The 72,089-nt window shown below is 38.7% G+C and overlaps 1 pseudogene; it reads right to left on the bottom strand.

The window, feature by feature from the left end:
• Positions 1-57,757: 57,757 nt before the first annotated feature.
• LOC103062329 (uncharacterized) lies at positions 57,758-63,238 on the bottom strand (annotated as a pseudogene).
• Between the last annotated feature and the right edge of the window lie 8,851 nt (positions 63,239-72,089).

The following is a 72,089-nucleotide window of genomic DNA, read 5'->3' as shown; positions in this document are numbered from 1 at the left end:
AGCTGATTAGTTTCTGGGATCTACTTTTCCTCCTTTTTTAAAAGATGTGAATGACATTCTGCAATCTTCTGGTACTCCAGAAGTTCTCAAAGAATGCTGTCAGTGCTTCTAAGATCACATCTACCAGTTCCTTTACCACTCTGGGATGTAATCCATCTGGACTTAAAATCATTCAAATCAGCTAGGTGTTCCCTCACCAATTCCTTATCTATTCTGATCTGCATTTCTGTTCTGCCCACCATCCTTCCCAAGTCCACCTTCGTGTGGCTTCTGGCAGATTGGATCACTTTTTCCATTTATGAAAAGGCTGGTCCAAATTAGAATTAAACAGTTCAGCCTTCTCTGTGTCACTCATCACCACCTTGCCAACTTCTCCAGCCAACAGACTAACCATCACTTTGACTTACCTCTTTTTCCATACATATCCAAAGAATCCTTTTTTGTTATTTTTGGCATTCATTGCAAGCCTAGCTCATTCTGAGCCTTAACGTTCCTAACCCCATCCTTACAGTTTTGAGCTATTGCCTCATATTCTGCTTTTGTTATATACCCCTCTTTCCATTTTTCAAGCTAGTTTTTGTTTCTCAGTTTATCAGAGTTGACTTTATGTAACCACACTGGCCTCATCAGCTCTCCTCCATTTTTCTTTCACTTTGGTATTGTTTGTGTTTGGGCCTTAATTACCTTGTTTTTCAGGAGTCCCCAACCCTTTGGAACTAGATTTCCCTTCAGGATTTCCATCCTTTGAATTTTTCCCTTAGCTTGTTGAAGTCAGCTCTCTTGAAATCTAAGACTCTGGTCTGACTGCCTTCACTTCTCCTTGCCTACAACATGGTGAATTCCAGGATGACACGGTCAGGTTCCAGGATCGACCCCCACGAAGGATTCACTTTATAGTGTTCCCTTAAGGCGCATGATAGTCTGGGGATTAGTCTCACAACGACACAGAACTCCTGCATTCTGCTTCTCTTTTTCTGTGTCCCTCCTAGATTGCCTGTACAGGAATTATTTTTGTCTCAGTTGATTGACAGCTGTCATCAGCAAAATCTGCATACTGAGATAGTGAGGGTATGATATCTTCTGGCAGAGTGTTTATCCTAACAGCTTCAGTGGCATGTTTACTCCTAGACACCTTTATCTTACCTTAAATACATGTAGGAACAATCAGTTGTACACAAACGTGCTCGGAGGCATCATTTCTTCCAAGAAACTGTGACATCTCAGCTCACTAATGCAACCAAGGTGGCTTATGAGTTGTTCTTTTACTGAGCCTCATGTCTGACCCAACTAGAAAGGCCTGATGAATTGTCTTTTTTTAATATGTATCCTGATACTACAACTTCCAGATTCTTTTTCAGGGAGGCTAAATGCTTCATTCTATTTAATAACACTTTCTACTAGTTTAACCTGCACAGATTTTAGACTACTGTAATTTCCTGGCTGCTTCCTGGTTCACTTTTTCATTACTGGCAGTATATTGTTTACTTTCCAATAATTTACTAACAATACCCATTTTAGTGGTAATATCACTATTTTTATCAAGGGTGCCTTATTTTTGAATCATAACTAACACCTCACAGAAGTATGAAATGCAAGCTGATTAGTTTTTAGTTCTCCATTTCTTTCTAGCTTTATATAATTCAAGGTTTTAGACCCTTCCACAAAAGTAGTTCAGTGAAGACTAAAACAAAGAATTTAGATGTGGTAAGCCACAGAGATGTCTTAGAGAAACTATGCGTTGACAGTTACAAAAACATGTTTTAAGTCTGCAAATTGAAGAAAATGTTAGAAAGAAACTCAAAACCAACTTCTGGGGGTATAAGAGGAAGGGAAGGAAAAACACAATCAGGTTTTCAAGATTCTGTTACAGGTAGTCTTTGCTTAATGACCACAATAGGGACCAGAAAATTGGTCGTTATGTGGGATGATCATTAAGTGAGTCACCATGTGACCAGACCCAATTTTACAACCATTTTTACAATGGTTTTTAAGTGAATCACTGCAGCCGTTAAGTGAATCATCTGGTTGTTAAGTGAATCCAGCTTCCCCACTGGACTTTTTTGCCACAATTTGTTTAACAACCACATGATTTGCTTAACGACCATGGTGATTTGCTTAATGATGTTTGTAAAAAACGTTGTGAATCGCAATCACGTGACCATGGGGGATGGTGCAATGGTTTGCAACAATCATAAGTGCGAGTACAGGTCTAAAGCACTTTTTTTCAAGGCCGTTGTAACTTCAAACCATTGTTAAACAAAGAGTCATTAAGCGAGGACTACCTGTACTATAGCTTATAAAGCAGAATTCCAGCATTCTGGTGGAATCTGTTTCCTGACTTGGTCTACCTTGAACTTTTAGCCTTGCAAGGTAGTCCAGACAAGAAGCATGCCCAAATGAACTAATTCTACTTTATTGTAAAGTTACATTAACAGAATATTTCAAGTTTGAAAGTATATTTCTTCTCCATCATCTTTACAGTCCAAGAGACTAGGGAGGCTATGTCCCCTTCTGAGACACTTGCCATGCCCACATTCCTGCTGTGGGCTAAGCTGCCTCTTATCTGTCCATTCCCCTGGCTGCAGCTCTTTCCCCTGTCTCCCAGGGTCATTGCCACATATCATTACATGTCAACTTCTTTAGAAAATGTTATGGTTCTACCTGGTGATGGTGATTCATTTTAAAAATCTGTACACCATTGTTTCAACCACAAAAAGTTTGGAGTGGCTTACAAAAAATCAAATAATAACATGCAAGTATTAAAGAGAGCCAGTTTGGTGCAGTAGTTAAGGCACTAGGCTAGAAACTGGGAGACCATGAGTTCCAGTCCTGCCTTAGACACAAAGCCAGCTGGGTGACCTTGGACCAATCACTCTCTCTCAGCCCTAGGAAGAAGGTAAGGGCAAACAACTTCCAAAAATCTTGCCAAGAAAACTGCAGGGACTAGTTCAGGTAGTCCCTAGGAGTCAACACTGACTCAAAGGCACCAATTCACCCACCCATGCCCATACACACACCTTATAAAAGCACACAGATTAGCACAGAGGATTTAAGTGACCTTTGATAATTGGGTGAATAAAACTATTTGCATCAAAATACATCAAATTCATGCCAGGTGAACATCTCTGAACCAAGCATTGGGGTGCCATAACCAGGAAGGCCCACCAGTCATCACTAACCTCACCAAGGACTCTAAAAAAGAGTTCCAGCCTCTTTTCTGCTCCTGCAACTGTTCACTGAGCTTCAGCACCAAGCAGAGTCAATTTATTTTAATTTATGTTTTAATCATACTGCAAAGTCATCAAGACAAAGAAATATGCAAGATGATCAAAGGAAAAGCTAGGCTATTAAAAGGAAATGGAAATAGCTGCTAATCAGACACATTCTTCTAACCTTCAATTAGCATACTATCATAATGCAGGTAGTAGCATTTTTCTAGCTAAAGAAAATATTGAGAAATTTTGGTGGATGATAGATAAAAAGAGTATGTAGCCGTACTCATCCCATTGCTGCCTTGAATGGTACGTATCTTAAACTAAATACATCTGGAGAACAAGTTAGAATTCTTTTGATAGCTGGAAAATATTACCATAACTCATGCAAAATGCAAGACATAAGCACTCAGGTAATGTATGCCAGGAAATAATGTGCTTCCACATAGATGCATTTCCAAGGCACTTCAAACACATCCACCTATCCAAATAACTTTAGGCAGCTTTCAGAAAAATGTATCAGAGACCTCTTTAAAGGTTCCATTTTTTAATGTATGCATTTGTTGATGGCTGAACTGCACTGAAACACTCTGTTGCTCTCAGATAAAGATTTTAAAAAACCATTAAAATAATGGTAATTTAAGCTTATTGATATTAATAGAATGAATAGATAAGGCTTCCAAATATATTTTAGTTTTAACAAAGCCTGATTTTCAGAAATCTTTCTGATATTAACATGCATTTCCACCACCACCACCACCACCATAAAAAGATGTATGGGGGTGGGAAATATGGCTTGATATAATCTGGTTTCTGACAAACTGATTTATTTTAATTATTTTTTACAGTAAACATCAATATTTGCTCTGTAAGTATCAAGACAAGCAATATAGCAAACCTATAGAATCTGGCCTGCAGAAATTAAATATATTTCTGCTAAAGTCAATAATAATGCTGAGGTTTTGTGCTTGCTTGCTTTCCAACTTGTAGGGGGAAAGGGCCATACTGATAAATTAAAAATCCTTGCGTGCCGCAAAGGAATAGCTGGCGTGCTATTCAGCTGTTTGGCAGCTAGCGGAGGGATGGCAGGGCTAGATCTGGCAGCAGTGGTGAGGCATGGAAGTGCTCATCAATATGTTTTGAAAGCTCTTTTTTTAGCCCATTGTCATGTCTTGCCCACCACAATATTAGAGGAAAAGTATAAACAAATCAATATCATTGGGAGGAACCTGAGAGTTTAGTCCATGCGTTTCCTCAATGTCCTTTCTGTACCAACTTGCATCCTACTCATAACTCAGGTTGGTAACTGAAGTTCCACTTATTCTGAGGATTTTATTTGCTTTCTATTATCAGACTGGAACATTAACATGTCCAGAAGAATCACAAAATTTCTTATAGTTGCCATTGTATTATGCAAGAAAATATTGTCTTAGTTTTAGCATTTTATAACTATGTAAATATATCTTATTTTACAACTTATTTATAAATATATAAATAAAACATATGTATGTTGTTTTAGGTCTTTTTGTCATATGTGAGCGGTCATTGATGGCACAAAGTTATATAGTCATGCAATTTAGGAGAACTGTGCTGTAATTATCCTGACTTAAAAAAACAAAAACAACTTAGAATTATGATGATCTTTCCCAAATTATCTAACTCCCTCTAGCTCACTTCCCCTAAAGCTGCTAGTAGTAACTGGTGGCAGGGGGAGGGAGAAGCCGTACAAATGCACATTTATGCCACTGTTTTCCTCCAGTGGTTCTGTTAGCAGACAAATTAAAAGGTTTTCGCCCAGTAATGCTGGTGTAAAAGGTGATTAGACTCTATAATCTGAATGGCCAGTTGCAATTACATGATTCTAAATTAACTTAAAAATGGCCCTATTTGGGGAGAGGTTTCCCAACTTGGACACCATTGTTGTCCCTCTAAGCACTCTTTCGCTGTCTCTTTCTCAAGCGCACATGCACACCCTCACTTACAAACCCCTATCAGCCTCTTCTCTGATAAGACAGGTCTTTAGGAAGACAATCAGCAGCTGATTTTAAAATTCAGTCAGACTGATACGGAGGTATTGGAGGCTAAGCAGGAGCATCTGAATTTGACTCAAGAATAATGCGCCAGTGAAACTGCTGAAATGCTACCAAAATGCACTTCATAGATACAATTCTGAGAGATGTCTTCTGGAATTAGTAGCATGTCCATACAGTATTACCTTCAGAAACATCACTTAGCCATGGCTAGAATAGTCCTTCCAAGGGTGGTAGCAAAGTAGTAGCAAAGAAGAGATATTTGGTAAAAAGGGCCCTGCTGCTTTCTAAAGATAAAGTGGGTTTCAAGAACTCCCATGCTATGAACATTCTCTTCAGGGGAGATACGATCCCATTAGAAACTGATAGAAGAATGTCCCCTTGGATTAGGTTGTGAAAATTAAGACATTCCTAACATAGGTGGTTGTACAAGTAGAGGCAAGAATTGTATTGTTAAACCACTACACTATTATTCTGCTAGCATTTGCATAGCACTTGAAAGTTTAAAGGGATCAGAAAGTTTAAAATATTAGGCTTAAAATGTCTAGGAGAATTAAAATGCTCTAACTTGGTATCTCAATGATAGAAAAAGGACTATAGTAACTGCCTTACTTTCATTTACTTCTTTTCTATCTAGGTTTATTTGATTTATTTCATTCAATTTAGGTGCTGCCTAATTCCAAACCAATGGTGGGCAGCTCAAAATATAATAAACAAAAACACACAATACAAAACAGAACAAGATGGGATCTGGTCACTCGATACATAGAGAAAGACATAGACAAAAACACATCCAACACAGTGCTCCATCCACCCCAACCCAAGGCCTGAGAAAGCAAGGCCTTATGGAATGCCAACAGAGTGGGAGCCACATGGATTTCGGGGGGGATCTCATTCCAGAGGGCAGGCACTATGACAGAGAAGGTGTGCTTCCTGGGTCCTGATACATGGCACTGTTCAGTAGAAGGAACCCAGAGCTCACCAACTATTCCAGCACATACCAGCCAGGCAGAAACCATGGGATATAGGTTAACAACCTGGCCCTATGCCATATAGGGCTTTATAGGTGATAGTCAGCACCTTGATCCACACCTGGAAGCATACTGGCAACCAGTGCAGCTTGTGAAGCAACTGTATCATGTGAGCGTATTGAGGCATGTCCATCACTGCCCGCATAGATGCATTCCAGACCAGTTGAAGCTTCCAGATGGTCTTCAAGAGCAATCTCATCTGAAGTACTTTGCAGAAGTTGAGCCATGAGGTGACTAGTGTAAGGTTTACCCCGTTCGTCTAGAGAAACTCTCATGACACGTGTGTTCAACAAAGAAGTTTACTCAAGCTTAACGCAGCAGTTACAAACAAAGCCAGGACTGGCTTGGCACATTTCATGGTGCAGTTTATAGTTTTCCCCTTCCCACGCTTTGCCCCATTGCTAAGTTACATATTGCAGGTTGCAGATTACCAACTGCCCAGTAATCCCCCCCTGCTACTACAATGGCAGGTTCAGCCAGTTCCCATTGTCCCTTAATCGCTCTGCCCCGCCAGCATGGTCATGTTTCCCCTGGGTCCTTTCAGTTGCGCGCAAAGCCAGGGTTTTCCCAATTGTGCGCTGATCGTCTTCCCGCAGGCCGCGGCTTAGTCCTTTGTCTTGGCGCTCACAGTTAATCAGAGTGGATACAAAACTTCCACTCTGCGGTTTTCCTGTTAAGTGGGCGCAGGTGGCTCGTAATCAGCCACGGCTTTCACCTCTTTTTTCCCCAGCTTGCGAGCGGGCAGTAGAACTGACTCAGCGCGGCTGGGCAAGTTCCTAGCTGTGCCGCGCCGGCTGAACCTGACAACTAGGGCATGAGTGACTGACTGAAAGGTCTCCCAATCCAGAAGAGGGCACTATTGGCACACTAAATAGAGCTGTGCACAGCCCTTGACCACAATTGTCCCCTGCTCTGCAAGTAAGTGCTGTGAGCCCAAGAGGACCTCCAGATTGTGTATCACTCTTGAATGCAAAAGTGGTGCCCCATCCAAGAGTACAGATGGAAAATCCCTGAGTTCAGGGGAGCCTAATATCCACAGCCACTCAGTCTTGGTTTTCTGTGCTGGCACTGCTGGCTGCCAGCCAACAAGATAGAAAACTGGATGCCTGCCACAGTCCAGTGATATGTAAACACAGGCAGAACATTTAGAAGGAAAGAGTCCTTTTTACCAATATTTAAGATGGCAACTATAAGTGTAGTCACAGGTTTGGCTCAGGTTGAGACCAGGAATCCAATAAAAAAGTGACAAATCAAAGGGAAAAGATAAGATATGGCAAGGTGAAACTGAGAGTTCAAAGCACAGCACAACAAAATAAACACAACAGAGCTGAGGCTTGAAAAGTTGTTCTTAGCATCTGCTCCCAGGGAGTGGGTCCAGTAAATCAGCCATGCTGAGCCTGCACCCAATTCACAGCTTTGACAGTTTACTCCTTAGCATCTGCTCTTCTGTAGGTTGTTTTTTGGCAAGTCTCTCAGATCTACAGAGTTCTGCTCTCTGTTGTTGAATCTTTATCAGTTGCCTCTGCTTAGGATTGGGTGTCTGGACTTCAGAGGCTGAGAGGCTATCAGTGGCTACAGGCAAGGCATCCTTGGGGCTTGCTGGTGGAGTCATTGGCTCTACCACTATTGGAATCACTCACACCAAGTCTATTGTCCCCAGATGCCCCTGGTGCCACTTCCTTCCCATCCAAGAACATGTCCACAGGGCCATAACACCTGGTAGAATTGAGATGCCTCCTCCCCATCCAGGCCTGCACAGCCTCCAGGTATTGGGATAGGACCTCAACAGCTTCTTTTGGCTGGCCCGGGATCAAAACATATAATTGGGTATCATCAACATATTGTAAATCATATTCTCTGCTTTAAGTGTCCTATTAAATAACATGTTTGAGTTTTATTTTGAAAAACTGAATTGTCCCTTGGCAATGAACTTACGAGTATGCTAGAAGTTGTTCAGTGCCACTATTAGTGTGCTAACTATTATAATACACAGTGCAGCTTAGAATACAGGTAGTCCTTGGCTTATGAAGGCAGTTGGGACCAGAATTGCCATCGCTAAGTGATGTGGTCATAAAGTGCGGTATCATGTGACTGTGTTGCTTAGTAATGGCAATCCTGGTTGCTGTCGTTAAGCAAGGACTGTGTGGGTCTTTAAGTGAGGACCTCAGGTGGCTGCAACTGCTGACTTCCTGCCAGCTTCCCCATTGACTTTGCTTGTGGGAAGCCAGCAGGGAATGTTGAAAATCATGATCACGTGACTGTGGCTCACTGCACCCAAATCACAATCACGTGACCGTGGGGACATTGCAACAACTGGAACTTCAAGGACAGGTTGTAAGTCCCCCTTATTGAGCACTGTTGCAACTTTAAAGGGTTGCCAAATGAATGGACATAATCCAAGGATTATCTGTAAAATTTTTATAGCAGTGGCGCCAAATTTTGGAACTCGCTAGGTCAGCAATCAATCACTGTATCCATGCTTAAAAATGGACATGCTAATTATATTCTGGTACAAAGTTAATTGGTACACTAATCATTCTTGTGTTAGGTCTGTCACTAACCTACAGCAGAGGAGGAAAAGAAATGGACCTTCTACCAACCCAGCTGAAAGTCTGTTTCCACCCCTCCTAATATCCAGTTTAGTCATTAAGAGCTGGTGTTGAAGAAATGGACTTTGAAGGAAAGTTAGTATTGCTCTGTAAGGGTTTTAATAATGAAATGAAATACTGAGACATCTTTAGAGATTCCTTTTTAAAGCTATTTGATTTTAATGCTATTTAGCTTCACATTAATTTTATTTTTACATTTATCTTCATTTTAGTGAAATGCAATTTCACTTTGATTTGTTTCTTGCATTAATTACAGTTGAGATCAATACTATTTTCTACTGGCTATAATTTTCCCATTTTCCAGCCAAATGACATGAAATTTTCACACTACATACACATACATATCATTTTAATATCTGTACATCATTTTTGTCTGTATATAATTAAATATACCATATTTCAGAAAGATTGGACAAGTCCTATTTTGTAAGTTATTCTAAGCAGAGACATCCTGTATACTTCCCATTATTTTCAGTGGAAATCCTAATTCTACTGTGCGTATTCTCTGTTCCAAATGACATGAAATCTGCACAGATTCTATTAGCAATCATGGCAACAGAGCTGTCCAATTTCAGTTATGAACTCCCTATTTAGGGGCAATTAAGAAAAAAGTGCACACACTGCTAGAGCTGTAAATAGCCCTGTGAAATAAAAATGTTGCATGATAGAGGAAAAGTGTGCAAATCAATGGATCAATGAACAAGCAAACCAGGAAAGGCAATACACAAGTAACCAGACTGCAAACAAACCCTGGTTGCCTAGATTTAACATATACTTAAATTGTGGGATGTATTGTCATCAGTGATAGCCACCAATTTTTTATTGATTGGTTATGTGCCATCAAATATTCCTAGTTTTTTATGAAACATTCTCAAATCTATACTTTTTAAAAACTACTACTGTATACTAAAAAAATTAAAAATCTAATTACTTCTCGCATAGTGTTTTTTCCCCACACATAGCTTTTTCAAATATACCATTTCTTTGTGCAAAGGTTTGAATTCAGAATGATGCTGCCTGTCTGCATTAATGAAGAGGCTGTTTTGCCAGATCAGGCTATTTTGCTCCCAGTGATTATTCTTACATCCATAGTGTTTGCAAGTCCTTAATTTTAAATATAAAAAGTAAAATGATTTTAATTTTAATCCCTAAGGGCTCAAATACAATTTGTCTCATCACTAATTACACAAAGCACACATTTAATCCTCCTACTTAAAAAAAAGCTTTATATTACCAAGTTTTGCATGTTCTTTTTGACCAGACATACTTGCCATTAATTTCAGATATATCCTAAACAAAAGATGGAATATAACATATTTGTGAAGGAAATAACTCTTGACACATTTACAGGTAATTCTCGACTTAGGACCATTCGTTCAGTGACCATTCGAAGTTACGACAGTGCTGAACAAAGGGACTTATGACCAGTCCCTGCACTTACGGCTGTTGTAGCATCCCTGCAATCATGTGATTGTGATATGGGCACTTGGCAACCCATTTGCACTTACAACCAATTGCCAAGCACCCCGTGAACATGTGATCACCATTTGCAACCTTTCCTGCTTGCTTCCCCAGAAAGTCAGTGGGGAAGCCTGCAGGGAAGGTCACAAGTTGCTGGGTTAAATCTCTCCCACCCATGCACCCTCCCCAGAGGGAACCACATCAGCTACTCGTTCCCCTCACACACCCTTCTTGACCCACACCGCACTCCCATGCAGCCCTGTGCACCCTTCCTGACCCACATGGCACCTCTCGTGCACTCCTGTGCACCCTCCCCACACCCCCACACCCCCCTCACTCTCTCCCCCACCTGGCAGCAGCCACTTATCTGCCTGTCATCCTAGGACTTACAATTTCCTGGTGGATTCCCCGCTGACTTTGGTTGTATGACCATGGGATTCAGTTAACGAATCAGGTCTGCAGGGATTGCCATCGCTAAGCAATGTAGTTGCAGTTTATGACTGCATTGCTTAGCGACAGAAATTCCAGTCCCAATTGTCATCATAAGTCAAGGACTATCTGTACTGTTATACATAATTATTTCTATAAAACATTATATCCACAAGCACAGAACAGCTATGTCTAAAATATACATAGCAACAGACATGTCTCTTTTCTCCCCAATCAATATAATATTATCATTTTAATAATGGATAATTTAATTACCCCAATTCAATATAATATAATCCATAGAACATCTGGTATCCTTTTAATTTGGGAGCATGGCAGTTGAGAGGATGCCTGATCCCAAATGTAGAATAGTCATAAACAAATCACAATACTCACAGTGCTAGAGATTTTTCCTGTTATCAGATTTGACCTTAAGTTCCTACACAGAAGTTGCAGGGATTTGTTAAAATGTTTTGTTGTTGCTGCTGAATGTCTATGTGGTAATAAACATACTGAGGAGTTGGGAAGCAAAATGAAGCCTGAGAAATACACCAGTTGATGCTCTTAAATTTTCCTGCATTAAATCTTTAAGGATAGCATCAGTCTTCTGCATTGTTCCAAGGCAGAATAGGGCATGGTGGTTGAGGCAACACACAGTTTTCTGCTGATTAAAGGACTGGAATAATGAACTTTAACATGGTCATGAGAAAGAGCCCAAAGACAGCAGAAGAAATCTCAAGACTGCTGAATATTCTAGACTTAATTTTCAGACTGACACCACATTTATAGCTTTGGGATTATAGAATTCTTTTTTTTCCTTTTCTCCCCTGGAGGGGAGCTGAGAACACATAAATGAAAAAATGAAAAAAGGCTAGAATTTTAAGTAGATGTGACTGGGGAGATAAAGATGATTCTAGATTCTTACAAATCATTTTACGCACCAGAGCTGGATTTAGACATAAGCCTAGGCAAGCTACAGTTTAGGGCCTAGCTGTCTGAAGGGGCCTCTCAAAATTTTGATTTTTTTCTCCCATTTATTGCAATTTTATTATAAGTCTCCATAAATTAAGCCCTCTGTATAGCTCACATGACCCTCATTAATTAATTAAAATTTGTTTTCTTTCTGCATGTATTCACACCTACTGTTCAAACAGAGACATTCTCCACTTCATCATGAGTTTATTATGCATCATGGTGGCATAACTTTCTTGCCATGTTCAGTTGTTACATAGCTTTATTCTCACGTAAGCATGGATGAATCAGTGAATCACATGAGGAAGACATCAGGAACCATATAAAAATAATTGAGAACTATGCTCAGGAGGAAGCATCACTCATTAGTTGGGGTCCAGATATGTATGCAGCTTCCAGGACCTTACAAAGGTCCTAGGAAAATTGCTGATTGTCCAGGACTGTTCGGCTTAAAAGGTCAGCAAGTTAGATGTTTAGTTCTAAATTCCTGTTAAGATGATAGCAGTAAGTTAAAAGCTGTCAGGTATGGATTATGGTTGGAGTGGTTTTCTATTCTTGTTAATTCTGTACTGATTTATGCATAGAGCTATTGTTTGTATTACATTGTAAAACTGATCAACATGTGTATGTTAGCACTATGTGGGAAAAATGCATATTGACTTCCAAAATAAACCTTCTCTTAAATATCCATTCTTGGATTCTGTATATGAACCCCAGAAAAGTGTAATAATGTAAAGTAGATTTAGTTAGTTTTTTCTTTTATTAACTTCTACCAACTACCTTTCATTTGTTTGCTCACTACTTCCTACTGCATAATTTAAACTATTTTCATTCTTGCTTAAAAATATGCATTTCTGCCATATGGACTGATGGGACTAGACTATGTCTTTTAATAGATTAACATAAATAGTCCCATGAAAGGAAGGCAATTAAAACTAATGTACACAGTGAATTTTCTCCTCTATGGAGACTTGCAAGAGAACAGATGGTACCTGCTTTGTTCTTTTCCTCTATCATTTAGAAATGCAAGACAAACAGCAAATTATTTGAGGATTTCAATTTTTTTTTTTCAAATTAGAGGAATTTTAGCAAACCTACTTTGGTATCGTGAGGGAACAAAACAGGATATTTCCTATCATTTTCTAAAATGAAACACTGACAAAACAAGATCCTCTGCCAGAGGATATTAAATCCATCCATCGTTGTGACGATTCCCTAAAAAATTGATGCACTTATTAGTGATGGACGTAACTGAAGAAGTATCACCCTATGTTATATGCTGAATATATACTGAGGAACACCGGATTAAGAGAAGATAACACTAATGCTGATGACACTACTCTAATAGCTGAAAATGCAAATGATCTACAAGCCCTAGTAATTAAAGTCAAGAAGCACAATGAAAAAAAGTGGGGCTAAGATTGTATATAAAGAAAACCAAACTAATGACAACAGGTACAGCACCAGCCTTAGAAGTGACAATGAAGATATTGAAGTGATGGACAGCTTCTGCCTTAAGATCAAGTATCAACAGTAGAGGAACCAGCAGTCAAAAAGTATGCTACAGACTAGCACTTGGTAGGGTAGCAACGAAGGCCTTGGAAAATATATTCAGATGCTGTGATATGTCTATACCTACAAAAACCAGAATCATAAACAGTTTTCCCTGTTATACTCTCTGGTCACTAAGAGACAACACCAACCTGATAGCACATAATCAAATCACCCTATAAAGAAAGTGAAGTACATTTTTTCAACTTGTTCTGTTTGAAGTTCCCAGCCCAGTCCAGGGTTACATGCTTCATGTTTTACATTAAAAGCTGCAGCCCTAGTGGTGAATTAGCATAGACCTAACCACTAGTATTCCCTTCCATGCCAGCCAGTTGATTTACAGTCTTTCAGCTTCTTTTTAAAGGATGAAATAACACTTAATGCCTGCAACATCTTATGGAATTTTGATTCTGATCAGTCTGGCACCTTTCAGCTCTCTTTTCTCTTCATGTTGTCATCTAGCAATACTCTGGCAATCCATTTCTTCTAGATTTGATTTCTACTGTCCTACTGGGGGAAGTAATGAAGTTTGGGCATTGCAAATGCATTTAGAGTGGCTGAAGTGTGGTGAGAAAAATGCTTCACACATCTGCTATTCTAAGGAATTTGATAGAGCATTACTATGTCCATTGTCCTGGGACATGGATGGGGGAGTAGAATTGAATATACCTTTCCATGTATGAAGCCATTGCCTTGGCCACAGCCATAATAACTAAATATTACAATATGATAGAATTTTAAAATTACAGGGCTATCTTTCAGGAAACAATATCAATAAAAGTGCCAGAACTGCCTTGTAATAAATGCTTATTAAAAGAAAATCAGCATAACCCCAGAGTAATTCATTATCCATTTTATAGAACAAATTAAAGACTAAATTTGATCAATGAAAAACAGTATTTATTTACAGTTTTTATATAATACTTACACAAAAATCAGTTCTTAAACTAAGCTGTTATCTCCTAATTGTATTCTTTAATTGAATTTTAAAGGGAAATTATTTTCTTTTGACTTATAGACATACAATAAGCATTGATCTTTTTTTAATAATATTTTTATTAAAAATTACAGATACAAAGATAAAAAGCTGATACAAACTAAGAAAAATATAAAAGAGTAAAAAAATAAAAAGTGCAGAGAAAAAAATTAAAAAGAAAGAAAAAATATAGTAAAGAAAAAAAGAAAAGAGATATATAAAGAAATGACTTCCCCCTTCATCACAGGTACAAACAATTTCAGTAACTTCTCTGATACTACAACAAATTATCTCTTCTGCCCATATCTCATCTCTTATCTATAAATAAATTCTTAAAGCCTCATCATTCAGTCCTAATCAGCAAAAGCCCATTAAGAGTTACCAGAAATAACAACATATATATAAATTTATTATATATAATAAAGATTATATATAAAGATATACATAATCTTTAATCAAATAAACCAATGTTATATTCCTTTACTTTACTTTTAACACAGTAATACAATACAATAAGCATTGATCTTAACACATACTGTACCTTATGAAATAAAACAAGTGTTTTCATCCTCAAATTTAATACAACAGACATCTTTACTAGTGCTATCCGAATCAAAGTACAATTAAATATTTTCTTCTTTCAAATTTAGAGGCATATGTATTAAAAGTGCTGATATTTATTAAAAAATATAAGAAAACATATTCTACATTAAGCTGTGGGAGTATATGATTATGGTCTGCATAGCATTTGAAATATTCAGTGGAAACATTGTCCATGTTTTGTTTAGAATTTATTTACAGATTGTCCTTGTTTTACCTGCGCTTTAATTTTCTGCATTTATGTGTGATGGATCCACCATTAGTAATGCTACAAGGTTCCCAGTTGGAAAGATTCAGGCAATGGAATCATTATAGCACATTATCAGAAAGGCCTTTCTAGAAAAACCATAGTACTGCAACTTTTGCAGAATTGTCCTGTCCATATTGATTCATAATTGTCTGCAAGGGGAAAAGAACCCAGACCTTCTGAAAAGAACAACAGCTTCAACACAGCAATAATACAAATCCATGCTCCCATTTCAACTTTCAACATTTCAACAGTCCTCCCTCTCTCCTTAATGTTAGCTTAGGAGCATATAAGGCCGTTTGAAACAGAACCCTTAAGAATTTGGATTGGGCCCTTTCTAATGGAGCAAAAGAACCATAAGGTCCCAACTCAACACCAGTCAATAAACAGTTAAGCTGAATCAAGCTTTAGTGGTGCTGGGATATGCTGTGCCTCCCTGTTGAAGTGGAAGGACTTTAAAGCTGCTAGACTTTTATTTTTTTTATAAAAAAGAACATTACTAAATTTGAGTAAAGAATAAAATGTAGAAAAATCAAGAAAAAAAGAGAAAAAAATAGCAAAAGAAAGGAAACACTGAAGAAAAAAAAATAAGCTGGGCACAGAGAGAACTGCTCCTGTCTATGCTCCTGCTCTCTGAAGATGCCGGTCACAGATGCTGGCGAAACGTTAGGAAACAAAACTTCCAGAACACAGCCACACAGCCCGGAAGACCCACACCAGCCAAAAAAAAATAACTTTCAACTTTCTTCGGTACAGGTATAGATACAAAATACATTCACTTCTTGCTCTAATATTTTAAAAAACTACAAAATAAATCTATATCAGCAAAAAAAATATAAAAGAGATTAATACAAAGTATTTCTATAGTTATAGAATAAATCAGTCATCAAACCCCAAAATTAAAATTTCATTTTTTTTTAGTCTCAAGTAAAAAGTCCAAGAGTGGTTTTCAAATAGAAACGAAATTAGACAATGTCTTTTCTTTAACCAAAGTAGTCAATTTCGCCATCTCCGTCAATTCCATTAGTTTCACTAGACTTTTAATTTGTGTTACTCTTTGTAATTCACTATCTGCTTTTGCTATGGCTGCCTTGAACTAGATGATTTCATGTTTAATTTATTATTTTTTTACAGTTTTATCTCACTCTTTACTTAGTTTGATTTCTGAACAGAACTCTGATATTGATTAACATTTGCCTGAAATGAACATTTGGTAGAGATCTGCAGCTTCAGGCAGCACATGAGGAGATAAAGCAAAAGAGTAATAGTAGTAGTCATAGAAGTACTAGTACTAGTTACTGAATTTTTTTAGCTGTAACAATGCTTTTATTTGTAAAGGTTAATATGAGAAAGAGGAGACAGATAGCAGGCTTCCCCAGTAACAGGATAAAAGTTATGAATGAACTCTAATTGGTTTGGTCTAATCTGGGGAATAGCGTATCAGAGGTGAGTTATAAACAGGTATAACGTCAGAGCTAGAAATTCAGGGAAAACTCTTCAGATGTTTCTTAAGTACATAAAACAACTCATGAGTGAAGATGGGGCACGCAGAATAGTCATGTATTGTAACTTTCACATTGTCCTGGGATATCCTTCCTTTATGTTGTGCAGTTTAATAGGCTCATAAACTGCCATGTGAGTAGGAACTTTCTTAATGTAACAATAATATAAATATTCCTAATAGTACCACCTTATGTCACATGGATAGATACGTTTCTGTGAAATTAGATGTAAAATGCTTGAAGCCAAAATATGAAGTCCCATACTGCACATCTTCTCATCTGAGTTTACAACATTGTATAAACTCAGGACAGATGAAGGTGGCAGTCAGTGCAATTTTCCCATCACCATTGAATCATATGGCTTGGGGATCATCATAAGGCTGAATTGTCATAGGGTGCCCATGAAGGGATATAAGAATCATCAGTGGTGGATATGACATAATACTCAAATTCCCAGCACACCTCTGGCTCTTTGAGAATTCAGGAAGTAGGCAAAATATGTAGTCACTATTCTCCCCATTTGGTAAGAAAGGCCTGTTTCTGATTTTCTGTGTTTTTAGATAATGAATGATGTCTGCTAGCAACTATTGACATATGTAGTTACATCTTAGCCCTCTGCATCATTACCCAGGAAAAATGGATAATTATTATGTGCATCTCCTTCTCAGGTATGAAATTATTGATCACCTGTACAATAGCTACATTTTGTATTGCTGCAATGAAAATGAGGCAATACAGTAATGATTACTGTCTCATGAAAGCAATTCAGAAACCCAAGCCATTGATATACCTATGATTGTGAAGTAGTATACCTACCCAAAAGAAAAAATGAGGTTAAAAAAAAAGGAATAACATTTCTAAGTCATTTTTTTTATGGTGTATCTAAGTTTCTAAACATATAAACAACACTTTGAAAAGGTATCCTGCAGCAGGTAAAGTCCCAACACACTTTTTAATGTGAAAAAGTCAGTTTTCACTGGAGGAATTACTAATAATTATGTTTGTATTCATGCTTAAGATTTATCAAAGATGAATGTGGTGCCTAACTCAGATTGAATTTAGTGTTAAATCTTAACTTTCAATAAATATGACATTTTATCATTTATCAAAGATCCTCACAATCTTGAAACATTTTTCCATTGGTCTTTTATATAATAAGAATAATACTACGCTCAATTTTGAGGCTGATTTTTAGAATGCATCAGTGAGAATCTAAAATTAGTTGACAACTGTGAAGACAAAGGAAGGAAACCATGTCCTTGAAGGAAAATAGCATACATGGATTTTTTTGCAATGTTTAAGAGAATTGTGTTAATCCAGCACCTTGGAGTAATTAAATACCATCATACCTCTCTAAAGGGTTATATTGATTTTGCCATCAATAAAATTTCAGCACTTAACTTCAGTAATATTGGGATTTCATTCAGAATACAAAGGTTCATCTCACCAAGTCACTAAAAAACAGGACATATATTGGATTATTTTACTTTAATCTTTGCTATAGATCAGCTCTGTGAACATGCATACTAAAAATCTGCATTTGGGGGAAAAAATGAAAATTATGTCATACTGAGACTCTAAGAGGAAGGATGATGAAGTGCTGGCAGAAAGCACAGAAATGAGTTCACAGCATCCTATTATTGGACCTGAACTCATCTTACCCATTTGCTTGTGATCCTGAACAAGCATTCCAACTTGTGATTCCTAAGGAGCATCAAGGCCATTAGTTGCTGAGTGCTAAAGTGTGCGATTGGGTTCTTTGAGAGTTGCCATGAGCTTCAGTTGAGTCCAAGAGAGGCAGCACTGCTACAACGTTTGTCACGGCTTGCCTTGGGTTCTGCACCCGGAACCCCCAACCTTACTTTGCTTATTTGTGTCTTTCCTTCAAGAACATTGACATCCCCCACCCCCTTGCCCTAGCACAGTGTTGTACTTTTCGCTTAGGACTCTTGTATCGGTTTGTGTCACTCTTGTAGTCTGTAGGGCTTTTATCCTCATCTACTCAACTATGTTCTCTCTCACTCTCTCCTCTCAGTCTGCAGGATAAAACATGTTGCCAAGGAATTCTGTGCTCAAAAGACATTTTAGTTCTTTCCTCCCTAACCTTGCAAAGGAATTCATTTTTTGCTCTAAAGGTACTGTCTAATTGTACATGTCTTGCCCAAATTTGTAAATAACTGCTATGAGACATTCCTTTCAGAGCGCTGCAGTCTTCCTTCTATTCATACTGATGTGGTGGTGCAGGGTAGAAGTAGAATTTGTATTTAACCTGCAATTTTAAACCCGGTAAAAGACCTGTTTTTCCCCATAAATACAACCCTGTCAGGTAGATTGGGCTAAGGGAGAACGATTGGCTTAGTTATCCAATGGGCTTCTGCGGCTGAGGGTGGACTGGAACCCAGGTCTTCCTGTTCCTTGTCCAGTATCTGAACCACTACACCCACACTGGCTTGCAGTGGTGGTGAACTTCAGGCAGTCTCTTTTTTGTCCAATTAAGGATCTTTATAGTCCAATTAAAGATCCACCTTAGATTAAGTACACCACAAGTAGCAAAATTCTGGTTAACAGGATGCTGAATGTTGAGTTCCTTTAAGGGGAATCAAATCTAGTTAGATAAATATTTTGGAATCAATATTATTATATATTATATTAATTATATTATATTAATATCAGCCCTAAACTAAGAAATGAATGCCATATAGATTTAAAACTACTTTTATTAGAACAGCTATAGTAACTGACTCTTGCGAGTCTGAATGTGCTTCTCTTCTCTCTCACTTTATCTTCATCTGTATACTACTAAACTCTCAATGTTTGTTCGTGACCTTCAAATGGACAAAATGGTGCATTACAGGGCAACAATTTTTGAACCGAAGTATCTATAACACTCCCTTCCAGCTTCCCACAAGCAAAGTCAATGGGGAAGCCAGCAGGAAGTTGAAAGTCACTCATGCTCCCACTGCTTTTTTGCCCACCTGTGGCCATTCCTTTGTTTTCCCTCCACTCAGCATAGTGGCAGGCGGTTCTGAAGGTCAGCCGAGGAGGAGAAGGAGCGATTTCTGATGCTCCTTGCCAGTTTCCCACAAGCAAAGTCAATGGGAAAGCCAGCAGGAAGCAGGAAGTCACTCCCACTCCCACTGCTGCACCCAATTGGCTGCAGCAAGGCCCAATGAGTGAGCAGCGATTGGCTGCTTTGGAACTGAGGCTAAAAGTTGGAATCTCTTAAAGGTGCTGGGTGCCAAGGGAGGGATGAAGGAGTGACTTGGATGCCTGCTGGTGAGGTAGGGTTGGCTGGGGGACACCGGAAGTCAAAAGGTGAGCCCTCTTCCTCCCTGGAAGTAGAGGGCCCTTGGGGACATGCCAGCATGTGGGGGTGCAGTTTTCCTTGCAGCCATGGCTTTCTTTGTTCCCCCTTCCCCCAGAAAAGTGGCAGGCAGTTCCACAGGTCAGCGGAGAAGGAGGAGTGATTTCCAACACTTCCTGCCAATTTTCCACAAGCATGGTCAATGGGAAAACCAGCAGAAAGTTGGAAGCCGCTTCCACTCCCATTGCCTTTTTGCCTGCCCTTGGTCATTCTGTTTCTCTATTTAGGTAAGGAAATATCTCTGAAAGGATGACCCAACGGGTTACAGGTTGCCTAGGGTAATTTAGGGAGGAGCCTGTCTAAGGAGTTTTCTCAAATTAGTTTCTTGAAATAGACTTTTCTTGATATGCTTGTCTGATCATTGCCCTGATAATGGAGCTTCCCATTGTCCTTCAACGCCATTCTTTATGTCATTTACAATATTATATCACATCACATCACATCACATCACATCACATCACATCACATCACATCACATCACATCACATCACATCATATCATATCATATCATATCATATCATATCATATCATATCATATCATATCAATCATATCGTTGTTTTGGAACCGAGGCTGAAATTTGGAATCTCTTAAAGGTGCTGGGTGGCAAGGGAAGGATGAGGGAGTGACAGATTGGCATACCTTATCTCTGTTGTTATGAGTGTAATATTTGTCCTTATGTTCCTTTCTAATCTATGTACTGTATGTGACCTCTCACTGTGTAATAGCAAAGCACTAACTTCCCTTCCAAAATGGAATTAGTTTAGGTTTTTAATACTACTTTCTAACAATACTTATATCCAATACATGAAGTTATTATGTTAGTTAGTTTGGATCTGTACTGTTATAGATTTTAATTGTATATCTATTTATTGTTTTAATATGTTGTGAGCTGCCCAGAGTCCCCCATTGGGGGGAGATGGGTGGGGACAAGATAGATAGATAGATAGATAGATAGATAGATAGATAGATAGATAGATAGATAGATATCATATCACCTTATACTATATTATTGAATTCATGAAAGCCTAATTGTGGTAGAGTAAGGAAGATGACCTTGATGGAGACATGCAGACTCTCTTGCCGAGGCAACAGGAACTAAAGCGTTTTAAAGTTCAGAACAAGATAATGTTGGGAAGTGGCTCAGACAGACACCTCCCTTATTCACTGAACTATAAGGAGGAGGAGATACAGCAAAATCAGACTTGCAAGATTCTGTTATTGTAGCCAATATCAATTAAAGTAGTTGTAAATATCCTGTGGAATTGTTTTCATGGTCTGGTCATCATAGTAGGGCTGACATAGTGGTACTGTCTTGTAATTTTGAACAAGAATTTGATAAAGAGTCTGATTAAGCAATAAGTTTTAACTTTAATTTTTTTGTGTTTCTCCTTTTTACCTCAGTAGGTACATATACTTGCATTTTGTTTATGGTCATTTTATAGAAACTCTTGGTATTTTGGGGATGGATTTATAATTTTGGTTGCAAAATTGCATATTGTACTGCAAATGTATTCATTCATTTATTGTCTCTTTTCTTAAAAATTGGAATTGGATTGACCCACTCTTTAGGCATCTGCAAACACTGACTTAGGAGGCCAAGACAGGAGATGACAAATCTAAATTTGATTTCAGGAGATCCACTGTGATTCCAGTGTCTCAATCACTTTCTCGCTTTTCAACTGGGCAATAAATTTGGAGGACTCTGGAGTAGAAACTGAAGGCTAGTCAGGATAGGGTCTGAAAATATGGACAAGGTACCATATGCTTTTCCTAACTGTTTTTTTATACCTCTGATTTCTTTCTTTTATTTTTTATATATTGTATATATTTTTATTTTATTTTTTTGAGATACTCATAACATCCTGTAAAGGTTTATTAGAGTGCCAAAAGTGCTTGCATACACTTTTTACAATTTTAAGCCTGACAGGTTGCTCCACAATGAAATCTTGTTTCCTCAAGGACAAAGTGGGGTGATAGAAGTTGACAAAACTGTCTATTAAATTTGATTTGATTTAGCAGGAGAACTTACCTGCTAAATAAAGGGGAGATATGGGCACCTGTACAACTGATCATACTGTAAGATCTTTTAATATAACTATGCACACAGAGACACATATAATATATAATACATCTCATAACATAAGTCCATCCTGTGAAGTCCTTGGGATTCTCTGAGCTTGGTTCTTTTCTTGCAAACGTTTCATTACCCGACTAGGTAACATCTTCAGTGCTAAAATGGGATGGGGTTTGCTCTCTATTTATATACTGTTGCATGCCTTGCCAGTGCTGGTGGGGGTGGGGGTTTTCTTTTGCTCTTCTGGTAGTTCCTTGATTAGCATATGTTTACTGCTTGATTGTGTACCTGGTGGTAACCTTTGCTTATCTGGGTGATGATTGCTGGTGAGGTGATCTTCTGGTCTTTTGTCTCTTTTGAATAGTATGCAGATGTTGTTTATCTCTATATGTCTGTTGATTGCTGCCTTGTCTGAATACCAAGCTTACAAGAATTCTCTTGCATTTTTGGATTTAGCTTGGTCTAAAAAGCTGACAGTTTCCCAGTTAAAACTATGGTTAAGTCTGTCCATGTGTTGTGAGATTAAGGAATTTTCATCAAGTCTTCTGACTGCTAGTTGGTGCTCGTGGATGCGCTCTGCTAGTCTTCTGCCGGTCTGTCCTACATAGTGTTTGTTACAGTCCTTACACTGTGTGTTGTAGATGATTCCTGTTTTTTCTTCTTGGGCTACTGGGTCTTTTGGTTTACCTAAGACATTTTGGAGTGATTTTGTTGGTTTGTATGCTGTAGAGATGCCATGTGGTTGTAACAGTCTGTTGGTGGTTTCTGAGACGTTTCTGATGTATGGTAGTGTGATCCTTTTCATAGTTTGTGTTGGTTGTGTTGTAGGAAGTTGGGCGGTCAGGCACTTTTTGATAAAATTGCGTGGATATCCATTTTGTTGGAAGATGTTGTATAGGTGGTCTGTTTCCTTTTTCTGCTGTTCTGGGTTGCTGCAATGTGTTTGTGCTCACTTGAATAATGTTCTTACACAGCTCCCCTTGTGGGAGGTTGGGTTGTTACTTTGGTTATGGAGTACTTGATTGATATGGATTGTCTTCCGATAAACTTGGGTTTCTAATTTACTGTTGTTTCCTCTGCTGATGAGGATATCCAGGAAAGGTAGCATGTTGTTGTTTTCTTCCTCTCTGGTGAATTTCACCTCTATTGATAAATCCATCCTTATGGATTTCAAGATAAGCTTTGTTCTTAAGATATCTGATTCTGCAAACCTGGAACCTAGGATTGTGCTTCAGATTTAGCTGAATCTTTCCCTCAGAACTAAACCATACCGTTTCAGACAAATTTAGGAGATCAGAGCAAAGTAGGTTGTTTTTTCTATTACAAAATTAGGGTCCACACAATACTTATATTGTGTCACTCTTTCCAAACTTTTCTTTATTGTCACTATAGTTCTTTTATCACATGACTCACTGTTTGATAGTAAAGGTGCAAACTATATTTCCTTTCAGATAAAATGCATTAACCTCAGATTTAAGTAAATATCATAGTTCATACCTTAGTGTACTGGAGGGTTCCCCAGGAGGAATTCGTGAGCTGCCTGGTAGCTCACTGGGAGGAAACCCTAAATCATGGAGTTGGTCATAAGGAAAAGGCTGCTTACCTTGCCTGAAATAACATGGCAAAATATCACTGCTTTATACAGCTTATTCCTGCTTTAGCTATGCTGTTGTCAGTTAAGGCAACCTTATGGCAATAGAAAGTAGGGTTGTGCAAGTCATAATGAACACTCTCCACTGAGTCCAATGGCCAAAGTAGCAGTTAAGTTTACTGATTGGCTAGCTGTGGATCCTATGATTTAAGAGGACTGCTGCCTGCCTATTAATCATTGTGTGAAATAATTTCAAGTGCTTCAGCACATGTATCCAGATTGTGCACAGCCACTGGAATTCTACCTCTATCCAAACATCAGGCATTATGAAGTAATATCTTTATCTGAAAATCTAGACTTAAAAAGAGCAGTTAAGATAAACTGTAACTGCTCTTTGCAAAACAATCAGGTTGTACTAGATATCACCCATAATATATAACACCTCTATTTCAAGAGTTGGTCTGGTTGCCAGTTGGCTTATGGACACAGTTCAAGGTGTTGTCACTTAATGGTTCAGGGTATGGATATCTGTGAGACTATCTCCTCCCAGTAACCTCTGTCTACCCAGTAAGATCTAGTAGGGTGGGTTCCTTACATGTCCCTCAGTTAGAGATTGTCACCTAACAGGGGCTGTAGAAATGTGCCTTTTCAGTCACTGCAACCCTTCAGCCGAATAATACCCCCAAAACATGTAGATGCTCCTCTCCTTCCTGATCTTCAGAAAGTTGGTGAAGGCCCCTTTGGGTGGGGCTACTATGTCTCTCCATCCAGATTAACTGTCCTTTTGTAATGATTGTAATTGTTTGATTCCAGGTGACTATGGTTGTTTTATAATATATGATCTTGTTTTTAATATTTTGGTACTATGTTTTTATTTTAAACCAAATTATGAATTTGGGGAGTTGTACATCACTCAGTCAGTTAATTAAATAATGCATTTATTACAGGATGCTTGGCTTCTAGAAGAGCAATCATGTATTCATTAAGACAACCTTTTCACTGTTCCAGCATATAGATCAGAATGATTGCTAGGTACAATAGGAAGATAATTTTGTTGACATTCAGCCAATCCACAGTGCATCTAATGGTGTTAAAAATGAAAACTTTTAAAACTACTTTTGAAATCCATTCACTGTATTTCATAATAGATTGGCTAGACTATTACTTCTCTTGGAAGATAGTTGTAACAGCTAAATGTAACTCTAAGGAAGGAATTAACACTAATATTATTTTAAACCCATTGGTGTTATCTGTGACCTTACAAAGCAGAACTTAGGTAAGCACTCTATATCAGCAGTTCAGGAACAAAGACCTGACTTATTAGATGACATCTTACTTAACTTCCTTGATATTATTCTGAACAAAAAGACAGTTAGAGGAGCTTTAACCCATATTAGTATCTATTACACAATCCAAATAGATCTTTTGTTCTCTTGGAAGAAGAGAATTTGGACAGCCCTGTTCTGAATGGATGCTCCTTTGAAGTGGGGGATATATAAGAGAATTCACAGGGCAATATTCATTTGCAAGAGATAAAGCAACTTCCAACTATTTTACTTTACTAGCAATCTACACTCCACATAAGGGATAGTTCAAATTCATATCATGCATTGTGTAAATGTACACCTTTTTTAAAAAGGCAAGTTTTAGGGGCAGTGAGCAAAATAATGTTTTTCCTAATAGTGTAAAAGCAAACCCTGAACTAAACCATAAGCAGAAAAAATATAATTATCAGCTAACTTAATAGATATTTGGAAAGAAATGAATCCAATATGAGAAAGTATACACTTTCCACCCCAAACAGACAGAAGTCTTATTTTAGGGTCTTCCTCTTTTTGTTTCTCGGTTCTCTGTGAAAAAGGTTGCTAATACTGTTAATGACATTGTTTAGGTATCTGATTTTTAATTACTTTTTTGTAAGTACAGTTAGCTGCTGCTCTGTGAGGTGGCTAAATAATTGTTCAGTAGGACACAGATTTCTGAAATGATTAAAAAATGACATCCCACTGATTTATAAGAAAAATTCTATCAATGACCATTCAGCAGTCTTATTATGACAACCACTTAAAGCTGTTAAGAAAGCTATAGATTTTAGAGGCAGCAAATATTAAACAAACTTGGAAGAAAATGAGAACATTCTACAGATATTGACCTTTATTTCACCTTTCATAAATATAACAGGAGTCAGAAAATCCATGCTGTACTTTATTATAAGAGCTTCAGGCTCTGGAGACTAACCACATTCAATAATGCAGGATATCAGTTAATATAATTTCACAAAGAGAAATTGCCAACACTTGCTCTAAGCAACATATATGCAGATTTGATATCTGGACATTACTGGATGGGCAAATTTGGGGTCAAATTGACTGAACAGTAGGAAACAGAAGCTGGAGAAGTAGATTGCAGCTGTTAATCAGGACACTCCCAGATACAGATTGTGGGACAGAACACAAATCATTTGTCCTCAAAATATGAAACTTAGAAAAGTAAAAAAAAGTAAATGTGCCATCAAGTTTTGACTTGGAAGACAAATATTCGGAATAACGCATTGATATAAGGAACATATTTAGTACACTTAAGGTATGTGAAGTAGAACCTGACAAGTTATGCGAAGAGATGAGACACTGAAAATCAAAGCAAAAAAAAAAGAATCCCAAAATTTCAAAGTGGAAAAAATCCATGTGACTTTCAGAACAAGCTATGGGCAACAAGAAGGATGTATGCTGAATGCAAACATTCAATGTAAAGCAAAGAAGAGACAAAGACAGGTATCTGAATCAAGTCAATAATAGAAGAAAATCAAAAGAAAGAGTTCTTTTAAAGATAAGAAAAGAATCACAGGAAATGCACAGTTAAGCAGGAATACTCAGAAATAATCATGGAAGAGATCTAATAGAGGCAAATGAGATAAAAGATTAAAAACTATACTGAAACCTTTTACAAATGGTATTCTAGGATAGCAGAAATATTGGGAAAGAGAGAATATATTCAGGAGATGACTCACTAAGAAAATGAGATATACAAAGCAATAGGTCAACTGTCAAATAGAAAAGCACTTTGTACAGAAGAAATACTCATTGAATTGCTTAGTTTTGGGAGGAGAAGCAGTTAGTTTTAAGTTCTCTGTCATCAAATATGGAACAAAACTTTGTGACCTAGAGAGTGGAAGAGATCAATCAATCAACAGAAAGTACAAGTTACTAAACCATGTTCTGCCTTTTCATGCAGGCAACATTTAGCTTGAAATCTTACACAGAGGAATGGAGCCATAGATGGAAAGAAATGAACAACGAATAAGCAGTTTTCAGAAAAGACCAATGGACAAGAGATCAGAAAGCTAACATAAGATGGATAATGGAGACAGAGAAGTTCACTTGTTGATTACCTCACAGCCTTTGATTGTGAAGATAATGACAGAATGTGGAATACATTGAGGCTGGTTGGAAGGGCAGAAGTTGCTGTAAGAACTGAGTTGGGAAAAAGAGTAGCTCAGAACAGGAGAGGTAGTACATTTTCATCTAAGCTGCTTATTGCCCTCATAACTGCTTCATACAGTAAATAAATGTTATTGTTTCATTAGCTAGAGAATTCCAGAGAGTATTGCAGAGAATCTAAACAGAGAACTGCTATTTATTAGTAAGTGTGGGAAAATAAAGGCTAGTTTGTTAGAATGAAAATGGCAAAACAGGGAGCAGCATTCCCTAGTTCTCTGTCAGAACACTTCAGCTGCGGCTACCCCCTTCCAAGGCACAGGCGCAGCCGCAGACACAGCCACAGCCACAGACAGTGGGCAGGTCTGCTGTATATGGCTTCACTTTAGTTTGCATTAAAATGACCAGTCTAACCCACTTCTGCCCTTGAGCCTTCGGCTGAAAAGCCAGACCCTTAATAAGGGTCAATGTTTGGAGACCCAGATTTCCAGCCATGCTAAGGGGAAAGTATGATACAGCATACTGTTACGCAGAGAAATCATGGAAAGAGAATACTATGCTTCTGTAGTGTAATTATTTTCTGTAGTAATATTTATATGCCCAAGACTCACCTCTCATCTCACCCAACCAGTCTCTGCAATGAAACTTTCTAATATTTATACACTTCTCAGTATGTCCAAATGGGCTGGGAATATTCTGCTCACAGCAACAAAAAACAGGAAGGCTATATGGACACATAATAATGTACTATTTACACTTATTATACAGTTAAAAATAGAAGCTAATGATAAGAATGCATAGTTTGCTGAAGGGTAAATTAATGAGGGAGGAGGAATAAGGTAAAGAAAATAATGTCTTTAAACAAAATAAAAGATTGAAAAGCTAACTGAAGGAGGATGAAAAAAGGATAATTAAGAACTAAATGTTGATTGCTCATAAGAGAGTATTACCACATTCACAAAAGTAAATCCTGGATGACAATAGAGTCTGATTGGTGAATATTCAGTGTTGCTGCAATCTCTGGACCATACCATCTGTATGAAATGTTGCAATGGAAGCAATCAAACATGACTCTGATTTTACACCTCTGACACTCTCTAAATTAGGTACTGCCCCTTTGCATCAAGTTATGACATGAGCACCACAAGTTTTTTTGTTTGTTTGTTTGTTTGTTTGTTTTAAAAGCACCTTTTTGGTACTTGGGGCAGTACCAAAATTTCCTGGAGGATCTTGAATTGGAAATAGGGTGAGTTAGACAACTGTAGCCTACCTGAAAGCTCCATGACATATTGGTTCAGTGCACAGTCCTATAAAATATCACATTAAAAAATATAAATTAACTGGAAGTGCTACATTCAAAATGTAGATGACAAACCTGTGAATATTAGTTTCTAGTGCCAGTTAAAAAATAGCACATGAGCAGATGCATAGGCATTTCCTATTATAGCATCTCCAAATATTATTTCATTAAAGTTAAAATGTTCAGTAAGAGTTTTGTTATCTTTTTCCTGACAATTCTTTTTCTCCCCCCAATATCAGGCTTCCTGTTACTTCACCATTAGCATTTATTAAAACAAGGTGTCAAAACATAGAGTTTATTAGACTTTAAATCTGACTTCCAGCTGGGAGAGTTTGAAGTTTGCATTTTCATCTAATAAATTGTAAGCAACAATTTTTTATTTAATATTGTAACTTTGGTAAAATTCTTCACAGTTAAATCAGTTACCACTAGGCACACAATCAAGCAGCAAACAATACCCTAATCAAGGAACTACCAGAAGAACAACACAAAACCCCCACCGCCACCAACCGTATGAAGCTGCAGCTGCCCTGGGAAACCCCAGCCACCCCAGCCTGGCCCAGCCTCCCCAGTGCAGCCCAGCCTCCCCAGCCCAGGCCAGCCCAGCCACAGCTGTCCTCACCACCCTGCATTCCAAGGCCCCTGCTGCCCTGCACTCTGCTGCCTCAGCTGACCTTATTTGTCTTCTTGCTTCCACTGCTGATGAGGTAGCTGTTGGCTACATGAGGTCTTCTTCCCCAGGTCTTATGAGAAAACTGGAGGGCAGCAAGGGCCGTGGAGTGCAAGGGGCCAAAACAGCACAGATGAGGGGGATAGGCGGGTGAAGGACTTAAAGCCACCCTGCGGTCATAAGTGCAGGAAGGGTTCCAAGCACCCCAATTTTGATCACATGACCACGGGGGCACTGCAATGGCGTAACTTCAGGGACCAGGAGTAAGTACCATTCGTTCAGCTGTAACTTCGAATGGTCACTGAACAAATGGTTATAACTCGAGGACTACCTGTAGAGAATCACATCCTTTCACCAATATTTCACATTTTCCTTTTAGAAACAGCTGTTCTATCAGAAATGGTCAAATACTATCTACTCTCCCAATACAGTCATAGACTGCTGAAGTTTAAATAAAACTTCATTTTTGTTGAATAATCCATTTTCATAGATAATTTATTTTGATAGCTTTATTTTTACACAGAACTACTGAATACTAACTACTACTAGAAGAACTTCTGGAATAATTCAAGAGACTCAGAATTTAGCAGCCCAGTGGGCAGTGTTGATTAAAACACTAGCTGATTAACATAGAATTAGTAAATTTATACCATAATTCACTCACACTTCCCCCTCTTCTTCTTCTTTTTCTTTGACAGCATTCTGACAAGACTTCAGTTTTTCTTCTTCAAATGTGAATGCATTTCAACAATGTCAGTTGAAAAATGTTTTTGGAACAGGAAACCCAGATATGAAGCTATTCTTTAGGCATTAATCCCCAAGGGACAGGATGCCACTCCAGAATACTCAAAATCTCAGTTTTTTATTCCATTAAATGGAAATAATAATTTAACATGTGGTGTATGATAAGGATAATCAAGAAACAATTTGTAGATAGGCTGCTTGGAAAGGAATATTCAGAAAATGTCATTGTTCATAGACATTTTCTTACTAAATAATTATTTAAATTCAAGAACTGGTACCAGAGTTTGCTTGCTTTCCTTATCCCTTCACACTAGTGTATTTGCTGAGTCCTTAAAACACTTGGGACATAAGCCCAGACATAAATTTGTATAAAAGTCGCTTATATGAATGTATATGCATAAAGCAAATGTATAAATATGTATTAGAATTTAAATTTCACAGGAGGCAAGGAAAAGCAATCAGTCTACCACCCAAATCCTTCAAAATTCAATTAATTTACATTGCAGGGCTATTCTCTGTTGATCAGAAGAGGCAACAGAGCATATAGTTAATTTTAAGGTTTAACTCTATGTCAGCCCCACCAGGTAGACCAGATCAGGAATCAGCTCAACAGGAAGAGTACTTTTTACTGCGAGTGGCTATAATAACATAATCTTGTAAGTCTGCTTGTGCTGCACCTCCTCCCCTTTTTACACTCATATGAATTAGGGAGGTGTCTAAGCTGCTTTCACATACTTTCACTTGTTTTAGACTTAAGCAATGTTTTTCCCCTCGTCAATGGATCATGCCTATCTCTGTCAATGTCATCTTCCATACTCTCTATACTCCATACTCCAGGAACAGCACTTAAAAAAAGATAAAAATCCCACCCAGACTCCAAGCCAACTTCCAAAGGGTGAACACAAATGGAAATCTTCACAAAATGAATGGAAGCCAAAAAGAGAGAAAGTGAGGAGAAATCAAAGTATGTAGAATATAAGCAAGATCATATGCAGATTCCTTATAGTCAACAACAGAGTTATAGAAAAATCTGGAAATTCAGGCACAGCTGTTCCCTTACAGTCTAGAGATCTTTGACAAGGCACGACTTGGAGTTTCAGGCAACATACAAGTTTTCCTTTAATCTCCTATTCTTCTATCTCCCATCTGCCTGAGTCATATATAAGACTGGGCTCCACCTTTTCTGCCAATTCATGGCTAGGGGATCTTTTCCATAGATCCCGCTTGTGTACCAGTTTTACCCATTCCTGGACCAGGAGCTCACAGTCACTCATCCCTTCATCACTGGACTACTGCAATGTGCTGTGCATGGGGCTGCCCTTGAAGACCACCTGGAAGTCACAAGTGGTCCAGAATGTGGCAGTGCACATAGGGTTGGGCACCTTTCCGTTTGCCCATATCACACTGCTGTTGTTTGAGCTGCACCAGCTCCCAGTTTCTTTCTGGTACAATTCAAGGAACTGGTTATCACTTTTAAAGTGATGGGACCAGGCTGGGACCACTTTTAAAGTGATGGGACGTGGCATGGGACCAAGTTGTTTGCAGAACTGCTTCTCCCTGAGGGTATATGCTCAATGGGTCAAATTGTGTGGACACGCTCTAGGTCCCTTCCCTTAAATGTTGCCATCTAGTGAGACCTAGAAAGCAAGCCTTTTTGTTAGCAGCCCCTGTTCTGTGGAGCACCCTTCCCCTAGGATCCCCCAGGCCCTCAGCAAAAGCATGGTGCCTGACCAGCAATCTCCAGTCCATTGAACAATACATATCCTCAGGCTCCAACCTCAACGTACCCTGATGCTTGGGAAAAAGTTAGCTCTTTATGGCTTTTTTTTTTTTTTTTGGTCTGCGCTCAGTCATTGCTGACCCTGCAGTGACTACTTGGACGAGTCCTTGCAGTTTTCAAGGCAATTGTTTTTCGGAAGTGGTTTGCCAGAGCCTCCTTCCTAGAGCAGAGCCCAGCTGGCGAGTGCAGGAGGCGGGGTTTCCGTTGCTTCGCGCCCTTTTCGGGCACGCACAGTTTTTCGTGCTTACCGGCAACTGCTCCCAACTCCTTTTTGCAAGGCGCCGCCAGCATTTTTCCTCCCACCAGAGTGAGAGTACCCATTTATCTACTCACATGAGTTTTCGACCTGTTGGGTTGACAGGAACTGGGGAGGAAACAGGAGCTCACCCTGTTTAGCGCGAAGGCTGGACTCGAACCACTGAAGCGTCAACCATTTCTGGGATTCATTCTCTGGGTCCCTTCTATTAGGAAATGTCATCTTGTGGGACCTAAGAGCTATGCCTTCTCTGTCACTATGAAACAGGATCCAAATTGAAATCTGGATGGCCCTGATCCTGTTGGCCTTTCTTAAGACACTAAAGATGTAGTTTTTCCCTCAAGCATTTTGGCCAGGGTGTTAGGGGAGCCCTGTTGTTTGGCTTGTTAATAGTTGTTGGTTTTGTTACTGATAGCAAGATGGAATTATTTTGGACTTCTGGCACATGATATATTGATTTATTATGGTCATTTCTTTTAATTTATTTCACTGTTATGCTGTTTTCTGGTTTTAATTTTTTGTTTTCTTCCCAGAGTCACAGTATGGAGGAGCAATACCTGCCAACACAGAGTGATGAAAGACAGGGAAGGGAAATATTAATTTATTGCCTTTTTATCCCAACTGGTCTTCTAAAATGGTGCTATGGGCAGCTAACAATTCCTTGACCTGTCTTGAACTGACCAAGAGCACCTGTGTCTCATCTGGATTGCACATCAATTTACTTTCCTTCATCCAGTTTATCACTGGATGATAAAGGCTTGAATAGCTTCCTTGAATTTCATCCCTTGAGGATTTGGGCTGTGGATCAGCCATTCTTGTGATCCCAGATTAATTCTCTGAAAAGAGGTGGCCATAATATACCACTTTCTGAAGATTAGGTCTTTTTATTTCGGGAGACCTGCTCCCCAGGCTGCCCAGCACCATAGGAGCAGAAATGGTAAACCTATTTTTTGATGGCTATCAGATTTTTTTTTTTCAGTTATAAAGGTAGAATAGAAACAAAATCTGCAGGTTCTGTGATACCAATGTGTGATGACAAATAATTTTCTATTGAATATTCAAGCACTCAATCTTTTGTACATGTTAAATAAGGTACATTATTGCTATGGTGTTCCCCGTCCCCCCAAGACTTCTGCTTATTGGAGATGTTATAATGTGAAGGAATTAACTAGTGTTTGACTTTTTTCTCTGTCTCAAGTTTTGTCTCCTGGGGCTGATTTATAACTTATTTTGTTTTGCTTTTCTCTAATTCTATTAATAATAATAATAATTATTATATAATAATATTATTAATTAAGTATTAATTATTAATAGTAATTAATAATAATTCTAACAATAACGGAAGGGGATGCGGTGGCACAGTGGCTTAATGACGCTGAAAGTTGCTGGCCAAAAATGGTCAACACTTCAGCAGTTCGAGCCCAGCTCCATGCAGCAGAGTGAGCTCCTGTCTCATTCCTAGCTTCTGCCAACCAAGCAGCTTGAAAGCATTTGTGAGTAGATAAATGGGTACTCTCACCCCAGTGGGAGGAAAACGCTGGCGGCGCCTTGCACAGGAGACGGGACCAGTTGCCAGTAATGTGCAAGTCACGTACGCCCGAAAAAGGCGCAAAGCAACGGAAACCCCACCTCCTGCGCTCGCCAGATGGGCTCTGCTCTAGGAAGGAGGCAATGGCAAACCACTTCCGAAACACCTTGCCATGAAAACTGCAGGGACTCATCCAGGCAGTTGCCGCAGAATCGGCCATGAATGAGTGTGGATAAAAGAAAAAAATTCTAATTCTAGAAAATATTTTATTTTTAGTTTGGACAGGAAAAAAAAAAAACTAAGATTCAGCATTACCTTTGTTGTAAAGCTAAATATTTTCAATTAATATTTGAGTTCTCTCATTTCAAATAATTCATGCAGCAACATGGGTTACAACTAAAAGAGCAAAGGCTTGATCCAAAATGTAGCATGCTTTGAATCAAGCTGTGTTGATTCTCATCTCATCTCATAATGCCTAAAAAAAAATGTGCTGAGCCACTTGTGAATTGGTCCTTAGTATCTGGATCAAATGGCCTCTAGTTTTGTTCAGTTGGAAGAATCATACTGGACAGAACTGAACAGATAGCTTATAAAACAGATAGCCTTTGTTCTGTGCTATTTTGTTCCAGGCAGTTTTCTTATTTTGAATCTAATGATGAACTTAAGAGATGAAAAGTAAAGTGCAGAGCTGCATGGATCTTTAGTCTAAAATACCATAAGGCAGGATAGTGGCAAGTGGCAAATTGAAGCACTGATTTACATCACTTCTCACTTAGTTCAAGGCCTCTAAGAAAGAACAGAACGATATGCTGTGGTAACTGATAGGTCATTTTGTACAGAATGTTGGGGGTTACAAAAGTTGAGCCATGTGTTACTTTCCTAACCATTTCCCCTAAATTAGACTACATCTTCAAATGCTCTGCTAATCAGCAACTGCTTATGAATTCAGCGAGGAAAGGCGAACTAGCCAATGGAAAAAGAACAGTAATTTTTAAAAAATCTTACAATCCATCAGATTGTAAGGAAATCCGGTATGCTAAGCAAGGCAGAAGTTGATGAGATCCATGATTCTGGGTATTTTGATCTTAAAGTATTGGGCTAGGTTGGGTGTGTTGTGTAGTACTGCTGCCATGGATTCTTTTGCTAGTTCTGGATCTATGGATGTAAAGAGTGCTGTGATATTGAATGAAACCATAATTTCACCTTCTATTTTTAGGTCTTTGATTTTCTAGAGGCACTGTACTGGGGAGTCAATGGAATATAGGAAGTATTTTAGCTTGTTGCTGCTAATTCTCTATTAATTTCCTCCTTTGTCTAGAGGTGTAATGACTAGCATGCATGCAACATATTAGAAGTTCAGTTTCTTATATATAATTTTTATTAAGGATTTTAATTACAATAGTAAAATCTAATACAAACTAAAGGAAAGAAAGAAGAATAGGAAAAAAGAGTGAAAGGCACAAAGGAGAAGGAAAAAACAGAGAAAATAGAAAGGAAAAAAGGAAGAAAAGAAAAAGAAAAATATAGTGAAGAGAGAGAAAAGAAATATATAAAGAAGTGACTTCCAACCTTCATCACAAAAGTTTAAACAATTTTTGTAACTCTTCACCCCCTCTTAGTTTACAACCCCTTCATCCCATATCCCATCTCTTATCTATAGACAAATCCGTAAAGCATCATCTTTTCAGTCCTAGCATCAGCAGAAAGTTCATTAAGGGTACCAGAAATAACAACATGTCTTATTTTAACCTTGACCAAATAAACCAACCTTATATTCCTTCCTTTTACTTCCATTCAAATAATGTCATAGAATTGGATTTCTTTTCATTTCTTCTTTGTCCCTTCTCACAAGATTTTTCAAAGCTTTAACAAGCCTCTTTTGTAAATCTAATATAAAAAAATTATCCAGGTCACTCTCTTGGTTTATTATTTGTATTTTCCTTTTAATTTTTAAAACATTAACCAATTTATTTTGTATGTCCAGTGAGACATCCTTTTCCATGTCATTCTCGTAGCCTGTCATTTGTAGATCCATTTTCGATGCCATCTCTGTCTTGTCAAATAAAACTTGTTCCTCATCTGACATTTCTTCCATAACATCTTTTGGATACAGTTGATCCATAGAAGCAAACATTGCTATTGACACTGTTGATACTAATTTCTGATTCCATTTTCAAAAGTGTCCTTCAGTATTTTCAATGTTATAATATTTTGTGTCATTTTATATGTCCAAGTTAATTAGTTGTTAAACAGGCTTGTGTATTTTTCTCCTTTAACTAAAATCTTTAGTTCCCTCTAGTGTCCAATTTTTAAAATTACTTATCTTTATTTTATCTTGCAAAAATCCAAACAAATCTATTTCCCACAGAAAGGATTATTTATAATTAATTCCAAAATCTTATTCCAAATTTATCTGGACCATTAATCCATTTATAACTTTCTATGGTCAAATTCTTATTTAGCTTTTTGCTGCTTATTTCAATTTTTTAAAATTCTTAAACTTATCATTAAAATTTTCTTTCATTAAGGATTGAAGGAAAACTCACCCAGCACTTTCAGACTTGTTGATCTGAAGGTCTCTAACAGCTTAAAAGTAGTTAAGCAATTTCCAAATGTGATTAGAAAAGGAAGTTTGCAAACTTAGTGTTCTTTAAAAGGTGCCAACCATGGTTGCAAGCAAGATGGCTATTCCATCATCTACCAGTGCTCAAAATCTGCTGGGGACCACTGTCTTGCAGTGTCTTCGCAAGGAGCAACTGTTCAGAGCACATGTGGGTGATCTCCCATCCTTTCCTTGTCTGGAGAGGTTCCAAAGAGCCAGTCTGCTCATTGGCTTTTTGCAAAGCTGTCTTCTGTCTGCCATTTCTTCCTCTGGAACAGAGTTCAATTTGTGATGGAGCTCACTATCATCAGCTCTTGCTTCCATTTTAAATTCTAGAATTCAACATTGGAAAGATAAAGAAATAAAAGATTAAAGTGGGTTTGAATGTCCTCTATGTAATTTGGAATAGTCTAACATTTGAATAATTTAGGAAGGGAGGGTCCTTATCAAGATAGGTGAAATTTCCAGACAAATTTAAGCTCTTTCATTTAAATTTCTAAAAATAAAACTTTATGCAAAGTCCAATTAAAGCTTTGCATAAACTCTCAAATATTTATTTGCAGAAACCAGCTTTAGGACTCTATAATAAGGATCTTATTATAAGGATATAAGAATATAAGAAATTATAGGGATAATAAGGAAATTTCTAAAAATGAAACTTCATTTTTTTCACTTTCATTATAACACCTATTCTGAGTAGCACTGGTTGTACCATTGGACAAAATAGAGTCACTTAATATAAACTATTCAGCTAGTATTCCACCAGAATAAGAAATTATTTGATTTTCTTCTTGAAACTGGATAATTGAATCTCCCAAGATAAAATATTAGCTTGCATAAGGCATGCTAAAACATACACACAGCAAATTTCAACAGCATCTTCTTAATTAAACATTATGGAAATTCTACTGAAACAAAAGTAGATTTTTGGACTGTATCCTATTTATAAGAATGGAATGCTGAGCTATTTTAAAATTTTGAATGGCATGTTCACAGATGTAAATTTTTCTTCTTTAATTAAAAAGGTCCCTGTTCTCAATAGGAGATTTGGGGGCAAGGGGCTAAGCATTGCTTTCACAGCTTGCTGTCCATAGATAAAACAGGTTGGAACTAAAATCAGTTTCTTTGTGATTATGATGCCTGTTTGGTGTGGTAAGGAGTATATGTTTTGTGCTAAAAATGTATTATTTGGCTGTGTTCATCAATCCAAGTTACAGGTTTAGTAAGGAGAGAGGACAAGAAAAAATAAGAAAATTGCTTGCTATTCTAATACATGTGAAATAGCATAAAAAGAAACAACCCCTCCACCCCAAAAGAAAATAGTGAAAATGACAATTATAAACATTTTTGTATGTTAACTATCTGTAATCAGTATACAATGAAGATAAATGATAATGATTTGCCTAAAATTAACTATTTTTCTTCTTTTATGTGTTATTATCATTGATTTAATTTTTACACCTCTGTATCAATTGTATCATTCCAATTCCACTAAACATCTAAATTCTTCTCATTTTTGCTCTCTTCACAATCTTCACCACTTTTGTTTAAATGTTTTAAATAGTTTAAAATTCTCATCAGAGGTTTGGGTTCATTTTCTTTTACATTAATATTTCTCATTCTCCAGATGATCTTTCACTTAAAATTCCTTCACAAATTCCACATGCATTATTTCACGTGAGAGTGAAAGTACAGCTGGAATTCAATGTCCTCACCCTGGGCCACACAAACCGTGTGCCTACATATTGCAATGCCTGAATGCAGTGCCATCCCATGAAGAAATTCCATGAGTAGAGCAGAAGTATATGAAGGTGATGGTTGCAAGCAAGCAAAGCATCCTTCCCTTCCTCCACTTCATCAGCCCAGCCAGGGCAGACCTCCGTCAGGAGGATTGAGGCAAGGCACTATCAGGGAGAGATGAAGATTTGTCAGCTGGCTGGAACCCAGGAATAGGAGCAGCAGGCTTTCCGTGAAGTTAATGAAGTCCAAATATCAGATTCCTCTAATCTTGTACATAAACTCTTCTATATTTGCAGTGTAAATACTGGATGGGATTATGACAAAAGTTGCATCATGAGTTCTGGAGTTCAGTGACACCAAAACTGAAATCAGTAAATAATGAAATTGTGGTTAGGATCACATGACATTTTTCTAGTCTCATGTGAGGAATTATTTCAGTCATCCCTTTTTGTGGTTTAGCTGAAACTAGGGGCCTGGCAAGCCCAGTTAAGTGGCAATACCTATCTCATGTTGGCTAATCTTGCAAAGATGAGCAGAATTGTACCTGGATAATAGCCAGAGACCACAAGGGTTGTCCAGAGTTGTAGGCTATGCTGAGAAGGCAAACACCATCTCAGAAGAAAGCAGTGACAAACCACTTCCATACTGGTGTCCATTCTGTTTATGAAGTCATAAAACTCAAGCTTGACTTAGAAAGAGTTTCACTTTTTGGAACATACTTAATGAAACATACTTGGGTATGACACACATGAGCTCACAAAGCTTTAAAATCAGACCTCTTGAAATATTATTTATATTCCACGGCTTTCTCCATGGTCTCTGCTCCTCTACTTATTTCTCTACATATATAGCAACTTTGCTTCTTTCCAAATTATTTTCAGCACAACAGCTGGCTGAGATTTTCATGTATGTACCAATGTGTAAATTGATTGCCTAGATTCCATGACAGAGATCCTTGCCTTTTTTAGCAACTTAAAGTAAACCTGAGTTTTTGTTTCTTTAGGGTGGGCATATAATTATTATAGCAACTGAAATTATTTATAAGGAATAAAAATACACCTATTTGCTCTCCTCTACATGAACATTCCAGTAAAAATCCCATGATTAAGATACAGACGTGTACTGTATTATTCATATAAATGAAACAAAGGCCCCATGAATGATGTTAAGGAATGTTACACTAGAATTTTGTGATTCCATCTGTCTACTGCTCTAATTCATGTCAACGGAGGAAGCATATGATGGTGATGAGAGAACACCCCTGTTAAGTTTCCCTGGGAAGGGTCAACACAACTGAAAAAGATTCTTCCTTTGTCTCCTTGGCAAAACTTCTGAATAGAAGAAGAGGAAGAGGAGGAAGAAGAAAAAAAATCATTTACTGATCCCAAATACCAATTTCATATGTCCACAGCCTTACTCATATCTAATGAAAAAGAAGAAATAGATCTGAGTGTCATCAGTATATTGATAACATTTCAAACTCCAGATAAACTCAGTTATTAAAGGGCAATAGGAAATAAAACAGCCTTTTCATAAGACACTAAGACAAAATGGTATTTATATAGGTAGTCCTTGACTTACGACCATTCCTTCAGTGACCGAACTTACGATGATGCTGGACAAATTGTGGTTACAACCGGTCCCAGCTGTCCAAGCACCCCCACAGTCACATGATCGCAATCTGGGTGCTTGGCAGCTGGCTCGCACTTATGTCCAGTTGCAGCGCCCCATGATCACAAGATTGCCATTTGTGACCTTCCCCGCTGGCTTCCCCAGAAAGTCAACAGGGAAGCCAGCAGGGAAGGTTGCAAGTTGCTGGGGTAAGTCTCTCCCACTCACACACCCTCCCCCAGCCTCTCTGCACTCTTGCCATACCAGCCATTTGCACACCCATGTACACCCTCCTCAAGCCTCATCATGCCTCCCTCATGTAATGATCGCTGCATTCAGCACTGAATAAAAGACTCCGTGAGACACAGGCTCATATGAAAGCAGTTTACTCAGGTGTAAAGCATAGTGGTTACAGACAAAGCCAGGATTGGCTTGGTGCCGTTACATACAGTGGTTTTATAGGGTTCCCCCCTTGACCAGGAGTTACCCCTTGTTCCCGCCCTTTACCCCGGTTCCCTGGGTTACCCAGTTCGTCAGTGGTGCCCTTCCCCTTGCCTTAATGGTAGATTCAGCCGGGGTTCTTTGTCTCCCTGATTGCCACCCTTTGTGTGTGTGATTGTTGCATTTGTTGGGCTTTTCTTCTGTGGGCCAAGCCGGGGCTCCTTGATTGCTTTGTGGATTTCTACTGAATTGCGGCGCTTCCGAGTTGTTGTGATTGGCGGTGCCTGGGGCGTTTGAGGGAAGCCGGCTTTGTTACAAAGTATCCGTTCCTGCCCTGAGTCAATTGCAGCCACCTGCCAGCAATTAACTTGCAGTTTCCCCAACTTCCTCTTTTCTGCTGCCTGCGCCTGAGGCAATGAAACTGACTAGGGGCAGTGAAACTGAATAGCAGTGTCGGCCATGCCATGCCAGTGAATCTGACACCTCACACTCTCTTGCATCCTCCCCGACCATAACTGTACCACCTTCATGTACCCCCTTGCACCCACCCTGAGCCTCCCGTGCCTTCCTTGCACCCCGTTGCACCCTCCCCAATCCTCACTGTGGCTCCCTCACACCCTTGTGCAACACCTTGCACCCCTGCGCACCCTCCCTGAGACTTGGTGTGCCTCCCTCACACCCTTGCACCCTCCTCCACCTGTCAGCAGCCACTTACTTGCCTGCCAACCTGTTTGTGAGCCGCCTGAGACTTGCAACCTCCTGCTGGCTTCTCCACTGACTTGGTTGTGGGAATCTGGCAGGAAGTTGCCTCGCCTAATGATCATGGGATTTGCTTAATGATGGCAACCGGGACTGCAGAGATTGCTGTCAGTAAGCAATGTGGTTGTGTTGTGCTTTACCACCACATCACTTAGTGATGGAAATTCCAGTCCCAATTGCCATCATAAGTCAAGAACTATCTGTATGCATCCATTTTTAAAACTGCCCACTGCTGGCTGGAACAGATGCTACAAAAGTAGTGCTGGGCCAAAGTGGATTTCCTGGTACACAAATGTTTTTTTAGAATTTTTGTTGGCTTTCTTTCATGCTGTTTTCCATCAAGCATTTTGGTCAGTTTCATATCTTGTTAATTGGAGTAACAACAACAATCCTAACCACGTTCTAAACTCAGAATGCAACACTACCACGCAGAATGTTCTTTTGGAATGTTTCAGCGTTTAGGGTTCTCATGGGCCAAAACCTGAATAATTGCAAGTAGTCTGCTATAATATGATGCAAATTAGGAACCAAAAGCAAATCCCTTGCCCCCTCATTTTTTGTCCAACAGCCACAAAAAAAGATTGGCTTATAGTCTATGCTGAGTATTACTTTCTGTTCAATATACAGAAAAAAAGGTCCAAAGAATGTTTTAAAAATAAAGATTTTCAAAGATGATCAAAGAAATCATCCCTCAACAAATAACCTACAGAGTTTTAAATTTCAGAAACTGCCTGCAAATGAAATTTCACACTGATACTTCTTAGGTATTCTTTCTTCAACCTGCCTACAGAGAAAATTGTCAATAAACAGACCAAGCATAATGTTGCTTTTAGCAAGTTGCCTGAAAAAGAAAGCCATTTAAAGTGAGGACAAACCAGCTGATTTTTCCTTCCCCAGAATCACACTATTACCAAGAAACTCAGCCTTACTGCCATTTTAAAGTTTCAGTTCAGTTATTTTTTACAGTCACTGAATCAATCACAGTTTAAATCAATAAGGGGAGAGTATACAGCCTTATCTCATTCCTTTGTTTACCTGGAACCAGTCTGTTTTGCCATGTTTAATCCATGCTATGGCTTCCTGCCTTGTATATAGATTTCACCTGAGGATAATGAGTTGTTCTGGGAATTGTCATCTACTAACAAGCAAGATTCCAAGGAAAATCCCAAACTGTTCAAACCTGAGTCCAGAGGAGGGAAAATCATTGCTCATTCTGACAACCTCATTCATTAATATTTATTTATTGATCATATTTATATAGCCACCAGTTAGGAACCTCTATCCAGGATTTACACACGGGACTATTTCAGGGAAAATACTGCTTCAGTCTTCCACCTTCAGATCATTTTCACAAAATACAGCCACAGACGTGAGTCCTTAAGTAGGCCTCCTCAGTGCTTATGGAGACAGAGAGTTCAAGTAGCAGGGACAAGGGAAGGAATGAGACATGAAGGAAAAATAGGGTGCAGAGAGACTATGAGGGTATTGATGCCTCTTGGATGATTTTTCTTAGCCAGCTTCCTCTGGATTTTTCTGCTTTGGCCAAAAGCATCTGCCACTGCCTCCATAAACTCTGAATGATCAACAAACCTGGCCTTGTCCCAGCTCACACCTAAGTCAAATAGTCTATAATCAAATTAAAAAGTGATTTTCCCTGCATTGATTGCTGAGGAACTCCCACTTTGAACATTACTTCCAATTTGTAACTTATCTCTTTATTCCTACTATTTTTCTTAACTTAAGAGCCAGTTTGGTGTAGCGGTTAAGGCATCAGGATAGAAACCGAGAGACAGTGAGTTCTAGTTCTGCCTTAGACATGAAGCCAGCTGGGTGACCTTGGGCCAGTCACTGTCCCTCAGCCCTAGGCAGTAGACAATGGCAACCCACTTCTGAAAGACCTTGCCAAGAAAACTGTGGGGACTGGTTGAGGCATTTGCCAGGAGTCAATGCTGACACCTTCAAGAAAATTTAGAAAGAGTTATCAGTAGATGTGATAATCCCAGAAACACATTGTCAGAGTACAAGTGGTTGCTGAATGAAACCACTAGCTTGTCTGTATCTTTAGGCCTCAACAATTGGAATTTAAGTAATACTACAAAGTATGACTGTATTCCAGGTAACTCCACCACTAGAATTGTATTAACAGTACTAATCTAAGTGGTGAGCCACTTCTTCAAAGTGCATTTGGATTACTGGAGGTACAATAATATCTCTCTCATGTGGACTTATTGAATTATATGGTACAGGTCTCTTACCTCTTTAAAAACTTCTGCTGATTATATTTTTAAGATATGAAATCAGTCTCTTTTTTTTTTTCCAAACTGCTTCTTTCTCCCTAAATGTCATATAGTCCATACCAAAACTACACTAATAAGGGAACTCTCATTACCCTCACCAGTTAACTAACAAAACCCACAAGCACAGAACAGACCACTAATGCACTTGGAACACCACATCTATCAAGATGCATACCAAATTAAGACAGAAAGACTTCAGTTAGTGTACATTCAGTTTTTTATTCATCTTTTTCAACTATCCTTCTTTCAAAGTCCATAAAGTCTCTCAGGAGGGACTTAAGATTTAAGTATCAGTTCAGCAGCCTCTGTTCTCCTCTCAAAGAGAGAATAATCCTTCTACCACTCAGAAGCAGAAATCTGATAGAACATTTCAGATACTGGCCCTTTGGTAACCTACTGACTGAAGAAACTTCCTGCCTCCCCCAAAAGTAAAGTAATGACTACATTTTACCTGGTAAGAAGACAGGCAAGCTGAGATTTTCCTATCTCAAGTGTGACTCTCCAGTTCCTTGCTTACATCTTGATGTGCCATAAAATCTTCCTCTCAAAGCCCAGTTGAGCTGACCTGTATTGTAAAAGCAGAAGCCTCACCTGCTTAGGTGTTGTGTGGTTTGAACTTTCATCTCATTTCCCCTTTTTCGTCTCCCATAACTATTTGTATTTTTGTAGAAATGGCTACTTTTCCCCCCTAAAATATTTTATTGCAGGTAGTTCTCAGGTTACGTCCATTCATTCAGCAACCGTTCAAAGTTACAACAGCAAAAAATGGACTTATGACAGGTCCTCAAACTTACACCCACCACAGGATCCTGCGGTCATGTTCTTCTGACCTGCACGAACTGCCTCTGCTTCCACTGCCCACCTTGCTGTATTCCGCTGCCACCCCAGCTGACCTTCATCATCTTTTTTGCCTTGACTCCCCTCCACTAGCCTCACTGCCACTGGCCAGCCTCAAGACTCAGAATGCAGGGACATGAAGCCATTGATGTAGCTTTATCAGAAATTCCAGTTCTTTAGTCCATGTTTGAAATATCCCAGAAATGTCCACTTTAAAAATATTCTTGAGCTTTTGATAGAGATATGATATAGGTTTTATTTTTGTCATAGATTCCATCAAGTAAGAAAGCAACTCAGGTGCCTTTGAGGCACCCAACGCATCTGGTCCATATTGATCCATTAGGACATGCTTAAATTGAAGATACCTCCACTGTTGAGAATTGGGAAGACCAAAGTCAATTTGACGTCAGGAAAAATCCTTTAAATAATAGTTTATTTAAAGTCATGACCCCAGCTTCTGCCCAAGCTTTCCAATAAAATGATTTACACTAGTTTTCAAAGTAAAAATTTTCCAAAGAGTTAGATATTCATGAATCTTGTTATCAAAAACTCATTTACATCCCAATACGGCCCAAAGATTTCTCACCTCTCATACTCCTGGAAGTAAAACATTTTTTCCGCTATATGTTGTTCCAAGCATTTGCCGTGATCTCAAAGGAAACAGATAATAAGTTTCCAACTTGACCCATAAGGACAATATTCAATTTATCAGGTGGCTGATGATAAAATATTGGCCCAATGGTACTTTTGCAAATCAGATAAATTAAAACCACCTCCCTCAAATGGAAATCTCAATTTAGATAATGAAATAAGTCTAGAATTGGCACAAAATTTAGGATCCTTACCTGGTTTTAAAATCAATTTTATATATGCTTTACAGAATGATGTTGGCAACTTACCATTCTTAAAAGATTCTGACAAAAGTATGGGAGCCAACACACCTATAAATGCCTTATTCTATTCCACCAAAAAGCCATCTGGGCCAGGAGCTTTCCCATTTTGCAACAGTTGAATATGATCTAATAGTTCCTGGAGTGACAGAGGCACTTTCAGCGTGCCAATATTATCTAACGATAACAATTGAATTTCCACCTGACTCAGCAATTGATCAGTCTCATGATGGTCCCTCTTCTCATCCAAACTATAAACTGATTTATAAAAAAGTAAAAACTGATTATTAATAACAGAATCAAAAATAGTCTGGCCATCGTCAGTAACTATATCAGAAAATAAGCTCTGCTGATTTTGTTGCTTCAAATGGTGTGCATGCAAACAGCTTACCACCTTTCACCAGATTCCCAACACTTTAATTTTAATTTACTCAATGAAAATTCTACCTTCGCAGCATAGAAATCCCCTAACTGTAACTTGGCTAACACAAATGCTTTATAAATCTGCTCTGTGGGTTCTTTGGCATAATCTAACAGTCTCTCTTTGACTAAAGTTTCTAGCAGTTGATATATGTTTTTTTCCCTCTCTTCCTTATTATGTTCTCTATACTGCATCAAAAGGTTATAGATAACATAATAAAGAAGAGGAGGAAAGACAGTATAAGCAGTAGAATAGCCAACAAATCACAAATAACCAGCAGTTTGAAAATATCATATGGCTAATATATTCTAATACACCATTAACAATTTAGAGTACTATAAGACATTTCATATCCCATTTCTAGTCAAGAGTTGTCTCTATAGAACTGTAAAAATGTTTGGTTAACACAACTGAACTAAATAAGAAGGGGAAAAAGCTATAAATGGTAAATAATATATTGAAAGAATATTGCATATACTATACGTCAGATTAAGATATAAATTCTATAACCCAAATGTGGAGTGTGGCACTATTTCATGTATAGAATTGTAGTGCAGAAACAGTTTCCAAATAAGGTTGAACTGTTCATCAGATTTACTTTTTAGATGTGAAGCTATTCTAGACTTCAAAGCATACTCCCACAGTTTAACTATTCTTCCACACAGGGGATTAGAGATCTTTTCCAATAAAAAGCAGATAAAATCCTTGCAGCTGTTATCATATACAATGCCAGTTTAGTGTATTTTGAAGAAATGTGGTTGAAATGGAATTATAACTTTCAAAATCCCATTATTGCTGAGTTTTGCAACATTGCCACCATGTATGGAAGAATGATCTCATCTGTTCATTGCATTTCTAGTATTTTGGAAAAAAGGATGCTGCTTATTTTAGCAGTCATGACTGGACTAATGTACTAGTTCTAAGTCTAATGTTCAAGGTGAACTTAATATTCTTCTTCCATCGAAATTCCCACTGTTTCATATCTATAACTGTATTCAAATTTTGCATCCATTTAATCATACAGTCTTTGATTTTGTTCACGTTCTGAATCATATTTCACTAATAGATTGAAAATTCTGCCCAGCAAACATTCATTGTTATGGGTTTTCAAATTCAGTCAAATTCCTCAGTATTTTCATCTTGTTTCAGTAATTCTCTTATAGCCATGCTGCTTATCTGAGAATATTGGAACCAACTGAATGTAGAAAAACACTGTGTAACAAAAGACTCAAGAAATCTTAATTTTGTCCTGTTAATAATAATATTGTGATCTAAACAGATTATTGCCTCTTCGTTGAGCAAATTTCTTCATCATAAAGTAGACATTCAGTTAGGAAGCAAGAAGGAAAGACATCTTATTCTTTTCTTCTATCTATCCCAAGTGTTCCATAAATTGCTTAACATTAGATAGTCTCTTGAAAATCGTTTATCTCATACACAATCAACCCAAATAAATCTATGCAGTTCCTGCAGAAGGTCTGTTCCTTCCTTTAAGGTGATGGAACCATAAGAAAATATAATTCATTCTGAAATCCATGCTAGGGCAACTGGCATGATGGTGTAATCTTAAATTTGGCGCTTTTTGACCATCTCATTCTTTTGAATCTTGCAAGTTCTTGAATTTAATCCTTGGCCTTTTCTTAGATCATTATCTGTCTATGCCATTCATTTCATACTAACATTCAGTAGGGACTGGAGTCATTTGAAATAGAAAATTTAGTCTTGATAAAATATTTATTTTGACTGCTGCAATTCTTCCCAGTTAAGACAAATTTAGTTTCTTTCACCTAGAAATACCTGTCATTATATGTTTCCAAGTTGGCAAATGTTTTTTTTCTTGAATAGATCCTTATTGTTTTTTGTCAAAAAGATTCCTAAATATTTGGCCTTTTTAGCAGTAATGTTAAAGCCAGTTAGCCAATACACAAAGTGCTTTTCATCTTCTGTCAAATTCCATATCAACATCTGAGTTTTCTCTTGACAGTATTAATTTGATAACCCAGTGATGAACCTTATTGTTCCATCAGTCTTATTAAAGGGACTCTAGGTTGAGCAATTGTTAGTATAATATTATCAGCAAATACAGTAATTTCAATTTCTGCTCTTGTGCAGCTATTTTTAACTCCTAAGGTTCTGTCTATCTGGATTGCCAAAGGTTCTAATGCAGCTCACAAAAACATATACTTTTTAATTACATTTGTTGGTCAGAGCAGGTGCTTCCAGAATCCTGATATTTTGTCAAAGAATAGGTATACTTTACCAGGAACAGTAAAAGGTCTCTAATGACAAATATAGCTTTATAAGTATCCTCAGGCAATAGTTATCACCTCAGAGGGAGTGCAACTCCAGCCTGTTTCCCAGACTTAAGACACATTACCCATAGAGACTTCAATCTCACAAGTTTCTGGTATATTTTTTGGCCTCATTCAAACCTCCACTACAATCAGATCCTGGCCCAGTTCTCCTGTACAGATAAAATGGAGAAATTGAACTATGTGCCAGCACCATTAAATAGCATTGGGGGGAAATGGTATCTTATACTTCCTAGCAAAAGATACCAGGTAATTGAAAGTTACTCACTCAGTGCTAACTGTTGTGATCAATTCTGCAAGTAGAAATGAAACCATTACAACACAGTGCCATACCTCCAATCTGCAGACACAGCCATCATTGATCTACCTTCTTCCTACTCTTCTGCACACAAGCTAGACAGCCACATATTTCTGCTCCAGTCTACCAAATGTTGGAACACTGCTTTGTCAATCAGAAAGCACTGTCTGGGTTTGAATTGGAACTGTATGGGATAGGGGGCAGCTTTATAGCCACCTGCTGACTGTCTTATTGGCTATGCCTTCTGTTTCTGAGAAAAAGTTTATATCTCCCAGGAGAAGGGAGAAAATGAACATTTTTTGTCCTCCATGCTTTGGTCCATGGTGCAGAAGTGATTAGCTGTATCTACTAGCAAACTACCTTACTGCCAATCACTAATGTTTGGAATGAATATCATAACTGATTCATAAGTGCTGCAGATTTTGGGAGACCAACTGTAGAATATTAGTGAATGTGAATAAGGGTTTCTTGCATATGTGTAATGGAAAAATTAAGTGCATATCTTGTCTGAGCTCAAGCCAAGCTCAGAAAAGAAGCCAAGAAATCTCTACTTCAGCCAAGAAATCTCTACTTCAAATCAAGTCACAAAAGACTTCTGGCTTTGTACCCGGCATTGGGTCTACTACTGGCCATTGATGTGCATGTGCTAGCATGAATGTCTGTACTGACAAAGCTGACACATAAGCAGCTCTTCAGTCACAGGGTTTCATGAAATCAAAACAATCATTGCCTTTCAACTGCATGGAGATAGATAGATAGATAGATAGATAGATAGATAGATAGATAGATAGATAAAAGCAGCTGCTCACTGCTCATTGCAGTGAATGCATTCACGTTAGTGCTTGAATAACCCAGCTCTGTGGCATTTGTGTGATATAAGGTCACTCTTGTGTTCATTAGACATTCACTCAAGGAATGTTATCAATGGCTATTCGACATGATAACTACCATGAAGGACTGGTCATCAGATACAGTATATGCCTTTTGTGATGAACAATGTGGTCCTCTTTAATTTATTATGCTATTGTTGGCTGCTGTCCTCTACAATAGAGATATATTATACATACCACAGAGAGAGTTTCTGAGTACCCAGAAATTCCAGCAATTTACAGCCCCTTTAAAATCCCGTGTCTCTTGTTTTATTGCCCACATTCAGGACCATTATTGTCAAAGCTGAAAGAAAAATGTTTCCTCTGCAGATCTCTGACTTAGTACGAAAGTTGGGGAATCCAAGGAAACAACGACAACATTTTATGTTTTTGAGAATTGCAATTTTTTTTACCTTGTGTTCTGTTGAAAATTCTTTTTAGAAATCATAAATTTTATCAAGATAGTTAAAATGGTTCACGGACACAGAAAGTGAAGCCTCATTTTAGATTTTTGGGGAGAAGATGTGGATTGATCCTATGTGTATATAAATTACTTCTTGAGAAGCTTTTAAAGTGGCTCCTTGAGAAATAGATGCAGTTTTGATGACTTGCCTGGAGAAGGGCATGTAAATCCCACAAGAATTAGTGTTTGCTGATGATACAAGCTGTAAATGGAATGTCAGTCATGCTACAGAAGTCAGACTGGCTTTTTTACCATTTTCAGCAAACTAAAAATACCAGCAAAGGCATAATTCCAAGAAAGGAATTATGTGCAGAGATAATGGAAAGAAATAAATTATGACTCTTCCCCAACTTACATACTGATGGATGTTTTTAAAGTGTTTAAGTAATTAGTGATTTTTATGCCTTCCTACTGGTATGTTACACAGAGGTTGTGTCAATCTGCTCTCAGAGCTCCCTGACATTCTTGTAAAGTAACTTCCACAAATGTTCCATGTGCCATAAAATCATGTTAGAATAGAGTTTTATTTTTCTGTACCTTGAATAAGTACATCAACCTATTCAAGTATATGAAACTATTCAACTATTTAGATTATAGTTAACTTATGCAGCTCACTACTACAAGAAATAGTAATAATTACTAGCTTAGGTGGCTTTTAAAGAGATTCACTATTTAGGTTTAGACTACTAAATCTGGGTTTTAGTCATGATGATTAAATGGAATGTTCAAGTTTAAAGCAATATTTCTCTGAATTCTAACATGAAATCCTATATTTAATATGAACTGCATCCTCCAAATTCATAAAAAAGCAATTGGAGGTGGTGATGAATTGTTCTTTTTTCCCAGAGCCATTTCAATCAGGGCTGTAATGCAGGTAGGAAAGGTACAAACAATCCCTTCCACTCCTGGCCCTATATTATGGCTTCCATATTCTTTCCAGCAATGGAAAAAGAAAATTAAGAGTTCTGTAGCAGCAGGGCTGAGCCCACAGGGTGAAAATCGGGAGGTCTCAAACTCAATCTCCCAGAAGCCCTCTTGGACGATATGCTCCAACTCTCCTGCTTTAGTTTAGCTGCTTAGTAGTTACTGCTGCCACCACCTACCTTGTGGGATGCAATAAGTTCCCTGTACACACACACCTCAGCACCTCAGTTTCTTGCATGTCTCTTTCCTGCCATCAGGCTGCCCATAGTTTTCAAAAGAACCAAAAGCTTTTCTGCCTGGAGAAGAAAGGGTGATAGGGAAATCTCTTCTGCTACCTGCTGAAGTAAGTTTATCTTCCTGACAGATGTGTACCAAGAAAGTCTGCAGTCTGCCTGATATGTAGCTGACTGCCTATATTCAGACAGGAGTAATGTGAATCCAAGTTGGCTTTAACCACAAAACTCAAATGTAGTGTCTTATTTAATCAAGGAATACTGAACAAATGATGCAGCTGAGGTGATGTTTTTAAACTACCTAGAGCCTCAAAACTAGCTCAGGATTACTTTTAGCCTTGTGTAGCATTTGGACATGCAGTTTCTCTGTGCAATTAGAACCACATGAAGGAATGAGTCACTATCATGTTTTCCATGGGGTGAGGGTTCTCATGCAGAATTGGCAACGGCTGCAGTATGAAAAGAATCATAGAGTCATAGGGCTGGAAGGGACTTGAAGACTCTAGACCAACCTCCTTCTTAGGCAGGAATCCTCATACTATCCCAGACAAATGGCTGTCCAATTTTGCTTGAAAATCTTCAGTGATGGGAACCCCATGGCTCCAGGAGACAGGCTGTTTCACTGCTACATAGCCCTCATGGTCAGAAAATTCCTCCTTATTTCAAGTTTGATTCTCCCCCTGTAAAGCTTCCACCCATTGGTTCTTGTCCTACCCTTGGGTGCTATGGAGAATAAATTCATACTGTTTTCCCTGTGCCAGTTTTTCAAGTATTGGAAGACTGCAATCATATCTTTCCTTGGTCTTCTGCCCTTTAAATCAGACATAATCTAATTCCTTTTATGGTTCTCCATAGGATTCAAACTCCAAGTCCCTCAAGGGAGGGGATGAAAGCAAACAAAGAAAAGCTGAAGAGAACTATCACCCTTGCTTATTGAAGTCATTTGAGATGGTTCAATGTTTTTGTCCCTTTTATAGTTTAAAATAAAGGCCTAAGTCACTCTCAGTTCTTAGTCAACTTATTGCTTTTGAAATCTTGTTAGAAATAAGGCTAGTTAGAAACTTCACTTCTAACAATACCTTGGGAGCAATTTTGCTTTAACTTTCTAGGAAGTGCAGGCAGGAGGGATTTTTTTTTTTAAAAAAAAGTGTGCTCCCAACAAATCAAAAGCATATTGCATCCTGTCTTCGGTGGTGGGTATGGGGGTGGGAAGAAATAAAATTAGGAAGTCTGGAGGAAGGTTTCAGCCCAATTAAACAGTTTTTTTTTTTTAGATTTTTTACCCTGCCTTTATTATTTTTTTAAATAATTCAAGGTGGCAAATATACCTAATACTGTTTCCACCTCCTATTTTCCTCACAGCAACAACCCTGTGAGGCGAGCTGGGCTGAGAGAGAGTGACTGGCCCAAAGCCAGCCAGTCACCCAGTTTCATGCCTAAAGTGGAACTAGAAGTCTAGCCTCTTCGTTTCTAGCATGGCACCTTAATCACTGGACCAAACTGGCTCTCAGTTTGGGTGGAGTAGAGAATTCTCTGGGAAATATTTGTTTCTGGAGTGTGGAAATGTTTATGTACTTTTTGATCTTGACTTCATTGTTTTCCATGATAAGTGTTTTCTGTGCCATTTTCCCTTAATTGTTTCTTTTGTCTTCCTGAATCAAAAGGAGTAGAGTATCACACTGTAGATGGGATCACAAGGCATAACAGAAAATCACTGAATAAACTCATTACTACTCCATCTGATCATAAAGTAATAACACAAAAAGTAAATAAGGTTAATGGATTGAAAACAAATGTTGGAAATCTAAATTATTAGTATGCATGTTTTATAAAGAAATTGAAAGGAAAGGCAGGTCTTCTCACACACATTCACAAGAAATTGGAACTAGTTTTGTTTTGGTACTCTGTCTTGCTCCAAAGGTAAGCAAGATAACATTAATATGTTCTGGGCTTTTGTTTTGTTTTTAATATAACATCAGATACTCCGTATGCATGTGCATGCGTGGGTCATGAAATTCCTAACAGCATCAGAGCACAGAGGAGGGAGCAAGACAGTTCAGGAGGAAACAGGGCCATTGCAGAAGAGATTCTTGAGTCCCAGGGAGGGGAAAAACAAGAGAAAAGAATTCAAAGTAACTTTGTATTAATTACCCTAAATATAAGTTGTGTAGGATAATTATTTTGGAAGGCTCTTGAGATTTTGTTACCTTACCCTCCTAGCAAAAAGATGTTTCCAGAAATCCAAGTGGTTTTTGTTTCCTGACAGAGTGAGAGCATTTCACAGCCTTTCTTCACCCTTTTCCTCTGTCCTCTCTTCAAAGACATGGAGCCCACGCAAATAGGGGTGATAATGAGATCCATGTCTACATCAAAGGAACAATGAAGATGAGACCTCACACTATGTTTTTACTGTGGTGCACTGGGTACTTGCGCTCTAAACTTCCTTGTTCTGAATCATCTGGAAGATGTTGCTCCTGTGGAAATTTAGGACACCCCACTGGTAAATGCCAGTCCAAATCACTCCAAAGCCTTGATTTTAGGAAACTTTGCAGTACCCACTCCCAAAAGTTCAACAGGAGGACCTCAAGCAACTAATGAGAGCTCTGACATCTGACAGCAGACAATTGCATTTTATAATCCCTATTACTGTTTGCACCTCTATAGGCTCAGAAGTCCAATTTGCTTTTTTGGACTCAGGATGTATATGTACCCTACCTTATTCACTAGTCCCATTTGAGATTTCTGTGCAAACCTCATTACTCTGAACTTGCTCCTGCACACCAGACTTTAGTCATCAGGAAGAGGATTCTGTGCTTCCTCCAATGCCTGCCTCACAAGCTACTGTTTCAGACTCAGAAATTGAACAAGAGTAGGAGGAGCACATTTGGACCTTTTAGATTTTTCCATTTTCAACTTATCCATTGACCTTGAGGAGAAGTTTGCTGCATTTTTATGGGCTGGATGGGGAGGATCATCTCTGTCCATGCATTCCATGGCAGAAGGAGAGAGTGAGTCTGAGGTGGGAGGTAGAGTGATAGGATGCCTAACAAACCTCCCTCCGAACACAGAGGAGGGAGCAAGAGAATTAAGGGAGAAAACAGGGCAACTACCAAAGGGATTTTTGAATTTAGGGATGGGAGAAAGAGACTTTAAGATGTGTAGACTTCAAATGTGTGGATTTCAGCATGTTGACTGAGGAATTCTAGGAGTTGATATCCATACATCTTAAAGTTGCCAAGATTAAGAAACACTGGACTAGGGTATTGTTTGCCTTATAATGTGGCTGATTAGCATCTTGTATCTGGCATAGCTAGCAGGTGTAAGTGCATGCAGGAAGTAAATGTAGTTGTTAGTCCTTCAAGGTAGACCAGGTCAGGAAATCGATCTCACAAAAATGACTGCAACTCTATTGTTTTGGGGTATAATAACAGAATCTTAAAAGCCTGCCAAAGTTCCCCTCTGATAGTATATCAAATCAAGTTGGGGTTATTTGGAGTCTCTTTCTCATGCTTCCTCACTTGCTGGGGTGAGCTGTTGTATACTTTATCCTTTATTATCTCTAGTTCTGCTAGCAGTTCTTGCATTCTGTCATCAGTGGTATTTCTGCAAACTTCTACAGAAGGTGAGGATAAATAAGCAATGTGTAGACCTAGAAAGTGTGACAGTACAGCATTCAAGTTTTGCCCCAAGTTACTAGCCCTACCCTCTGTCATAGGTTGGGGGCCAGAACAGAAAGCACATTACTGAGTCCTGCTCTGTTCATGGTTCTTTATGTCATGCCCTCAGGTTCTACTAAGCAAGAGATGCAGCAATTGTTAACTGTGGTGATATATCATATATGGCCTTTTTAGGAATGGTTGCTGAAAGGGTGGTGGGTGCTCACATGCAGAGGGCTCTGGATGAAGTGGATTAACTAGATCCTTTTTTGTCTGGATTCAGGCTGAGTTATACTACCAAGATGGCACTGGTCACACTTGTGGATAACCTCTGGAAAGATCAGGATGCTCCCCCGCCCCCGATCTTTCAGTGGCTTTGATATCATTAACCAAGGTACCTTCTGGACCGGCTCTGGAGGTTGGGAGGGGAGACACTGTTTTGTAGTAGTTATCCTCCTTCCTTTGTGGCTGTATCAGTCAGTGTTGACTGAGGAGAGATATGAAGCCACTGGGTGAGGTCATTTAGCAGTATGGATTGCAATATCATCAGTATGCAGATGATACTCAGTTATACTGTACATCTCTACCCCAGGTGATACTGGGGGCTTGCCAGGTGCCTGGAGCTGTTGGGGCCTGGGTGGGGAGAAATTGGCTAAGCTTCAACCATAGCAAAATGGAGTGGCTGTGGATTTTTAGCCCCCTGACATCTGGAGAGGTGATTTCTTTGGTTCTGGATGAGTAGCACTCCCCTTGGATAGAGTTGGTGCAGAATTTGGGGGTCCTTCTGGACTCATGGCTCCTGCTCAAGGAGCAGATAGCAACCATGGCCTGAGGGGGTGGCTTTCAGCTTTCTGGAAGGCATGAAGACCTGGCTGTTCTCCCAAGCATTGGGCTAGGATGGGGATGAGTATAGAGTATGGGTTATCATGATGCCATGGTGGGAAGGGTGGAAAGTGTTTTTATGTTGTTGTTTTAATTTTGTTATGAGCTGCCTAGGATTTTTGTACAAGATAGGTAGACATATAAGTCTTATAAATAAATACATACATACATACCTACTGCAGTTCTGGGGACTAGTGTGGGCTAACCTGTCCAGCATATTCCTCTGAAAATGCTGAATGTAACTGCTGCTTTGCGACCCCCAGCTTCTGAAAAGGAAGCTTGGTGCCTTATGGACTTAATGGAATTTTGGTGGTGGCTTATACCACATCTTGCCCAGATATTATGATTAATTTATCAAACAACCCAGAAGAAAGCCCAGTTTGAATGGAGAGAGCAACAGGAAAAAAAGGTGCTAAGGCAGCTGTAGCAGCAATAGCTTTTGTAAAGGATTTACCATTTGGACTGCAGCATCTGCAGATCAGGAAGCGGCCTTATGGCAGAAAACATCTGAAGGGAAACAGGTGTCATTAGGTGCCTGACTGCAAAAGCTATCTGTAACAAATGACTCCGTTTTGAGTGCCAGCTGCTTGCATATTGTTGGGGAGGCTTACTTTAACGATGAGCATTTAGAAATGTGCAGTCTGTTTCTTGAGGAGTGGGTGCACTATTAGAATATTTTAGTTGTGGTTCTTTTTCCTTTTTTTTTTTGTCTGGGTGATGCAATCCCCCAACTACAATTGGGCTATTGTATCAATTTGTTCATACTCATGTTTTGTCTCGGACAGCTGCCAGAAATCTATCATGACAAAGCAAGAGCCATGTTCTTCATAACTCCAATATAACCAGACCACAGTTTCCCGGGGACTATGCATCAGTAGCAGCACAGATTTTCAGATATTATCAGCCAAAAGAAAACTCTTGAAAAGAATATGACTTTTCCTCCAAATTATTTTCCAAAAAAGCTAATAAAGAAAGGCAGTGGATGCTCAGCAAGCACTTCTCTCCAATCACTTTTCTTTTTTCTCCAGTTCTGGAAGAAAGATGGTTTTCTGTTATTCAGATGGCCAACTTTTCAACTGATATTTGTGATTGCTGTGTCTTCAAGAGCAGCTTTATGTATTTCTTTCTCTATTGGTTAGTTTTCCTAAATGTTTGGGAAGAATAAGAGCAATTAAAATTAATTGGAGATTAAGATTTAGATACCAAAAAATAAACTTTAGGAAGGGGAGATCTTAGCAAGAGATTTAATTTATCAAAAATATCATTGCAGAGATTTTCTGAAAGCAAAGAAATTCTGTTTGTTGGCAGCACAGGTTTTGGACTTTGGAGCACTAAAGAATTACAGCATAATTGTGCACTGAGATGATTCTGGAATGTTCACCACTTAAGAAATGTTACTGAATGGCAGCCTTTTTGTGGGACTCTGTAAATTATCATGATTCCATGCTTTATGTTTTCCCCATTCATATTTACTCTGGATGGGTTTACTAACACTGACCGCACACAGCTGTTCCTAGATCCTGAAGGGCATTTGAGGATTGATTAACCATCTGTTCATTCTGACTCTAACAGCTGACTGATAACAACATAAGGAAATATGTCCTAAATAAGCTCAGAAAAATGTGGGCAGCATAAACACACATTTCCCATTAGCTGCTGTGATTGGTGTTCCTGATGTCACTATTTGTAATAAAATTTGGATTCAGTTTGAAATTCTGAAGTCCTCAACAAATCACCAGAGGGGAACAAAAGTAAAATGAGTCAAGTTATAAAAATACACCTATTCCATTAAGTAATTAAGCATATATATTCAATTCAATTCAATTTATTTGGGTTTATCTCTTGTTTACCAATCCATTTTTTTCATTCTTTATTGATTTCATCTGCCACTTTTTAATTTCAATTTTAATCCAATTAGTGTTGTGCTGCATTTTAATATCCACATTGCAAATAAGCTTGAAAGTATTTCACAAAAAACATATTATAAATACTTTAAATAAAGTGGGATATTCTTTCATTTACATTACTGCATTCTTTCTTAATTTTTTTCTGGAGCAAAGTCAGTATAGCATGCTGGCACAGCTATAACTGTGTTTAGATTAAATATAACTTACACTATGTGTTTTCTTTTACTTCCTGGAAATTTTATAGCATGATCATGTTTGCATGTGACTTGGAGCTTTGAATATGGATTTAACAAACCATGATATCAGCATGCTTGTGTATACAGCCTATTTGAACCCAATTTGTTCCCTTCTTTGTGAGAATGGGTAGATTTGGTGAGGTCTTAAGGCAATGGGAAATTTTGGGGGTGCTATGCAACAGCTAACAGAGAATAAGACTATATAGCAACTGAACTTGGCAAAAGTATTGCCAAGATGCATATGATGGACTGGGGAAGAGCCTTCTGAACAGAAAGTGTGAATCCATGCAGAAACAAAGCATATTTTAATTAATGAGGATCATGGAAACTATACAGGAGGGCATACTTGATGGAAACTTTCATATATGAAATAATAAAATGGTAACAATTTTTAAAAATCTGAAAATTCCTTCAGATTCTGAGACCCTAAACTGTAGCTTGCTTAGTTCTGGTGGGGAGTCAATTTATCAGTGTTAAAAAATCCTGATTGTGCAAAACTGATCCTTCCTTCCTTCCTTCCTTCCTTCCTTCCTTCCTTCCTTCCTTCCTTCCTTCCTTCCTTCCTTCCTTCCTTCCTTCCTTCCTTCCTTCCTCTCTCTCTCTCTCTCTCTCATAAGCAATCTAAGCAATACTTAGTGTTATACATATGTCAAATCTTCTAAACTGAAAAATAAATACCCTATTCTTAGCTCTTTAAAAATATGTTTTCAGAACCATTTTTGTTATCAAATGCAACAGAATATAACTATATTGTCTGTTTAATAAATAAACAAAATGGCTTTTGAATAATTGGCACACAGTCCAGAACCATTACTGCTCTCATTGAAGCTATGTTTCTTTCTGTGTGCATGTATATTTAAGTATGGTTTCTGTATTATTGCCTAATTCTAGGAGAATTTTATATCCTTCTGTGATTTTAGTGCTTCATATGTATGTCTGTTGCCTCTGTGTGTACACACACATATACTCATGTAAAAAATAATAGTGTTTCTTACAAGATATTTCACACAGGAAAAACTATGGAAAATCACTTCCATCATAGACTACTGGCTACTGAACAGGTAAGTGAAAGAATACATTTTTTTAGATAAAACTAGAAAAAGCATTGTCAAAAATAAGTATATAAATTCCAGTGTTTCGGGCTTTTACCCTCTGATGGTTTCCTTATGAGGGTTACAGTGAGTCATAGGAATAAGAACTTTACATTGATCCAGAGAGGTTTCTGCTGAATGATATTCTCTTTGGGTCTGATGAAAACACCCAGCTTATTGTAAGGCCAGTCTCATCCATGGTGATTGGAATAATGCTGTAAGTACTTGATTTAAAGAACAGTTCTCTGGTATCTTCTCCAAACTTTAAAATCTCCACTGTAAGAGGCAGCTTTAGCATCAATTCTCCTGACTTCAGCAAACAGATCTATGCATCTTGGATCATTTGCAAATCATCAGATTCATCGAAAGTTGAGGAGCTAAAGGTGCTGTTTAGATCAGGCATACCATGGTCCAGAAATTTGACAGTAGCTAGCTCCTCTTTGCTAGTTTCTTGCAAACTCTTGGTTTGTTTCTCTGCCAATTCCAACCGAGTTTGCAGGTCAGATACAATGGCAGCATAAAACTTTGAATCTCCCAATTCTTGTTTCTCCTTACTGAATCTTCAAAACTCAGGCTGCAGCCTCTCTTGTTCTTTGATTGCTATTACTTTGGTAGCTCTGACCTCCTCTGTGGTGTGGGATAGCTTCTCTTCCACTTCCATCTTTTCAGATGTCAGAGAGCAAATATGAATACGCAGCTCAGCCATGTCCATGTTGGTTCTTTGGAGAAGGTCCTTGATTTCCATGTTTTCCACATTAACAGCTTCCAAATCACTCTTGACCTTGGACAATTCATCTGACAGGCACACCAAGTTCTTTTCCAGTTCAGCCTTTTGTTGAGCTACTTTTTTCCACTCATTTTTCAGTATTTCCTCTTCTTCATTATATTGAAGCAGTTCCTGCACATTTCACTTTGCTCTTTCAGCTGCTGAGACGTAATTTTTGCTCACTTAAAACAGTCTCTGTGACATCCAATTTGCCCTGCAGCTTTTCTTTCTCTGCAGCTGTCTGCTGAAGCTTGTCCTGAAATTCTCTAATTTCCTCCTGGAGCCTAGATATCTTCTGTTCCTCAGAAACACCCAGTCTTAATGTCAAATCTTTAGCTTCTCTCTCTTGACAAGATACCAATTCCAATTCGACTTTCACTACAGAAGTCTTCTTGGAAGTAAGATATTCAATTATTTTTGCTTGATGAAGGCCATTTTTTTCAAGGTTTGCCTTATCCACCTCAAGGGTTTCAACTTTAATTCTATACCTCTCAGTTTATTTATTTATTTATTTAATTCAATTTCTATAGCCGCCCATCTCAGATAAGTGACTCTAGGCAGTGAACATTCATAAAAGCAGTTAAAACCAATAGAAACATCACACACACACACACACACACACACATATACATACATACACATGCCAACATATGACCACCTTTATCTTCTAGATGCACAGCATATTCCTCACAGTGACCTGTAGTGAATCCCAGTATTACTCCTCCCACGTTCACCCAAAACAGGGCCACTGGGCAACACACAATAAGGACAGAGAAATAATTACATTTTGCTCTCCTTAGCACCGTGAGGTAGGCTCTAGTAGCAGCTTTAGCTTGTGTTTGATTATCTTTGCTCTGACAATAATCAGTGGTGCTCTAGGTGTCTCTTAGCTCTCTTTAGTTCCCTTAGCTTCTCCATATACCACGGAGAGTTCTGGGAACCATGGGCGTGGAGAAATTGTTCAGGTGCAATCTGGTCCAAAGCCGCAGCTGCTCTTCCATTCCAAGCAGCTACCAAGGCTTCAGACAGACCATGTAACAAACCTTCCAGAACAACCCCAAGCTCTCTCTGGAACCCAGTTGGGTCCATCAGTCACCTGGGGTGGGCCAATCTAATAGGCCTGGCCTCTCTGCAGAGGGGGGAGGTGCCAGAAAACTGGAGGCTCATCAGGGAGTGATCTGACCATGACGGGAGAAACCAATATCTCCCCCGAATCCAGAGCACCCTGCCACTGCTTCGACAGAAAAACCAAGTCAGGTGAATGACCACTATTATGCGTCAGGCCCTGGATGACTTGGGGCAGGTCTATGGCTGTCATGGTGGCCATGAACTTCCAAGCTAACTCAGACCCCGCATCCAGAGAAGGCAAGTTGAAGTCCCCCAAGACCATAAGCCTGGGGTACTCCACTACCAACCCAGCCACGGAGTCAAGAAGCTCAGGCAGGGAGGTTGCTATGTAGCAGGGAGGCTGGTACAATAGCAACAGTCCCAAATGACCCTTCTTAGTGCCCAACTTAACAAATAGGGTCTTACACCCAGCAATCTGAGGGCCAGTGCCCCTGAATGCCTCCCAAGTATATCAGATAACCACCATCACCAGACTGCCCCTATCCTGGAGTCTTGGCTGATGCCACACCCAGAACACAGCTGGGCACATCTCAGAGAGGGAATCCCTCCCTTCTGTCTCATCCAGGTCTCGGTAATGCATGCCAGGTCATGAATAAGGGTAGCCTTATTGCAGACTGACCTGGCATTCAGCAGCAGCAGCCGACAACCCAAGGCCTTGAAGGTCTGTCATCTGGGGCCCAAGAACAAGCTCAAGGGGCTAGAACATGCCACAGGAACAATATACCTGTGGCACCGTCCTCGTGAGCAGTCCGTCCTTTGTCTCCCATCATATCTCCCCCTACCCATCACTACTTGAATGTTACAACCTGCCTCCATCCCTTCAGAGACTTCCCCCTCCCCTGTCCATAAAGATCTATGCCCGAGCCCACACCCCCCACCTTACTCATGCAAGCAAAAACCAGCCAACTTCTGCTGAGCACTCAGTGCCTCCAGCTAATCAGGGATCCACTTCGCCCACATCTATCAACTACATAATGCCTTCAACCAGTCCCCTCTCACCAGACTGGTTAGGCATCAAAGCATTCACAATCTCAATGATCCAACAACACCCCCGTGGCTCTCACCTGTGGGAAGGTAAGTAGAAACCCAAACCACGACCCACAAACTTTCCCACCTGATGACCAGTCCAGCCCCTTAATCCAATTCTCCCAGTTACAGTCTTCTTGGGTCATGATGTTGTCCACTTGAAAACAGCCCACATGAAGATGGCTGTTACAAGATATCTTCCAGCTCCCAGCCAGAAAGGAGACAAGAAGTCTATCTGACCAGGTGGGGATAAGGCTACAGCCACATGGCCCAGAAAATCACATCCAGCTTGATCCAGCCCTGTCTCCATCACAGCAAATCCCTCACTTCCACACAATCATGATGAAGGAAAAAGGCAGCCCTCATCTGCACTCCTACAGCCCCTTCAACCCTGCTCTGAAGCACATATTCCTTCCATAAGCCAATAGAGGGTTTCCTCCATCGCTGTTGGCAGTGCTGGCCTTCTTCCCACTGCCGCATCCCCAATCGCCACAAAACACCCGGGGCACCTCCAGTGTAAAGCAGCCAATTCACGCACCCGGCGATCCAACAATGCCGCCGCCACCACTGCCAGCTCCAGTCCCCCAAGGCTAGTTCTCCAAGCCATGCAGGCCAGGGTAAGGAAATAAGCCTCGGGCACCATGTACAATTCTGTCCCAAGCCGCCAAGCAGCCCAGCTTGGGACGGAATTGCTCGTGGTGCCCGATACAAACTGCACAGGCCAGATAGAGGGCCAGTCCAGCTCGGTTTGGTCAGGAAACAACCCCAGGAGACTCCTCCACCATCCAAACCAAAACAATAAGCTCCAGTCTTCAGCAACCTGTAGTCAACAGCAACCACTCCAGACAAGCATACCGACTCAGCACCATAATGAAAAAGAAAAAAAAAAAGCTGACCGCACTGGCTCTCCAGGCCTTCTAATGCCTCAATTTTCTCTGTGAGCTGTAACTTCAGAGATTCTTCACCCTGCCTTGAAAAGGACAGATTCTTTTCAATCTGCAGGTCATGTTCTTTGGTATTCTTAAGCTGTGCTTGAAGTACACTTAAGGATTCTGCAGTCCTTTTTTTCACTTTGTTTCAATTCTTGGTAATCATCTTGCAGTGCTTTCAATTTTTAATCTAGAAGTTCTGTCTTGTAGCATTTTCAAGTTTTTGTTCAACAGCTTGTTCTTTTCCCAAAGTGTCTTCTCCTTTTCACCCACATATACCATGGCATCATCTATCTGGCTCTGGAGCTGTTTCTCACAGGCTCTTAATCAGGCAACTTCTCCTTCTAAAAATGATTTAGATACAGCTAATTCTCTCCACTTTTCTTCTAACTTCTGATAGATTTGCTGCAGTTTTGTGTTCTGGGATTTGAGGTTCTCATTTTCTTCACAGGAACTTCTCAGTGAGGAGCTTTGTTTTGTGACCTGCTGTTCCATTTCCCCTACTGTTGCCTTGAGGTGGTGTCTTTCCGAAACAACTTTCCCTTTTTGCTTTTCTAAATTTTTCACCATGTCATTGAGTTTTGGCAGGTGCACTTCCAGCAACTCAAGATACTCCATTAAGTTTTTTATTTCTTGTCCCATTATTTGGAGATATTGTCTAGATTCCAGGTCACATCCAACCATGCCAGGATAAACCTTGGATCCATAATTGCTGTAAAAAAGTCCAAATACCTCCAAAACATTTGGGTCATCCACCGACAAGTATTTTCCTCCCTCTGTATTTTCTCTTGTTCTTCCAAGATACTTTTGATCCAGTCTAGTGTATCCTAGATTGTCTGGATCTTCTTCAGTGTATGCTTTCTTTTATATTTGGTGTGATGTTCAATCATCTTCAGGGCTTTGGGTTGTACTTTCTTGAGCGAGGCATTGGTATCTTCATCATAGTCCCAAATACAAGCTAAGCAAGGTCCTCAGCAGCTTCTTCCCAGTGGCCCAGAACCATATGTGCTTTCCCTCTCCATTTGTATGCTTGTGCATCATCAGGGTTGAGCTTTGAGGCTTTGTTCCAGTCTCTAATGGCAGCATTGGGCTTTTGCATTTTGCCAAAGATACTGGCTCAGTTAGCATACAAGATTGAGGACTGTTGATGATTCAGCTTAATAACTTTTGTAAATAGGTCAATAGCATTCTGCAACTGTCTTTCCTGTAATACATTACAGGCCTCTTCCTTCTTGTGATCAGCTTTGGTTTGCAAATCATTTGTCACGTCTACATTTTCATTTCCCATTTCCTGGGGGTCATCTTCATCTGGTTTGATAACTCCTTCCTCATCCATCTCTAAATGACTCTCCTCACTGTAGGCTGCTCTGGTGGCTTCCCTTCCTCTTTACCAAATCTCAGAGGAAAGGCTTTAATTATCTGGAAACTTGAGATGGTGTCCCCCATGCTCTCCAGTGAAGCTCTTAGGAAACTCAACTGTTTTGCTTTTAGGAGTGTTGGGTTCCTGTTTGTATAGATTGAACAAGGCTTGAAGATCACCAACATTTTTAGGATCCATGGTGCTCTGTCCACCTAGAAGCCACAGGGTATAAAGAAATACCTCTGCTAGGGCAAATAATTCAGAATAAAGTAAGATTCATGTACAAAAAGCAGATGAGTTAGAAACCCTCTTGGATCAAGGGGGGAAACAGGTTTATCCCTCCATGTGGTCCTGCTGCTGTACTTAGCTAAAGCTACAGAAATTTAAAAGCATCAGTAACTACAGGTAGTCCTTGCTTAATGACTGTTCTTTTAATGACCATCCAAAGTTATGACAGTGCTAAAAAGGGTTACAACCGGTGCTTGAAGTTACAACCATCGCAGCACCTTCATGGTCACATAATTGTAATCCAGGCGCTTGGCAAACAGCTCTCATTTACGATGCTTGCAGCATTCCAGAGTCTCGTGATCGCCATTTGCAACCTTCCTAGCCAGCTTCCAACAAGCAAAACCATTCGCTTAAGAACTGTGATGATTTACTTAATGACCACTGCAAAAAAGGTAGTAAAATCAGGTGTGGTCATGTGATGCTTCACTTAACAACCACCCCATTTAACTTCCAATTTTGTGGTCCCTATTGTGGTCGTTAAGTGAGGACTACCTGTATGACAGTTACTGATAACTGTCAGTAACATTTATGTCAAGAGTTCTGCTGATGTCATACATTATAACATCATTTCAGTCCTGAAAATGCCTTTCCAGATATTGATAAGGTCATGTCTTTTAATAAATGTTATGATAGAATGCATGTATATTTCTGTGTTTGTATTTGTGTATGTATATATACACACATACACACACAATATACTGAAATAAGTGTGATATGAGTATCTATACCTATATCATCTATAATTATATCTCACTGCCACAGTGGTAGCTAATGCTGTATTTTTGTTATCTGTTTGCAGCAGGATTGGACCAAGGTATAATTAGTACAACCAAGGTTTTATTATCATTAGTTTTTATACCCTCCCTATATTTTTATTACAAATTCCTCAGTCAGAAGAGCCAGCAATTCTTCAGAAGTTCATGACCAATCTTCATTTAAAATGGAGGGCTAGAAGGCAGTGTTTCAGATTTTCCAGACTGTACTTTAATTTAAATTGGATTGGTGTGAAACTCAGCAGGTACAATCCCTGAGGTTTAAAACTAATAAGGAAAAAAAAAGTTAAAAGTGCTCATTAACTCCTGTCATAGACATACTTTACATGTTTAGGTATAAACATTTTAAGTTTACAGATGAAATTTGAAGGTGTGAATTTGACAAATGTTTGCTTGCAAATACATGTATCACACAGTCACACTCCCAGGGACTTTGTGATGCCTGCAGTTTCAGCTGAGCCTGCTGTCAGTGGCAACACAGATTTGTCTCTATATAATGGATTGTATACTTCTCTACACAATCTTTTTTCCAGATTAAAGTATTTTAGAACTACCTAGGAAATATACCTACATATGATATGCTAGATCAAATTAAAATGTCCAAAACACAAAAATGTATCAAATTAGCCAGTTCATGTAGTGATTGTAACATTGTTGAATAATACAGTAAAAATAAGTATTCTCAAGGATTATTCCCCCCCCCCATTCCATTTCTGTCATTGATCAAAAAGTGTTCCCAGTTCAGTTCAAAAGTATTCCGAACTCAGTTCATAAAATGTGTGAGTTCATGGAATACTTTAGTTTTAACATGGCAGTCCGCTAATCTTTTTCCACTGTTTAAAAAAAAAACATTAAGCAAGGACAAGTATAAAAGTCATCAAACTGATGATTAATAGCTTCTGTCTCAATAAATAATTGTCTATCATTGACCTGAATTCCAGATATAATATGTTGCTTCTGTTGTCACAAATGATAAGCTAGTAACTTTCCAGCTTTCTCTATGTATTTCTTTTTTGGCAACATTATATTTTGTAGCAGGGTTGTTATATGAAAGCAGCAGTGACAAAACCATGTCTTTAAGGCCTTGTGAAAGGCCAGCAGGGTCAGAGCCAATCTAATCTCTGAGTGAAGATGTTCCAAAGGCAGATACATGACAGAAAAGACTTTTTTCCTAGGCCCCGCCAGAGTGCACTTTCTAATAGACAGGACCTGGAGCATGCCTCTCCTGCCAACCTAATGGAATGGATAGACATAGTCAGGGAAAGTCAGTCCCTCAAATTACCCAGCCCCATGCCATGAAGGACTTTATAGGGCATTAGCAGCACCTTGAATTGAACCCAGAAGCATACTGGAAACCAGTGCAACTTGCAGAGCAGAGGTATAACATGCACTGATGAAGGAGCACACGTAACTGCCCACACTGCTGTATTCTGTACCAGATGTAGCTTTCTGATGTTCTTCAAGGGCAGCTCCCTGTGCAGTACATTGCAGTAGTCCACTTAGAAGTTGGCCAAGGCATGAGTGACTAAGCAGAGCCTCCCAACCCAGGCAGAGGCACAATTGGTACACAACACAAAGTTGTGCAAAGACTCTCCTGGTCACAGCTGCTACCTGTTCCTGGAACAAGAGCGGCATGTCCAGGAGGGATCATACTGGAGATATCTGAAAGAGTAATGAGAGACCCAGTTTAGTGTAGTGGTTAAAGCATCAGGCTAGAAACCAGGAGAGTGTGAGTTCTAGTCTAGCCTTAGGCACACAGCCAGCTGGGTGACCTTGGGCCAGCCACTCTCTCTCAGCCCTAGGAAGAAAGCAAGGGCAACCCATTTCTGAAATCTTGCCAAGAAAACTGCAGGGACTAGTCCAATTAGTTGCCAGGAGTCAACACTGACTTGAAGGTGCCAAAAAAACCAAGAGTAACGAAAGATTTTAGATGCTTCCAACTTGCTCTAGCCATTTTGTCCCAGGAATTCTCCTCTCTCTGAAGTCTCTCTCTCTCCTATAGAGTCTTTCTGACTTTTTCTAGCTGTACTTGAAACTTCTTTAATTCTTGCTTTTGCTTACATTTGTGATTATAGTCTTTGATTTTCTGAATTTTAAATTGCACAGTTTGAAGCAAATTATCAGTTTCTTCACCACTATCAAATTTGCAAGCTACTATAAAGTTATCTTCACCTTTCTCCCAGTTCCATAGAAACATATAAGACTTCCCTTGCCATTTATGTGTCCGTGAAGACTTCTGACTGAGCTCAGAAGCCTTGTTGCGTTCTCTGATGGCAACATTAAGTTTCTTTAGTTTCACAAAAATGCTTCCTTGGTTCACATATATGACACAGGATTGGGGGTTCAGTCTGATTGCATCTGTGAACAATTCAGTAAATCTGTAAAGGTTACTTTTTTCAACAAATTAAAAAACTTCTTTATGTTCATCAGCCTGACCCACCAGCTCATTGGTTAGACTCATATCTTAAAAGACATCTTGGTTTGGTTCATTGACCTCACCATCCTCACAATTTCAGAATTACTTTCAACATTGCTTCTCCCTCAAGTGCCTTCCTCTCTGTGGCATCTCAATAAGTGTGCATGTGAGCCTACAATAAGGGCAGCTGCTTGACTCCCACGAGTCCAGGATCTTGGCTATCGAAACTCACTAGGTTTTTCACTCTCCTGAGTTCCATGACAGGACATGTTCATGAGTGGTTCATTGGAAGGATAAAATTAGTAATACATAATAAAGCTTGCAAATCAGACCAGTCCTCTAATCTTTTACATAACAACAACAAAAAGGATCTTAAAAATGCATTTTTCTGCTTCCTGTTGTCATAATTCATATGCATTCAGATGATGTCATTAGGATTGATATAACATATTGATATAGCATATCATAAAATATGCTGTTTGTTCATGATAACTTCAAGGTACAGTAGAGCAATCTTCACAGAGAGTGAATAAGGGAGTGTCTTTCTATGTACATTTTTTCTTACTTGATGTTTTCCCACCAAGAGGCCCTGAAATAAATTTACAGAATTAAATAAAAGGACCTCAAACACAGGATACCTCTAAATCCTCTAGGCAAACTATTAAAATCAAGCATTATAAATCATTGTGGACTTTTAATGTGTATCTTTGTATCGCTGCTGAAAATGGAGCTATTGAAATTCTTGGAGATGGGTGGCATACAAATTTGAAAATAAATAAATAAGTAAATAAATAAATAAATAAATAAATAAATAAATAAATAAAGCCATTATTACTCTGTTTATATATATTTTCTAATAGAGATGTGTGTATTTATGAGTCATACACAGCTTGACCTAACAAATAGTGTCAGTATTATGATTTGCTTGAACGATTTATTCTTTATTACAATGAACAGTCCATAAAATACATTACATACATGAACCTAATATTAGTTGTAAAATTAATTAGGTAAGCATGTCAGTCAAACTGCTGTGCATCTTATTACATGACAAATTTTGGCCAGGGAATTTGCATTGGTGTCAGGTTATCAGTTCAGGCTGGGTGTCAACATAAAATGAGCATCTCTTACAGTTTCAAAAGCTCCTTTTGCCAAATGGAGCTAGTCTAGAATCAGTGGAATACCCTTCTCTCTCTCCTCTAAAACTACTGATGGAAGCACATTCAACTGTGCCAGGGTTAGGGCCCTTTTCAATCTGGGGACAGTAATTTGGCTTCTCTAGCAGGTCTGGAAGGTGTGCAAGAACTACTTAAAAGTACATCTTTAAGGAGGGACATCAGACCTGACTGAACATCAGTGTCCTTAAGATGTTGCCTGATTGCCTCTACTGCATGTCCAGGCTTTAGCACAAACACTTGAATTAAGGAAAAACCCAAGAGTTCCAGTTTCTTATGCATTGGATTCAATCTTACTGATGCCAGCCTTGTGACATCAGTAGAATCGCATTTGAAACGCAACATGGAACTTGGAATATGCTCCAAAGGGGCAGAAGAGATATGGACCGAACTGGGCACCAAATAATAATTACTGTATGTCCAAACTTCAGCTGAATGCACTGAAAGTACAGCAAGAATATATAATGCCCCTTTAGTGTAAAAATGATGGGGGCGGAGTTATGGCAGATCTTTGAGCTTTTAGACTAGGTATTCCTATGCATCCAACCTGTGATTGTGGTGTGGAAACAGTACCAAGATACTTAACCAACTTAACTTGCTCAGTAGAATAATGGTTTAATTTCCAGACAAATGTTTTAGGGTGTTCAACAAACAGCAACACTTTGGTTTTATTATAATTAATTTCTAGTGCTTCTGCATTGCAATATTCAGTTAAGGCCTACAATGCACATTTTAGGCCAATAGGAGCTTGGGAACAGAACTACATCATCTGCATATAAGAGATTGTGATAGGTTTCTCTGACAATTTCAAGGGATGGTGAGAGATTTAATTCCTCCTGGCAATTAAAGAATTGATGTAATAGTTAAACAGTGACGGTGCCAGAATGCATGCCTGCCAGACTCCTCTGTTAACAGGAACCTCCTTGGATTAATGTCCCTGGGAACTGCATCTGACCTTTGTAGTTGAATTATTTGAAAACTTAGATATAAACAGAAGGACTCTTCTATCTATAGAGGAATTTTGTAACTTAGACCAAAGATTAGGCTGGGAAATTAAATCAAAGACCACTGTAAAATCTATAAAAACTGCATATAGCTTAGCATGTATTTTGAAACTATTTTTTTCTAAGCCAGATGTTGCAAAACAAGAACTTGGTCAAAAATTTAGCAGCCCTTTCTGAATCCACCTTGATCCTCAGCTAATATTTTCTCTAAGTCTAACCAATCCTGGAATGTTATGATAAATGTCTGGAATATATTTTATTAATAATGCTGAGGAGTTTAATAGGTTGCTGGCTAGGCTGAAATTACCTTTTTATAGATAGGAACTATTAGGGTGAAGTCAGTATTATGATTTCATACTCTAACCTTCCATATGGTATCTCTGCAAATGTAAAACAGAAGCTTCACCAGCTATTTTCCAGTGACCTCCAGGAAGAATATGGACACATACAACAAATTAAATAATTTTAAGCCTAGTCATGTGAATGCTGACATCTTGAAGGGAAACTGTTGATGTTCAGGATCAGTGCATGAATAGAGTAATGGACTGGATATGGGCTAATAAACTGAAATTTAGTTTGTCCTTCTGGTTAAATTGTGTTTACCCTGTTCTGTATAAAGAATAATTTGGGTAGTTTGGGATTATTCTTAAATCATCATTATCATTAGAAACATTTTTAGTTCCCCAGAACTTGGGAGAAATAGATTCAGAGCCATTATACAATTTCCTGAAATATGATGCACATTTTTAGGACATAACTAGTTCATGTATCACATGAGGGTCCTTAAGATAGAGTTCATTCGTATGTTGAACAATGATAGTTTCACTCCAGTGAAAACATATTGGCTATTTCCATACTTAAAATCAGTATGTAACACAAGCTCATGTTTCTACAGTGAAACTGTGGGGGGTAATAAGATTCTATCCTTATATATGTGATTGCTGAGAGGGATTGTGAATTGCACAGCAGAAGGAGCAGGCAAACTGAAACTGCCTGGAGTTCCCCTGGAGGGGATGGAGACAGAGAGCAGAAACCAGCTTCATGTCCTTTCCTTGGTGGGAAAGGACTTTGTTTATGTTAGAAGGGTTAGTATCAGGAGAAAGGACAGACTGGGGGCCTCCTTAGAAACAGAATTTAGAGGAGCTGGGTCAACCCATGTTGTCCGAAGCCCTTTTTTCTCCAATTTAACCTTGTTCTTATTAAAATAAGGGAGCTAGCAATGGGATCACAGTTAAGTTGTCTAGTTTAAATTGGGAGGTCCTTTGCTTCTATTCTGAAAACATAACTCTTGCAATCCTATTTTCCATACCCAGTTTGGCATTATCATTGGTTTGAAAAGGTAAAACATTCCCTGTTTTGATTTTTCTATACCTTTTTGATATACACTCACTGTTTTATAAGATCCTCTTGAATCAAAGAAACTACATTATTCTTTGGGCTGCTTTATAATATATTTCTAATGTGCACGTAAAGGTTGGTGTATAGCATTTACCACTGCACATTGCTCACGGTTAAGTTTATATTATTTCTGGTCCTGCAAAAATAAGAGATTAATCATTTAGTAAATGGGCTTGAAATATTTCCTTCAGTAATAAACCTGGAATAATTTAACCTCATTATTTCATATTGAACTCTACTTTTAATAAGGGATTGATCTATAAGACCAAATAAATTGTGGGTGTTTTCTTGGTGTAAGAATATAATAGTTTCTAGATTGTTTCCATTTAATTGGAGAATGTTTTCAGATTTAAAAGTTGTATTGTCATTTTATTAATGCCCAAAACTTCTTGTTCTACTCCAACAATTTATATGGCTCTTTTTTGTTCCAGTTTTATTAAATTCAAACATTTTTTCAATATGATACACTAATGATTTTATATGAATTTGTTTTAATTCATATAAAATAATTCATATATTATTACTGTTTATTGAAATAGTTTGTTGAAATTAACTGGTTGAACTAGATGTTCATCTAGCAGTATAATATTTGATGGGATTCTGTCCTGGGCCCAGTGTCTTTCAACATTTACATTAAATGATTGAGACAAGGGGAAGGAGCGCTCATCAAATTTGCAGATGACAACAAAGCTTCTGGGAAGTGGGAGGCAGGGGATGCCCACATCGTGGAGACAGGCTCAAGGCTTAAAAGGCTCTTGATAGATTTGAACATTGGGCCCTATCCAACAATATGCAATTCACTGGTGAGAAATAGATGGTTCTGCACTTAGGTGGAAAAATCAGATGTGTATGTACATGATGGGTGGTACCTGGCCTTGCAGTAGTGTTTGTTAGAAGGATCTGGCTGCCTGCTAAACCACAGATAAAGCATGAACCAGCAGTATGCTACAGGTGCCAAAAAAGCGAATGCAATTTTGGGCTGCATCGACTTCATTGAGAAGTAATAGGCTCTGGCACCAGTCAGACCAACCTGAAATATTGGGTCTAGTTCTGTCACTGGAATACAAGAACAAAACTGAGGAACTAGAAAGAGTGCACAGAAGAGCAATGAAGATGGTGAGGGGCTTAGAGGCTAAATCTGATGATGAATGTAGTATATTCACCCCAAAAAGAGAAGGATAAGACCTGATAAAGTCTTCCAAAAGCTGAAGGCTGACACAGGGAAGAGGACGTGGATTTGTTCTCTATAGCTCTCAAAGGTAGGACAAGAACCCAAAGGTGAAAGTTTTACAGAGAGAAATATGAACTTGAAATGAGGAAGATGTTCCTTGTGAAGCAATGGAACAGTCTGCCTTCTGGAACTGTGGCTATTCTATTCCTGGAGGTTTACAAGCAAAGGTTGAGCAGCCCTTGTTCAGGACGGTATGAGGATACCTGCACAGAGCAGGGGGTTGGACTAGAAGACCTCCAAAGTCCCTTCCAATCCAATTATTCTATATCATTTTCAGTGTGATAGTTTATTAAACTTTTAATAGTTATCCAACGTGTCCCTTTTATTTGGAATGGATAGTATAATAGGATTAAATTTCAAAAATAAGAAAATGGGCAATCTTCTACCAGCTGCATTTCTGTTATAACCACAGCATGATCTGTAAATTGGAACTGCCCACTTGTTGCTATTTGTTCTCTACTTAACAGTGATTTAGTTACAATAAAATTGAACATAGCATGAGATGTCCTCCAAAATAAAAAGTAAAACTCCATCCTGGAAGATTAAGTGTTCCCCAAACTTCATTTAAATTATAATTCTAAAAAATGTTTAATATGATTATATTTTACACTTTATGGTTATATTTTACACTTTTTATTTTATCTATCATTTAAGATCATATATTGCAATATTGAAATCTGCCTAGTACTAGATTTTACAGATCAATTTTTCAACTTATTGTATTATATTGCATTGCATTGCATTGCATTGTATTGCTTTATTTA

This window comes from Python bivittatus, unplaced genomic scaffold, assembly GCF_059951505.1.
Source record: "Python bivittatus isolate LINGU-HERP-01145 unplaced genomic scaffold, Pbiv_v1 ctg000000_np1212, whole genome shotgun sequence".
Taxonomy (NCBI): Eukaryota; Metazoa; Chordata; class Lepidosauria; order Squamata; family Pythonidae; genus Python; species Python bivittatus.
Note: the sequence above shows the minus strand (reverse complement) of the source record. Positions and strands in the feature narration are given on the sequence as shown.